Source organism: Diabrotica undecimpunctata, chromosome 8, assembly GCF_040954645.1.
Source record: "Diabrotica undecimpunctata isolate CICGRU chromosome 8, icDiaUnde3, whole genome shotgun sequence".
Classification (NCBI taxonomy): Eukaryota; Metazoa; Arthropoda; class Insecta; order Coleoptera; family Chrysomelidae; genus Diabrotica; species Diabrotica undecimpunctata.
In genome coordinates, this window is record NC_092810.1 from 73,613,837 (window position 1) to 73,685,925 (window position 72,089).

Consider the following 72,089-nt stretch of genomic DNA (forward strand, 5'->3'; position numbering starts at 1 on the left):
TAGTAATATATGATATTATGGGGGACAGTCAGACAAACATTGGGTATAAGAAACCTTTTGGTAGGAGAAATGAGTCCTCTTTTTTTAATAATATTCTCTCTAATTTTCATTTTTTACTAAGCGTTCAGAAAGTAATTCAAAATGTGTTTATTTTAAAGGTAGATGCAATATTGATTATAAGAGGTTAAAATAGTTTTTTTTTTATTTATGTTAGTGTTCCTAGTTTTGACACATTCTTGGAATATACATATAGTTCCGACTGATGGAAAAATCATGTCTTGATCTGTGCTAGAAAAAGTTATAATTGTTTGTTTAGATCACTTTAGATCACACAGTGGAAGATGGTTTATTAATCCGATATCATTAAAAAAATCCTTGAAATTAGAACTGCTACCAGACATCTTGTACTTTAAAACAGGTTCTGCGTAAAGTTTCTTCCAAAATTTTATATTGCTTTAAAATGAAAACGACTGTTCAATCTCAATATTTTAATTTATTTATGAGGTTATTTACCCTGCGGTAAAAAAAATCATTTGCAAAATACTATAATAGTAATTTCATATTGCGAATAGTATAATGTATAAGCTGCTCGGGATAAAGGTACAACTTGCTTTGCCTTTCTAATGAATTTCTGTTTTATATTGCGAGCTTATAAATTAGAGTTGAACTTAGTTAATACGTTTAGTAATTTTGAAGTTACCTAACGTATATTTATTTTAAGCTACTATTAAATCATTTACGCGACAACATTTGACTGCGTATTATTTCATACCGTCGAACGAGAAATCCGAACATAGCGCATTTGAATTATATATTGTTCCTTCGAGCAAAACAACATCAAAATTGCGTTAAAAAGGATTGTAACCTTTTAACCAGTTACCTTACAAGAACCAGTTAACCAGTTCCGTATAAGATCGGAGATAACATTGAAAGTGTGGAGAAAAGAAACCAAAAAGCACCGTTATTAAATAAGTAGGAGCTTACAAGTTTAGCCTGTTATCTCTTAGCACCAGAGAAGCGGAATAGCAGTCCATAAGCCTACTGTTCCAACTATTTGGTAGAAGTAGGAGCTAGCAAAGTCTAGAGACTACCAGTTCCAGTATAATTTGCAAGTCTAACGAAGAAACTATCATTTACAGCGGTGCCCAGTCCCATCCAGTGACGTACAGGATAACCTCGGAATAAAACAAAAGTTTCTGAATGTTTATTCTCGTTAGAGTAGTGGATTTTTTTGATAAATTAAAAGATTATTAAGGAAAAATAAGCCTAGTTTATCTATAATATTTGGTTAAAATATATATCTTTTATATTTAGTTACAAATCCAATAGTTTATTATTTGTTACTAATTACTTGTTATTTGAGACTCCTAATCTGAACTTATAAAAAATGGATTCTTCTAATTTAATATTTTATATATTTAATAAATTATCATATTTATTGATAAAGATATTTCGATTTCTTTTCTTACTGGTTATTTTTTAGTTTACGGTTTTATATTTACTAACAAATACATTTCTGTTTTCGCTGGATGTTATTCCATTTAAAATTGTAAAATTGTGTTTAAAGCACTTTTAAATTCTTTACCCTTGGAGGTACGTTATAGTTTTTAAGGCCAATTTAGTTAAAGTTTAACTGCAACAAAAGAAATTAGGGCGTTTTGTGAGAAACGTTAAAAAGTCTTCAAAGAAAAGGAGAACGAGAGAATACTCGCTTGGAAACCTTAAAGGAACTTTGGAATGATTTTGTTGATCAATATAACAGGATCGAACGAAGTAGTTCCAAAGATGACAAATATTTTACATTTAAATTTTACGAAAAAGTAAAAAAGAAATACGAAGAAAGTAGGAAGAAATAAAAATAATTTAAGAAGGTTTTATACAAGTCTTCGACAAAAATTAGAGAAATAAAAATTATGATGGAGCAGCTTTATTAATTATTGGAAGATGACGGAAATGATAAAGATATAAAAAGGGATTTAATTGTAGAGATACAAAAAATAGACGCATTATTAATGGAACTAAGTAAATCTGAAGAATGAAAAGGATGGCCTAGAAAAAGCGGAAATAGAAAATTTTGCATAATGGGAAAAAGGGTGCGGTTCAGCATTTTGTGAATTAGTGGTTCAAAAGTTGCTATTGTTTAATTAAGGTAGTTGTAGAGATGGTTGAAACTGAGGTTGCAACATGGTGGCTTGTTGAATGTTTTGTTGGTTTACGGATTAATTACTTGTTTTAGCAGTTATATTGGAGTGACATGATCCTGATTTTGTGTTTGTTGGGTTTGCTATTTTTGGCTTACGTAAAGATGTTTCTTAAAGACTTAGGACCATTTTCTTTTGTAGTTTTTTGTATGCTTGATAGCCGTTGTAACTGACAGGATGATTTTTAGAACAGTTGGGACACTTTATTTCATTTTGTTTTCTTGGACACTGACTAGTGAAATGATCTCCTCTTCACTTGACAAAACGTAGATTTCTGTTATAAGTAAGGTATATCACGTTAAGGATGTGGAATTTAATTTCAAATATTGAGTTCATTTTCTAGATCCTCTAGTTCTGTTTATGAGTGAATATTTTTTAAAACTACTTGCAAACGACGATTTTCTTTTAGTTGGTATGAGTGAAATTAAGTTTTTTTTCTTCTTTGGAGCTTCGATGCTTCAAGAATAGTTGGAATAGTGGGAGGTATTCATCTATATTTTATCTAGATTATTGTTTAAGCTTTTCACAGTGTAGTCTTTGGATGCTGTTATATTTAGGAGTTCATAGAGAGATTTAATTTATGATAAATTATGTATAAAAACTGGTGGAGGTTTAGTTTATAAAACAGAATTATCATCGTCTTTTTTTTTGTGTAGTATTTTCCAGAGTTTAAAATCGATTACTGGTAGTCGTTAGTAGATTCAACCAGTAGTCTTTTAAATTTGTTTGTTATGTCATTTTATCGTCTGGACTATCATCATTTCTTAAACTTTTCTTGTACTGTATTGTCGTTATTTGTTCTAGATCATTCGGCATATTAGATGCTTCTGACGGTTGCTAAGTATGTATTGGCGGTTGTACAGAAGTAATAGATTGTGAATATTGTATTAATAGTGAAGGACTGCAAGAAGTTTGATAGATCATACCTTGGGGTTGATACTGTCCTGCTCCTGGCATCGGATTTTGGGATCAGTGGGTATAATGCATTTTGGACTACAGCATATTAAATATAACTATACACAATTTATAATATTTTTTGTAACACAAACTTGTGAACTCATGGCACTAATTTATCCGTTGTCCGGACTATTTATTAAGCTATTATTTTCGTTTTCATTATTTTTTTTCTGTTTTTTGTTTAGTGCTAGACACTACCTTCTACCTCAATTGTTCATAAAAACAAAACAGTGTCTACCGTACCAATAACGACCACTACCTACGAAGTACTGTCGCCTGGAACATTACGCTCACCTTGGCATGTTGCAGGTAAACAGGTCAAATTCGGTCATATTTGAAAATGACAGAAAAAGGACAGACCACAGACAACGGGCAAAGAAAACGATAATTTGTTTGGTATGTCACGAAGAACGACGAACGACTGTACAAAATTTCTAAGTCTACAAGTACGTGAAAGAAAAAACATTTTAAAAGAAAAGCAATGGTGCGATAAATGATTACTACACAAAAGAGGAGTACCATGTTATTTCTCTTATAAATGTTTAGAATGTAATAGACAGCAGAATTCATTGTTAAACATAGCAGAGAAAATAAATAGAGAGGTGTTTGGGGCAATAACGATTGCTTAAGAGAACAAAGTTTGCCAAAAGATATGAAGGCAGTCTGTAAAACACACGATAAAGGAGTATCAGTGATCAACAGTAACATATGATTCGACAGCAATGCTATACCTTGTATTAAGGACTATACAGGAATTACCTAAAGAAGAGAAATCAAGATATCCACTACCCGCAGCAATTGTTAAACACAACATGTATGTAGACGACGTGCTAGCTGGATCAGAAAAGTTGGCCGAAGCTCAAAGAGAATTAATAGAAATGTTCAAGAAAATTTTTTTTTTGTATTGAGAAAATAGCTTAGTAATAACCAAGATTTCACGAAAAACATACCGGGGAGCTAAAAAAGCATACCTTTGATCTCAAAGGAAGGATTTAGGCAAGGAAGATACACATAAAACGTTGGAAATTCACTAGTCGCCGGTTAAAGATATTAAATTTAAAATAACTGTAACCACATATAACAAAATAACAAAGATGCTGGTGTTATCAGAAGTAACAAAAATATATCACCCATTAGGTGGATAAAAGGGCAACCACGAAGATAGAAAACGTTTGTAGCAAACAGTAGCCAAGTAACATAAATAGTAGACACTACACTACTATAAGTGTACCTGTTGTTTCTTATGCGTTTTTTGAAGGATTTTTTAATAAATCAAATACGACAGCTCTACCAAAGCATTATATGGAATTGTCATATAAAATATATATTGAAGATAAACTTAAAAAAGCAGTTAACTATATTAATAATAAAACAGCCATCAAAGCTTTCTCAATATGTTGGAGCTGAAGTGTTTAAATGTTTCACACAAATCGTTGGTATTCTATAGTTAAGAAATTAAGAAATTAATTTTGTTTATCTGTTGTATCATTACAGTTTTAACTTTCAATAGTGTAACATAATTTGTTTTTCTATATGTTACACTATAAAATAATAAACAAAAAAACAAAGTTTTCTTAAAAAATGGCAAATGGCGAAAGTTTAAGCAATATTAATCCGATCCTGATAAACACCTGTATTATAGATAAAGTGTTGTTACATAACATTAATTTTTGCCCAGTTTACAAATTAAGAAGGTGATGATATTCACGCTCCGTTTAGCAGAATTTAAATTATTTGCCCTATTACTAAACAATTTCCCGCAAGGACGAATCGGCAGTGTTAAATAAAATCTTCAATCTAATCATTTTTAGAATCTTTTGAATACAATACATACAACTGAAGATAAAATGAAATCAATTATGATCAAAACGGAAGTAACATTTCTATAGACAATGACATTGATATCTTGATGAATAGTGGCTCATCCCAAGACTTATACTAATCTGCATTTTGCCGATATTTAAGCAATGTATCACAGCAGAGTTCACGCAGTTCGTGACAAAGAGTGAATGCAGTATATCTTTAAAATGAAGAAGTGGGTAAGTTCTTTAAAGAATTAATAACAGTGTTACAAATCAGCAAAACTATATATATATATATATATATATATATATATATATATATATATATATACATATATATATATACATATATATATATATATATATATATATATATATATATATATAATATTACTGATACTACTTTATTTTCTTAATTAGTAGTGTACGTGCCAGATATTGCAGAAATATAATTAATAATATATCTATTTTGTTAAGACTTTTACCTTCCTAATCATAACATTTGACTAACTCTGTCAACTCTATTTTCTTCTTTCTGTAGGAATATAATTTACTTTAATTATTTCAAAGTCTGGACATTTTTTAAATAACTAGATACTTTAGTAAACTAGAGCTTTGGGTTGTTTTCTAAAACATGCCTTATGTTCGGGTTTGAAATAAATAAATAAATTTCTTGTATTTGATAGTAATTAGGCTAAAGAATACAGCAATTAATAGGAATAATTGGTATAATTGCTAATATACCAATATCGTTGACATTATTAGAATAAAGATAAGGTTTTTATCGTATAAGTGCCTATTTCTACAAAATAGGTATATATTTAATTCATGCTCAAAATTTTGGTTTTTAACAGTATTAGATACTTTTGAAAAATATCAAAATACTAATACTTTTGTCAATATTTCTTTAAAACGAATATACACTGGATTAGTCTTCTTTGTTTGTTAACCCTTTTTATTTTAAAGATAAAACAAAATCGCTTGGTTATGTCGAGCGAACACATCTCATAGTTTTACAATTTTCTGACAACTGCAAATTCTTCTCACAATTAAATCTTTTTTGATTCATTAAATATTTCAAGGTCAGACAATAGTGTACCGCTTGTAAAAATACTGTCTGCGATTTAATTTGATCTGGTTTAATTTAGTTATTCCTTTGCTACATTTTTTTTTAATCATACGTCCATTGATGTTTTCCTTTGTAGTTCACATAAATGTACATAATACTATTATTTGTGGTGCCACGAAAAAATCTACTCCAGGCACTGCATTTGTTTTTTTTTTCTGAGGTTTCTCTACTTGTACCATTAATTATTGTCTATATCTCGTTGAGCTTGCCTTGTTCCTTGGTTTCTTTGAAATCTGCTTTCATTATAATATTGTTGTATTACTTTTTAATTTTTCTGTAATTGTTGTTATATTCTTCTTTTTTTCTGTCAAAAGGGTTTTTTGTATTCGTATGTTGTATTTCTTTTCTTACCTTTATACGTTTTGTCCATATGATACATTTCTAAAGTGTCTGTTCAGGCACGTGATTCTTCGTCCTTAACACTTGTAATCGCCTTTCCTAAAGTGGTAAAATTTCTTGCTTTTATTATTGCTTTGTTCCTATCGTCTCTTAATTCATTTGTTAACGCGCTCATTGCACTTTGTTCGTTTACTTTTGCTAGCGCGTGTTCCGCTTCTCTGTCTCCATTTGCTTGTGCAATTGTTAGTTTTGCCATAAGGTTATTAAGAACTTTCCCTTAATATCGTTTATTAGCTCGGTATTTGAGACATAACTACTTAAGTAGGAATTTTGCTATTGGCGTCAGTTTAAAATTCAGGATATATTTTGTTAGTTAGGTTTTTCCATTATCATCCAAAAATTCATCATATAATTCACTTGCATCTATAATATATAGAAATGCCTAAGTCGAATCTTCTATGGTTCCTATGTGTGAGATAAGATTCTTTGCTGTTTTGGAACACATTTTTTTTTTCACAGTGTCAATATTTCTTATTCCTTTTCCTTAATTATATTTGCACCTTTTTACTATTTTCTCCTTTCTTGGCAATTTTATTTTCGATAAGTCTGTCTTGTGTTGCTTACATAATAATAACAATATATAGCTTCGCATATTGAGGATATCGTTAAAATAATAGTTTAATCGATAAATTGGCAATAGAAATTGTAAATGAATGAACTAATGTCTGATTAAAAAAATCTTCTATGCAGTAGTTGTACTTTTTAAATTTACTCAAGGTTTTTCCTCGAAAAAAAATGTAGTCATAATTAACAAACATAATTAATTCAGTAATTTTTAGTTTTTCAGTTAATTTTTATTCAAAGAACCTATAATTATGGTGACTGTACCGTATTAAAAAAAATCACTCGCATATTATGGTCAAATATGTCTTTGTCTATTCACTTATGCGTTGGATCCAGGATTTGGCGCGTCCAACTTGAGCAGTTTTTGGATAAAAATTCCTTGGCCGATGTGACCTCGAAGTTATTTCCTCATTGCCAATACATTGTCCATCCAACGATAATAATAGCTAGTGCAAAGCATACTTCTCTTTACTTTGACTGTTTTCAGTTTTATGGGTAGTGGTCGTGGATTTTATTGATTTTCATTTTCCATCTTTCCTCTTCTTCTTCTTGTTCTTGTTCTTGTTCTTCTTCTTCTTCTTTTATTTCTTTGCGGGTCAGAAGAGTGCTTCTATAAATACAAGATCTTCATGTAATGTTAAAGCCTAGTACGATATTCGAAGTCAATGGGGGAACTTCTTTGCTCCACTTTTTGCGGAGACAAATTAAGCACTTTTATTGGCAAAAAAGTTTTATTAAAGTCACCTACATTTAATTATTACAATATGTTGACGAAGCTCATTTTAGCTACACAGTTAACGGTATTATCCAATTAGTAACAATGGCGGTAACAACAATATTAATAATCCAAGATGAATACCTAGTATCCAATTTATATACATTACAAGTTCATAGGACAAGAGGAAGGTCTCGTTAAAGGTAGATAGACGATGTAAAGGGGATCCTAACCTCTTAAACATTAGGCAATGGCCAACGAATGTATTCGGCATAGCAGAATGAAAAAAAGTTAAGCAGGCCAAGACCCACAAAGGGTTGTGCGCTATCAGAAGAAGAAAAAGAAGATATGTTCATATGAAAACTATGACACGAGTTTTGCAATATTGCAGTTTTAAAGTATGTTTTGCGCCGCTTGTGAATTATATATGTGTCATAATTAAGAAATGTGTCATAATTAAGAATTACATAAATTATTTTTATAAGAAAGCAGTTATTTAAAATTATCTGCTCCCAATTCCTCGGAGACACAGTCTTTGTCAAATTTCATGCTATTTGTTTTAAGCTACAAGGATAATTTATTTCACCACTTTTATCTTTGTTAAAATTTTTAATATTAATGGAAGCTAAGTCGTACAGATCATAAAAATCAAGAAATTTGAGCAAATCTATTTAATAAGCCCCTATTTTATTCTTATGTCCTTTTAGACTTCTAGCACTTTTATAAAGGTTGACCCAATTATTCATTGTAAATACCAATTTGTACTTTTATCGAGTCACCTTACATGTGCGAGTGACCAGACTCTAAGAACTTAAGTTCTATTTTTTGTAAATTTGCTATATTTTTAAAGAGATAGTAATATTACTGCGACTTGTTGATTTCGGTTTTGGCCGCCACAGTCATTACAAAATAAAGAATTATAAGTCACTACGGTAAGAAGCTATTTCAAAAACATATAAATTTATCTTATTTCACTACTACCTCTATTGCCATGTAATTCATTCTAAGTATAGATTCAATGAGATGGATTTTGGCCTATTCCACCATATTGGATCCTATTGTGGTCTTACCACGTCTAGCCTTAAGCTATTTCTCTATAGCCATAACATAAATTTTTAAATTGTAAAAACTACTTTTTGGCGGATAATAAAATAGAGTCTTAAATATGAAAGCCGCACCAATCTTTGTAAGTCGAATGACCACATAAATGATGGATCATTTTTACATTTCAATTTATCGTTTTCTTTTGCTTTATTACACTGATTTTTCCGAATTTTCTCGTGTCACTAATAGGTGACTGATCGTATTTAGAACAAGTCGCATACATCATAAAGTCGTTTAAAAAAGAGTTATTATTATTACTGCAAATAAGCGACAGTATGTTTTTCGCCTCACTGCTTCTCTACTTATGTCCTTGCAAAAATTGTCTATACAAAAATTAAACATTTTTAAAATTATTTCAAATACCCTTAATATGCATCAATAAATATATGTAGAAATATATTTATTTTTAAAGGCTGCACTAAAAGTGAGTAAAATGGGACATTGTTGAGACGGTTAATAAGCGCAAAATAAAAAAAAATCAAAACAACAATTTACAATTATCGATAAATTTTATAAAATATACAAAAACTACATAAATAGTTTGGTAGATGTTTGTATTTTTTATTTTTATATGAATCTTTTATCTTCGTAAATCCTATGCGCTGTTCCTATGCGCGTTCCTATATTGCATTCATCTTATTATTGAAGAAGTTTCTTATAATCTCCCATTTTTATTCTAATTTTTTTATCTTATCACCTAGTTTGTTTTTTTCTTTTCAGTTTTGTCTCAGACCTCGTATTATTTTTCAAGATTTTAAAGATTTTGTGTCTCCTACATCTAGGTTCATGCCAGGTTTAAGCAGATTTGCTGTCATGCTCTATTATTTTGTTTTAGTATGTATTTTCCCCGCGCCATATTTTTTTTAGTTTTGAAAGCCTTCTTGGTTTTTGGAAGCTCATACATTTTTTTATTGAATTTTTTGAATATTTTCGATATAATTTTCGCATACCTTTTACAGTTCTACTTGTCTTGGTAGTGATCTACTTATCATCAGTGATATTATAAGAGACAAAAATACAGCCAGAGAATATCATGCTTCATACCAATAAATAATTCTAATTTTAATACCAGTAACCAAACCATTTCTGTATAATCAGAATATTAATTAAGATATTAACTCGAATCGGTATATAAATTTAACAAATTGCTCAAATATAAAAATAATAATTAATTAGTATTCCACTATAATTAATTATAATTCATATTTGATATTGGATATCTAATAATAAATAGAAAATATTGTTAGGATATATTTGCTACAATATAATATTATTTTACTCAAAAATAATGGCTAAGTACATACACAAGTATGACTTACTACACTTGACATAGATCAATGTCTATTTGCCATCTTGTAAACAAAAAATTAAAACTATTAAATCTTGGTACAAAATCGTTATAAACCTTTTTATGGTATGCATTACTATGATGCATATATTTTTTTAACAAATACTAATTTTAGAACGATTAGTTTGCTAAATAAATGACATATTTTAAAAATAAAACATCATCAGTAAATTACAGGCTTGCATAAAAATGCATATTTTATTGACACATAACGAATGCGATTTTGAAAGTATCGACACATATATTATACTCCTACAGAATAAATAAAAAGAGAGGTCAAACATTTTCATATTTGGAATATTTAAACCATCCCATAAGCCTACCTCTTCAATTGTCACTTATAGTTGTCGATTAAGGTATATAATGACTAATTCAATAAAAATGAATATTCTGAAATATTATTTTCATAAATATACTGTAACTTGTATTTATACTTAAACATAATTAAAACAAATACTCAGAAATATCAAGCATAAGAAAATCAAAAAGAATATACACTTTGATTTAGAAATAAAATATATAAAATTATTATTCTATACAATTTAAAATTTCTTCAAATATTTAGAAAATGATCAAACCTTTAATAATTTGATAGTTTAAACCAGAAAGTAGAAATCCGAAAATGGTTTATGAAACAAACTTCAGATTTTTGCTTAAAACTCTGTCTTCTACCAATTGCAAGGCAAAACAGACGATAAAAAAGATGAAAAGAAAGACATGCGCAATCTAAAAATTGCATTCCACAACAAATCTACTCATCCAAGCAAGAATCTTTGGTGAACTGGTTTCTTGTACTCATAAAGAGTAAATATAAATAAAAGAAAAGACAGTTAAGATTTTATTTGATATTCCGTACATATTCTAGTGCTTCAGAATTCATAAATAGTTCTCTCGCAAATAGTTCTTTAACATATTATAAAGTTCTTAATGAAGTAATAGAATCAGTGTAAATAAAAGCATATCTCGTACTGGTTCTTATGTGGAGAGGTCGGTGTATATGATAATATTTTTAATATTATACAGCTTGCTGTAAAATAGTTTAAACCTACCGGAGACGTTAAATTGTTTACCAGTCTTTTTCAGCTTCTACCAAGAAAATAATTTTTGGCTATGCAATAAGAAATTTTAAATATATATGCACCAGACATATAGATTTTACCTATATTTTGTCTATAGTTAAATATGCGAGGTATGATTAACATATTGTTTTCTTAACTATTCGAATCTACTCCATTTTTCCTTAAGAAATTTAAGTAATATTCAGATTATTTCGAGCTCTTGTATTGTATTAGATTTTAAATCTTGCATTGATTGATTTAATATATTTTGCATTTAACTTATGAAGAATGAAAAATCGTAGTGGTTGGCTGTATATACCATAGTTTAAAAAAATGTAGTATAAAAAGTTTTCTTTATGTAATTGGTTTGTAGATTGGTTTGGATGTATTTGTTTACAAAGTGTTCCTTAAGTTTTTTTATATTAAGCGATCTTTCAGTGTTCCTCTATTCTTAATATGTTCCAAATTCCAAGTTACGATGTCCAATGCTGTTAATATTTGAAACAGAAGATAGAAAAAATCTAAATAAGTACAGATCCTAATCCAAGTAAGTTGGATTCAAAAAGAGATTTACCGGATATTTTCGCATTTACTTTTTTTATAAATATCTTCGTAATTCAACAGTTTTGAAATAAGTGTGAATACGCATTTTTAAGTGAGTTTGATTTTAACGTTACAAGGGAGCATTTCTCCGAGTATTGTGCGACCCCTTCTGTTATTTAATGTACCTTTTGCTTATTTCCTAATTGTTTAAAAATAAATATATACAATTTTTAAGTCCAAAAAAGTAACATGGATGAGACCTCGGGTTTCAGTTTGTCACCCGAAAATAAGGACGTAGGGGAGGACAGGTATATAAATAATTTATTAAATTTAAATGATAGGTATAGATCTGAAGGTAAAGGCCCATATTATGTATACATAGAACATACTGATAAGAACTTTTCCAATTCAGGCAGACTTTTTCCAATCAGAATTGGTCATATTTTGTTAACAGACAACAATATAAAAACCTTTGAACCAGATGTTGTTGATGTAAAATTAGTTGGCGTAAATCGCGTTAAAGTTATTTTTAAGTCATACGATAAAGCTAATTATCTAATTAATAACAAAATTATTTCTAATGACAATTTAGTAGCATATATACCGAAATGTTTTACTTATAAGAAATGTGTTCGAAGGAATGTAGATACATATTTTTCGGAAGAATGTTTAAAAAAAGCTATAATTCCTGAGAAAGAGATCATTCAAGTGCAGCGCATAAAATGAAAAATAACAGATGATGACGGCAATATTTCATATGTAAACAGACAAATGATGATTGTTAAATTTTTAGGAAATAACCTTGCTCAAAATCAGATTAACTTATGCAACTTCTCTGTAGAATCATAATTAACACTGCTCTAGATCTAGAGATTGCCTAATATATAAGAAACAAAAAAATATCAGACAAATTATGGTCAGAGAAAACATTACATTTAAAGAAGCTAAAAGAGTGCATGATAATCCAACTTACGCAAAGGTTTCTCAGTAATAATTGGTTCTCAGTTCATAATAATTCAACAATTTTTCCATCTCTTCTTAGTACGTCTCAAACCCCAAAGTTCAACTTTATTTTACGTCAACCCATCATCGTTTAAAATACTTTACCTAAAAGACAAGTGAAAAAACGCAAACCGTCTTCTCTGGATTCTTCACCTATTTTCTGCTCTTCCAGTTTGGCTAATGACTGTTGAATGTGGGATGTCCTACCAGATTCATTAGGTTTAGATTATTATTTAATTAAAAATTTAAAATTATTAGGGATACAGTTATAATAGATAAAAATCCAGCATCTTAATGGAATGATAAATTCCCTGATTGGTCTGCATATTCAACTAAATTGGAAAATTCATCAACCAAGATTTAAATTTTAATCTATCAAGCTTCTCTGTCTTTATCGAAAATGTTTCAGAGGCAGAATCTGCTACTATTCCCCTAAAAAGAACAAGAAAACAAGTAAAGCAACGCCTAATATGATAAGATACCGAGTGCTATAATATGTTTCGTCGCAGAAAAGAACCCCTCAACCAATATAAACGTGTCGCAAACTACACATATTATTGTCAGTACCAAAATGTAGCTATTACAAATAAATTACTATTTTATAAGAAAGCTCGAGATAGTTGGATATTCTTTATAAATATGTAGTATTAAAAAAACACACACCTCACTAAAATTTGGCAATTAAAAAAAAAAAAGATCTAATAAAGACTCGGGACAGGATCGAGCATAGTATTAACTGATACGGTGGATGATTTTTTTAAGTTTTTTGTTTCTAAATTTGCATCAAATAAAATCTACTTCAGTAAATTGATTTAGCAGAATTACGTTTAGCAATCAAACAATCTGGAGAGTTCGGTTGTGCATCTAAAACTGTAATGTTGTGTTCAATGTGGGCTCCGAATATTTTTAATATTAACTTATTAATAAGTTTAAATTGTGAATCTCAGTGATATATTGAAATAAACTAAGTGTACAAACTCTTTACATAATATCCAGTTAAAATAATATAAAATCAACTAGATTGTAATTACCTGTTGTTGATGTCAATAAACAAATCAAGTTTTATCATCAAAATAACCAATTTTAGTAAAGGCCCATATACCTGTTTTAGCAGGTGTACAGGGTCGGACTTACTTTTCACATAACGTTTATTGAAATGAATTCAAACATGGAATCTCACAACAGTTAACAACAGTATCGAAACTACAATTTCCTTCCAAAGAACAGGCGATTATTTTTAGTGCCTTAGAAAACACCAAACTACAAGACTAACTTCTCCCGCTGGGAAATAAAATTAAACCGAAAAATATAATCTTCTCTTCTAGGTTATCTAATAATCGTATACGTATATGTATAATACGTATACGTATATGTATGATAATTTTATGAATAGTCGTGGTCAAATAGAAATACAAGGTGAAATTGTCAAAGCAAGAAGGTTAGTTACACCAGCGGAACGACTTGTGCTCTCCAACGTATGTCCTACAATACCACACGACTTGCTAATCAATGAGTTACAAAAAATCGGCATAGTTCCTGTCTCCCCCATGACATTTTTAAAAATTAGTGCTTCCATGCCAGAGTGCAATTACATTCTTAGTTTTCGAAGACAAATATATATCAGCCCTCACAGTCTAACACTACCAGAGTCATTTACTCTTGTTTTTGACAACACGCCATATAGAATAATCATCCCTTAAGACAGTTTAGTTTGCTATAGCTGCAAGAAGTTGTCACCTCGGGGGAACAAATAAGAGTCTAACCACCTTCTGTTGTCTCCGGGTGCTCTGTAGAGGGCTTCGAATATACTGTCGAGAGCTCCTCTACTTTAGTCCATTTTCGGGTTATGGACTTGGAAAATATTTATCTTCGGTGTCTTGCCTTGAAAAAGGCAAGATATTTTTTACATGACAATTTCTTCGTCGAAATAAAACACCAAGTTAAGTTGAAACAATTCTCAGCCACAGAGCATGGAGAATAAATGCAGGAAGCAGAGCCCCGAGAGCACTAAGCTCTCGGAGAGCCCGTGAGGGACTGACTTGGCTGACCTGAAAATCGCCAATATTTATATGCGCTGTTCGAGGCGGGGCGATGCGCATCGAAATGCGTACTAGTCCACAGACTATGGCATTCGATGACAAAGTCAAGTCACATTGCATCACAGTGCTCCGAACCACTAGCTCAATTAACGCCGAACCAAAGCAACGAAACATCGTTATCCAGCACAATAAATATATCTTTGCAAAAACCCAATGACACAAACCCTTGTTAACAAATGCCCATTTCTAATGACCCAGAGATAGCGAACAAAGTAGATGCATCAAATAAGGACCGTCACATAATTAATTAACCAAAACGTAGCTTTGATGAAATTATTTCACCTGAAGCAGATCTATCTTCAAAACAATGTAATATTTTTTCAACACCTAAAGCCCAAGCAAAAACTAAAAAAACTACAATTAGTTTAGCAAACACTTCTTAATGCTCATTATCTCTCTTACTTGAACCTGCTAAAAACTTCATAAAAAATTACTCTCTACCTTTCGCTCTAAACTTTGAACAAATTAACATGCTACAAATGAATATCACTGGATCAACAGATACTATAAGCACGATTCAAGAATATACCAACAACCTACTAGCCTTGTCTGATATACTCAGTTAAGTTTACCCCCATTTTAAGGAAAAATCCATAAAACGCAAATTCACGTCTTTAAGGAAAAAAATCTATAATTACATTGGTAATGAGGCATCGAACTAGGAAAGTGACACATCCCAATTAAGCCAACATTAACATTCAAGTCTCTACCTCAATGGAATATTGATGGATTTTTCCATCGCCTTGCTATGCTTGAACATCTAATTGGTGAACGATCACCTGATGTAATATGCCTACAGGAAACTAATCTGTTTCCCCAAAAGAAATATACCTCCAATCAATACGACTGTTTTCGCAAAGATAGGATAACAAATAATAATTTTTCTTCAGGCGGTGTAGCCACATTAGTAAAAAAATCACTAACGGCGAAAGAATTTCTAGTAACTACAAATTTGGAAGTTGTAGTTGTAGAAATACAATCATCAAACAGGTATTTTATTTGCAACATTTACTTACCCTCCAGTCGTCAAATAACGTACAACGATTTAAAGGATTTATTCAGTCAAATACAATCTCCTCGCATTATTGTGGACGATTTTAATAGTTATAATATTATTTGGGGCTACTCTTATACAGATGTATAACTTAGATACTCCTTAATACAGGAGATTCTTCAGCAATTGATCTAAGTCTTTGCAACCCTGCACTCACACCTCGGTTGTTTCTTGCAGTTTTACAATACACGTATGGGAGCGAACACCATCCTATAGTAATAAAAAACTCTATGGCTCTGATCTATGAGGTTTTCATAACCAGATGCAAAACTGAAACCGCCGATTGGTTAAAATTCGAAAATTATATTGACAACTCAATGCCAAACTGTAAAATAACTGAAAGCATTGATAAATCCTTAAAGAACTTAAATAGAATTATTATGAGTATTGCTAAGCAATATGTTGGGAAAACAAAAAAGACAATAAATAATCAGATTCCTAAACCTTGGTGGAACTCAGAATGTGGAGCTGCTATCAGAGCAAGTAAAACTGAAATTAATAAATATAAGAGACATACCAACACCTGAAAATAAAATCATGTTCAAATCACTTAAAGCTAAGACACAGCTTATTATAAAACAAGCTAAGAAATCCTCCTGGTCCAAGTATGTTTCAGAAATTAATTCCTCATCTCCTGTCAGAGAAGTATGGAGAAGAATAGGAAAAATCTCTGGTTTGAAATACACGCCAATTATTTCTAAATTAAAAGTAGACGATATGATTTCAACTTCTTCTCATGCATTAGCTAACACCTTAGCTGAAATTTTTAAAGAAATGTCTTCAAATAGTAACTAAAATAATACATTCCTTGAAAAGAAAATATTAATAGAAAATACTAATCTCTTTGCAAATGATAATTTAAACAATCTATTAAATCTACCTTTCACTATTGAAGAACTGGAAAATGCTTTATCCGAATTAAAAATCACTAGCCCGGGCCCAGACGACATCCCAGTAATATTTTTAAAACTTCTTTCTTACTCAGCAAAATTATTTATAAAGCTATTATATTGCCTTTTTTAAAACCTCATAAATCAAACTTAGAACCTGATTCATACAGGCCCATCAGCTTAACATGTTTTATGAGCAAATTGCTGGAAAAAATGGTAAATCTCAGATTAACGAGGACATTAGAATCATCAAATCGCTTCATTCCAGAACAAAATGGTTTAAGACAAAATTGCTCGGGTATTGACAATATTTTTAATGTAGAATCTGATGTTCATGAAGCGCTAGCAACCAAGCACCACTGTATTGCAATATTTTTCGATCTGAAAAGGGCATTTAATACTTGTTGGAAATTTAATATTCTGAAAAAACTACATTCATGGAATATTCGTGAAAATTGCCTAAAATTTATCAAAAACTTTTTACAAAACCGGTATTTTTGTGTAAGAGTACATAATACTTACTTCATAAAAAAACGAAGAAAATGGAACACTCCAAGGATCAGTTCTAAGCCCTACATTATTCTTAGTGGCAATAAATAATAATATTAACAACCTTACTAAATCTCTAAAGGCTCGACTGTTTGCAGATGACATTGTTGTTTGCAGATAACATTACTTTAAAAACTTGACAGCATACAGAACTCTGGTATTAGAATTGCACTTGGAGCCTTCCGGACAACTCCCTCCGAAAGAATATTGAGCGAAGCCGGCTAATTACCTCTAAACCACCGAAGAATATACTTAACTCTAGCACATGCCACATGTGCTAGAGCTAAGTATATAAATTTTAACAATAATAAGCCCCGTGCGCCCAAACCTTACTACGAGAGAATCCGATTATATAGTTCTAACCTGAATATTCAGTTCCCAACAGTATTTCAAACGAATTCCAATCACGATCTACCTTGGACTGTCAAACAGCACAAAGTCATTACAGCGTTAAGTATATATAATAAACATGGAACTAGTCCCATTGTTTTTAAAGTCAAACTAAATTCAATCCTTGATCAACAATACAATGACTGGATTAAAATTTATACAGATACATCCAAAGGTGAACTTGGCGTTGGAGCAGCAGTGGTAACACCAAATGACCCTTTTCAATTTTAACTTCCTCTAAACTCCAGCATCTATACTGCAGAACTATTTGGTTTATTTAAAGCCATTAAACATGTAAATATGAAAACCATCTCTTGTTTTCTGGTCCTTTCCGACTCTCTCAGCGCAGTCAAAGCTATGCAAAATGTATACCCTAAACACTACATTGAGAAAATGACAAAGGCCGAACTAATGAAGCTCAAGAAAGTTTCAGAAGAATCCACTTTCTGTGGATACCATCTCATATAGGTATAAAAGGGAATGAACAAGCAGATACTAGTGCGCGTAACGCTATCACCAATGAGGCATCAGAAACAGAGTGTCGGAGTGACCCTAGCGATCTTAAAGTGTATTTAAAAATAAGGTGTTAAGTGCGTAGAATCGGGAGTGGAATGATTTCAGTTCTAAAATCAGAACCATTAAAAGTTAATTTTACAGTTACATTTAAAGAAAAAATATTTCAGAAAGTAGGTACTCGAATAACGGTAGTGATAAAGATCCAAAATATAGGTAGGTATACCAAGTTACCACAAGAACAACCATCTGAATAGAGGTACTACGTTATTAGTCACATAAAAAATACTTATAAAACACCTCTAGAGAATGCCTTCATTAAAATGGCACACACGACTACTTCAAAGATTATTTGAAAATTAATAATTATATAAACCATGATATAATCCTATATCTCAGTGTGAGAGGGACAAATACCCGGAAATGGTTACCTACAAATACTATAAAAACGGAAATGTTTACCTACCATAAATGAAAGCCGACATTTGTAAAGAAATCTTGCAGATAATGAAAAAATAATGAGTTTTATAAACAACAAAGGCACAATAAAGAAAAATATTATTAGTTAATATAATAAGGAGGCATCAAAACAACTTCAAACAATTTTTTTTTAATTCTTACATACGCTCTTCGAGTTAAACGTCCTTTGAGTCAAAAACAACGTCAAAACTACACAAAAAATATAATTGTTATTAGAATTAGTTGTGGCTTATTCCCATGTATGTATGTATTATAATTTATTAATTTCTTGCTAAGCTGTTTTGGTTTAAAGCATCAGTCAATAAAATAATTCTAGCCAGAATGATTGCCAATATTCGGAACGAATAGGCACTGAAAGAAGAAGAAGAAGCTGTTTTGGAGTTGTACCATTAGCATTATGGTTTTAGCTGGGAATTAAACAGTTAATGATTTTAATAGATACTTTTTTACAATCACGCAACTACATTTCTGTTCTTCATTGATGTGAATTGTTATTTGTCCATATTCATTATTAGTCTTATATAGTAATTAAAATTCTGATGACCTAACTTATCCTTGTACCTATGATTGATGGTATTAATTTATTTTTTTAGGTTTTATATTTTTACTCCATAGTGCTAGCATCAGCTTTAAGAGAAGCTATTAATGATGAAGATAATGGCCAATATCATCCAGATGATGAAGGAAGGTATATTCCAGATGATTCTGGCAAATATGTACCTGATTATAGTGGTGTATACCACGATGATGGTAGTGGTAGGTACCAAGTAGACGATAGTGGAAAATATGCACACTTAGATGGTATGTATTTTTATTTTAATAGTTTTTAAAGGGGCTTTTTATTTCCATCTTAATATTTGTTGAATTTGTTGATATATGTCTCTGGACTGGAAAATAACTCTGCACAATAACATGGCGAGGCATTTACTATAACACCATTGACAAAAAAGGAATTTTATGCCACAGTAATGTCCATTACAAAGTGCCATACGACATTACTAGAGGACAAGAACTGGACGTAAGTAATGACAGAGGTAACCAATAAATACAAATTTACCAAGAAGAATATGTGATATCAATAATTTGGCATAAACTGTCTCCCAGATGGAAATGTAACTGAACACCGCCTCAAGACAATGAGAAAATAGTTATCAGAAATCAAGTTGATTTTGTTTTTATTAATTTTATTCATAGTTGTTAAAAACCTACCCAGGTAAGGATATAGGATCATACCACAATCTAGTCGTTATTAAAATTAGACATAACGAAAAAACAATACTCCAAAATCAACAAAAAACAAATCAATATTAAAGCACTTTATAACACAAAGAAAAAAGAAAAAGTAACAACTAGTCACACCGACGAACTAAAGTAAACAAATATAATAAGAGATTAAAAAGCAGAAGATACATGACAAAGCATAAACAAATTATATCATACTTAAGATCTTGATTTTGTTTCCTTAAAAATGTACTGATTGCTTTATCAACATCTTTCTAGGAAACGCGGGTGACTATCATGGGGCACTTAAACTTACTTTGGGATCGACTACATTTCAGTCCGCTTCTTCTCACAAAACTTTCATAGTCCGCATTATATATATATATATATATATATATTTATATATAAATATATATATATACCTATATATATATATATATATATATATATATATATATATATATACCTATATATATATATATATATATATATATATATATATATTTATATATATATATATATATATATATATATATATATATATATATATATATATATATATATATATATATTGTTATGATTGTTTATTTTGAGTTCAAAATAAAGTTTATTGAGCCAATAAAAAAATTATAACTTATCTGTTATCAAAAGTAAAATAATCCTTATATTACCTGTGTTCGATGGATTCAAAAGTTTTTCTAGTTGTCTTTTATCGGGTAGAGAAAAAAGGATAATAATACAAATATATTATATTACAAAGATTTAGGTTTCTTTATTTTATATGAACGAATAAAACAATTATTAAATTCTGTCGTTATCTTATCAATCAGCATACAAGAAAATAAATCAAATTATTATGATAATAAGATTATAAAGCTACATATATTTATATTACGTGAAAAACCAATTTTACTTAAAATTTTCTTTACTTGAAAAAAGAAACCACAAAACTTTAAACTTTTGATTAGCCTAACAAAACCTCAGTTCTTAAATTTGAATGCTAATGACCCTGATGTCGAAACGATCCTTCACAGATATAAAATTCAATTGTACAAACACTTACAGTTTATTTTCTTCTTGAGTTGTATGTTGGAACATACCCAGAAAAGTCCAGTCTCCTCAAAGATGTGATCTCCCCTCTTTGTCACCTCGGCTCCTTCTTTACGTCTCTGCAAACCTCCTTCAGACTACACAAAAACACCTGATTCACTTCTCCAAACTCCGCTACTTATTTATGACACTAGGACCTCCTTTTGTCAACTTGATGCCGTAAGAATACTTTCACATATCCTTTATAAAATGCCCACGGTAGATACAAGGACCTCTTTTAATCTACTTATTATCTCCTTCTTCAAACTATTCACTTCTTTTCGTTACGCCGGTATCCAAACTCACGAACTACACCCTATCTTGAGACACACGACTGTTTCCTTTCGATGACCAAAATATGACTAACTTCTCCTCTATCATGATCGACTCACCAAATTCCCATTTAAAAACGACCGTCCAATCAAAAAGCTTAAATTGTGTTTACTATGATATTGGAAAAGCCTAATTTCGGTTTCAGAGAAAACTAAATAGCTTACTTTAAAATTGGTTTTTTTCAATACATCATTTATACATATTTCAAAAGATTAGAATATGGTCATTTAATACTCGACTCTACAAACAATGAAGAGATTAACTTACAGGTAAAATGTCTTCTAATTCTAAACAAAGGTTTTTTGATAATTTTGTTTGCAACGGAAACAGGTCGTTTGCCAAACAAATTTCTATTCTTATCTACACTAAATCTTATCTTAAATTAATATATACATTTTTGTTTCTAATGATTTCTTAAAATTTTATTCCGATGGATATTTTTATTTATTTTTCTTTGGTTGGGAAAGAAAAAGTATGACAAATCCCCGCCTTTGCATATGATAAAAATTACTGAATTATGCAGGGATTTTTCTCTATGCAAAAACAATACCAGCATTTTATTCATAATATTTGTAAACATCGTTGATATTATAAATTCCCCTAATCTTGTCTGATTCTATGTGCTTCAACTCATAACTATTTATCCCATTCTCATTGTTTACTATGTACGGACCCTCAAAAACAGGCATTTACTTTCCGCACACATTGCTAGGTATGTTGGACACGCGCAATGCTCTCACCATAACCTTCTCACCTTTTTTGAAAGTAACTGGTCTTCTTTTTCTATTTTGGTCTTGCCTCTGGATGTATTTTTCGTTTGCTCTCCGCAATTTCCTCTGCACATTTTCCATTATCTGTGTGTATTCCTTTTGTTCTCTATCTTCCCATGGTCTTAGTGGCATTATACCCTTCATTATATATTCTGGGGTCTCTTTCGTTACAGTGCTCGGGATGGTATTTAGATACGTTTCTACTTCGGCGACTTTCCTATCCCATCGTCGATGTTGACCCTCTGTTGTAATCCGTAGAAACTTCGTCACTTCCTGTATAAAACGTTCCGAAGGATTACTCTGTGGATGGCTGATGCTAACAAAATTTGTCTCTATTCCCCGTTCTCGAAGTTGTCCCTTGAAACGATCATTTCTAAAATATGTTGCATTGTCTAGAAGAATCCTTCTTGGTGTTCCTACGGTGGCTATAAAATTGTCGATTTTCCTCATTATTTCTTCCCCTTTCGTGGTACGGCAACTGTATAATTTTACATATTTGGAAAACACATCTACCATGACTAAAACATGTTTATTCCTCTTCGTCGTCATAATTAGATCGCTTAACATATCTATTGCTACAATATCTAATTTGTTCCGGGATATAATATTTTTTGGACCGTTTTCATTTTTGAAATTTTTAATTTTATATTTTTGACAGATCTGGCACTTTTGTGTAATTTCTTTTGCGATGCGGTAATCTTGTCGGCAAATATAATTTTCTCGAAAAACCAGCTAGACTTTTCTGCTACCGATATGTCCATTGTCTTCGTGTAATTTCTGTATGATCCTTTCTGCCAATGTCTGTGTTATCACGTATAGTTCCTTTCCATCAATTCGTTTGAAAATATACCGTTTTCTCTCTCCGCTCTTCTTTTTTCTCTTTCTTCCAGGTCTTCTTGATTTGTTCTAATTTCGTTTAACGAAAATACCCCTTCCTCTTGTGTCAAAATGTTCAATCCTACATGAAAAGCAATTGCTTCCTTTTTCCCCGAGTCTTCATCCCTTGTGAGAGCGTCGGCTATAATGTTGTCTTTTCCTTTTATATATCGAAACTCAAAGTCACACTCCTGTAGTAACAAAATGCCTCTATGTATACGATTGTTAACCAGACGATTTTTCATTATATGTACCAAAGCTGCATGATCAGTTTCGATTGTGAATTTTGCTCCCAACAGATAAAATCTTAACTTATTTACACAGAAAAGTACGCTAGCAAACTCTAGTTCAGTCACACTGTATTTTCTTTCGTGTGTTTTTGTCACCCGGGAAATAAAACAAATCGGCACTTCTTGATTGTTTTGTATTTGCGACAAAACTCCCGCAAATTTTTGTATGGATGCATCAGTTCGTAGTATGAAAGGCAAATTGTACATGGGGTGATATATTTTCGTTCCTTTCGAGAATTCCTCTTTTAAAATTTGAAAAGCTTTCTCTTGTTCTTCTTTCCAATTCAATTTAACACCCTTCTTCAATAATTTGATCAGAGAAATTTCCTTCTGGCTTAAATCAGGAATTAGTTTTTTAAAATAGTTGATCGTCCCGAGAAAACCTCTCAATGTTTTTAAATTCGTTGGTCTTGGGTATTCATCTATGAGTTTTACCCGGTCCTCGGCTAAACTAACTGTTTGTGTGTCCAATTTAAATCCCAAATATATCACTTCTTTTTGAAAAAATTGACATTTTTCAATATTCAGTTTTAATCCGGCCTTGTCCAATTCTCTCAAAATAATCTTTATGTGTTCCAAATGACTTGATGTATCTGGTGAATAAATGAGTAAGTCGTCGATGTAGTGCACTATGAAATCTTCATATTTATTTAATATTGTATGGAGAGCTCTTACCAATGCTGCACACGCATTTTGTAATCCAAACGGTACTACTTTAAATCGGTATACAATACCATCGATTGAGAAAGCGGTGTAATTTCTACATCTTTCTGCTAACGGTATTAACCAAAAGCTATGTTTCAAATCAAGTTTAGAAAACATGTGTGTTCCCGTAATTCTCCCAAAAATAGCTTCGATGCTGAGGGGTGATTCATATTGAGATACCGTGTGTTGATTTATATTCCGGGCATCCAAACAGAGCCTCAATTCTCCACTGCTTTTTTTTACAATCACGATTGGGTTGATGTACGGCGAGTCACATCTCTCTATGATTTGATCTTCTAACATTTTGTTAATTTCTCCTTTCACCTGCTGTCGGTATTTATATGGGATCGGATAAGTTTTCGATCGAAAATTTCCTAAGTCTTTAACCTCAAATGAATGTTCATACTTTTTGGCTACTCTGTTTTCTTCATTTATTAAATCTTCATACTTTCTCAATATTACACGCAATTCCTTTTCCTTTTCTTCTCCACATATCAATTTTCTTTCTTTTTCCTTAATTTCTTTACACATATTTATTTTGTATTCTGCCTCCTCCATTTCGCATACTTCTTCAAATACCACTGTTTCAATTGTACCTTTTTCGTCTTCTTTTGTTAATCTTTCTTCTTTTTCTTCTTCTGGGCTCATCTCTTCTCTTGAGGAAACCCACTTTTCACTTTCTTTTGCCAATCTCCTCTTTCTTCTCTGTCCTTGTTTCATTGCCAAATTCATTTCCACCGTTTGTTCTTTGTCTAAATCATTTTTTTGTTTCTCATTTTCCTTTTCCATTTTCTTACTGTCCTGTTCTTCTTCTTTTTCCTCTGTGATTTTCATCGTGTTATTTTTGAAATCTATCACCACATGTTTTTCTGCCAATTCATCCACTCCTACGATGGTATCATGCAACATGTTTGGCATCACAACACATTGTAGTGCATAAAATTTCTTATCCAATCGTACTTTTATTCGTATTCCTTCATTTATCGTTGCCAAAGTCCGTTTATTTGCGCCCACTAAATTTACCTTGGGAATTTTGTAAATCAAATTCGTTAAATTAACTTCCTCTATTAGTTTTCTGTTGACCAGTGTAATTTCCGATCCAGTATCAATCATAATTTTAATCGGTGTCTCGTTGATAAAACCATCTACAAATTTCAGATTTGCTCCACTTATTTTGTCCTTATGTTCTGCCAATTTAATAAATTCCTTCGGGTGACAAAAAATTCCTGTTTGTTTCTTTGTCTTTAGTGAGCGCCTTCGTGAAAAGACGCTTGCTGTTCTTGTTCGCTTCTACTTCTGTCGCTTTGTCTCTCATCCTCATATTCCTCTATGTGTGTGTTGTTGACCGCTCTTCTATTTTCTCTTGGTCTCTCGGACCCGTATCGGTTTCCGCGATTTTCCGGTTCATTCGTTCTATTATTTCGGTTTTCCTGATATGTGCGATTGTTGTTTCTATTTTGGTTCTCTCGATATCTGTTTTCGTTCCATTGCCGATTTCTTTGTTCATAATTTACTCTTCCGTTGTCTCTACTTTCGTTTTCCCTCCTCGGGACAAATTCTCTTCTTGTGTACTCTCTCCTAAAGTTTTGTCCTCTATCTCTATAGTCTTGATTTTCTCGTTGTCTATAATTTTCTTGCGTTCTCCTTATTTTTCTTTCTCTTAATTTTGCTTCTCGTATTTGTAAGAATTGACATAAACTGTCAATATCTTTATAGTTTTGTAGGGTTATGTGATCTTCTAAGGTATCTTCAAAATGTCTGGCTATTAGTTCCACTAGCTGTTCGGACAAATAGTTGTAATGTAAGTGTCTTGCATTGTTGTATAGTTGTAGGGCATATGTTTTTTTCTGATATACCTATATTATCCTGGTATCTCCCATTTTGTAATTCCTTGTTTATCTCTATCTGTTGTATTTTCCCCCAGAAATAATTCAGAAATTTTTGTTCAAATGTTTGCCAATTTTGTAATTCTTCTTCTTTGCTATCAAACCATAAACTTGCCTCATCTTTAAAATGGTTCCTTATCGTTTCCTTTGCTGTTTCGAAATTACCGATATGTCGTACTTTCTTTTTTAAATTGTTAATGAAAATTACTGGGTGTAATTTTTTTACGTCCCCGCCAAACTGTATTTTCGCTTCGCTTGTTCCATGGATGATAACTTCTTTTCTCTCTACTCCTCTTAGTTCAATTTCTGCCATTTGTTTTTCATTTTGCTTTAATCTCCTTTCTACTTCTTTCCTGTCTTCTTGTAGCGCCATTTCAAATTTTTCTTCTAACTGTTCTAATTCCTTTTTCTGACAATTTCGTATCTCCTTCATTGTGTTTTGGATATCTTTAATCTCTGTCTCTTGTTTTGCATTCTTTAGGGTTATTTCTTCTATCTGTTGTATCAGTTCTTTCTTTATCCCCTCAACACATCCTTTAATTTCCTGTTCATAGTTTTCCAGACGCTGCTCTATATTTCTGTTATTTCTATTCATTTTTAGTGACTGGAGTTGCATTAGTTGTAATATTTTATCTATTCCTGATGGTTCTTTTCTTTCCTCTATTATTGTAGCATTTCCTTCATTATCCGATCCTTCATCAATAATTGTTTCCTCTTCTATCTTATCCTCTTTCCTTTCTTGCGTTTTGCTTTGACTCCTTGTGGTCGACATGTTAGTTAGATTATTTATCCCCGCCAAATATGAAGCTTTGAAATTTGTGCAATAATATCCCCGCCAAATATAAAACTCGAGTAATTTTGCAAAGACGAAAACTTTTCCTCTTATCCCAAATGCAATAAATTCAAATAAATGCAATAAAATTTTAAAACTTTTGTCAGTACCTAGAGAAATTTGAAATGTAATGTCATAAAAGCAAATATTATAAACTTTAACCATCGGCAAATAAATTTTCAATCAATCTGCTTTCTTTCTCTATCCGTTTAAATTTTAACTAGAAATACTTTCTACGCCTTACACGTTGGGGGCCATTTGTTATGATTGTTTATTTTGAGTTCAAAATAAAGTTTATTGAGCCAATAAAAAAATTATAACTTATCTGTTATCAAAAGTAAAATAATCCTTATATTACCTGTGTTCGATGGATTCAAAAGTTTTTCTAGTTGTCTTTTATCGGGTAGAGAAAAAAGGATAATAATACAAATATATTATATTACAAAGATTTACGTTTCTTTATCTTATATGAACGAATAAAACAATTATTAAATTCTGTCGCTATCTTATCAATCAGCATACAAGAAAATAAATCAAATTATTATGATAATAAGATTATCAAGCTACATATATTTATATTACGTGAAAAACCAATTTTACTTAAAATTTTCTTTACTTGAAAAAAGAAACCACAAAACTTTAAACTTTTGATTAGCCTAACAAAACCTCAGTTCTTAAATTTGAATGCTAATGACCCTGATGTCGAAACGATCCTTCACAGATATAAAATTCAATTGTACAAACACTTACAGTTTATTTTCTTCTTGAGTTGTATGTTGGAACATACCCAGAAAAGTCCAGTCTCCTCAAAGATGTGATCTCCCCTCTTTGTCACCTCGGCTCCTTCTTTACGTCTCTGCAAACCTCCTTCAGACTACACAAAAACACCTGATTCACTTCTCCAAACTCCGCTACTTATTTATGACACTAGGACCTCCTTTTGTCAACTTGATGCCGTAAGAATACTTTCACATATCCTTTATAAAATGCCCACGGTAGATACAAGGACCTCTTTTAATCTACTTATTATCTCCTTCTTCAAACTATTCACTTCTTTTCGTTACGCCGGTATCCAAACTCACGAACTACACCCTATCTTGAGACACACGACTGTTTCCTTTCGATGACCAAAATATGACTAACTTCTCCTCTCTCATGATCGACTCACCAAATTCCCATTTAAAAACGACCGTCCAATCAAAAAGCTTAAATTGTGTTTACTATGATATTGGAAAAGCCTAATTTCGGTTTCAGAGAAAACTAAATAGCTTACTTTAAAATTGGTTTTTTTCAATACATCATTTATACATATTTCAAAAGATTAGAATATGGTCATTTAATACTCGACTCTACAAACAATGAAGAGATTAACTTACAGGTAAAATGTCTTCTAATTCTAAACAAAGGTTTTTTGATAATTTTGTTTGCAACGGAAACAGGTCGTTTGCCAAACAAATTTCTATTCTTATCTACACTAAATCTTATCTTAAATTAATATATACATTTTTGTTTCTAATGATTTCTTAAAATTTTATTCCGATGGATATTTTTATTTATTTTTCTTTGGTTGGGAAAGAAAAAGTATGACAATATATAAATATATATGAACAGTGAAGATGTTATATCTTCAACAGGCTTATCCTTGTGAGGATTGTATTATAAAATTAGCAAAATTACTTAAGATTTGACATTATTAATTTGATTTTCTTTTTCTTTCTGTCAAAACTTATTACTATGGTTTCCATGTCTCTTCTATTTTTTATATTTATTTTAGGTTAGTTTGACAAAGGAAGTGTCTATGTTTATGTAAACCTTCATTGCAAATTTTGATATAATATGTTAAAATGTTTCGTTTGCACTTATTAAACAACAACAGAGTTTATGTTACTAAGTAATTAAGAAGGAAAAAAAACCAAACACAAATAAAAAATAAATTTTATCTCATTTGAACTTGGAATAATCCCTTCAATGTGTGTAACTTTTAAAGAACTTTTATATCGTTGTTTTTTTTTCTATCGTCTTTTTTTTAAAGAAGATTACTGTATATAGCACTAAGATGTTCAATGTCTTCTCTTTTGTTTAAGGTGTTTTGTGTAGTTTTAATTAAACACATTTCTAGAAACAATATTTTGTTGTAATTTCTTTCCCTTCTCAATATTTCTGCTTGATCATAGTTAGGCGTTTGACCCATCGTAATAGAATGTTCACTTAATACACAGGCTTGTACTTTATTCAGATTAATGTCACTCTTGTGTGATGTTAATTTTCCGGACAAATTTCTAGACGATTCTCCAATATATATTCTATTGCAATTATTACAGGGTAGAGAGTACACTACATTGGAGCTTTCTTTATTATTTAAGCGTGTTTTAAGTTTGGTCTATAAATTCGATATTGTTTTTATATTTCTGATTCCTATTTTGATATTAGGTACTTCTCTAAATGTATTTAGTAGTCTATTTGTTAAACCTGGAATACGTGGTAAAGAATGGTACAATGTATTGTGGTTGTTTGTTGAAACTTCTGTCCTTATGACTTCTTGTGAGACACCAAAAATAAGTCTATTTAGAAGGTTCGCTCTATAATAAATATATTCGCTCTATTTAAATATGTATATATAAATATATATATATATATATATATATATATATATATATATATATATATATATATATATATATATATTGGAAAAATTATATAAATATGTTTTTTTATGGGTTGGAGTCAATAAAAGGGCTATTGGTAAACTATTCTTTATGTCCAGCTTTCAATTGTGTTTACAATCTTTATCAAGTTTTACAATTTATTTATAAATTCAATTATTTTTGTTAAAATAGTTTTCAAAATTACTAAATTTAGAGAAACATCATAAACAGTTTTTAAGATGTTTAGTAGTTTAGATTTACTAACAAAACAAATTTTATTTGAAGCTTTTGATAAAGATTGTAAACACAATTGAAAGCTTGACATAAAGAATACTTTACCAATAGCCCTTTTATTGACACCAACCCATAAAAAAATTCTTGATTTCATCTCAGTGTTAATGTGGTTGCTTCGCCATATAGGCATCCTGCCAGTATATTTGCTTTTTGTACTTGAGTTTTAAACTCTTTGTCCAGGTCTCCATAGCTAGTCAGTGTAATTCCTAGATATTTTATTTCTATTGTTCAATACTGATGCCATAAATTTCTATTTTACATCTGGTTGGTTCTTTGCCGACTACTTTTGTTTTAGTTTACTGAGATGAGTTTGTCATATTAAATTCTTTTGCTCTTATGTTAAGTCTGTGGACCAGTCTTTGCAGACTATCTTCATTTTGGGCTTTTAATATTGTGTCGTCTGCGTAACAGAGTATTTTTTTTTCTTTGTTTCTCATTATGTATCCTCTTCCTTTGTTAACGCTTGTGATGATATCATCCATGATCAAATTGAAGATCATGGGCTCAATGAATCTCCTTGTCTTATTCCGCTACCTATTTCTGTAGGTTCTAAAGTTATCCATTTAATCAGACTTCCATTTTATTGTTTTGGTAGATGTTTTCGATAGTTTTTATAATATTTAGAGGAGCTTTTCTATTATGCAGAAGATAGATTACATCTTTGAGTTACTCTGTCAAATGCTTTCTTTAGGCCAATCAGACACATAAATGGTGGTCTTTTATACTCCAGTGATTTCTCAGTAATTTGCTTTATAACGAATATTGCATCTGTACATGATCTTCCACTACGAAAACCCTATTCTTCATCTGCTAAACTTATCCTCTGATTTATTAGCACTTGTAAAATTTTAGTTGTAAGTTTTAGCGTAGTATTTAACAAGTGTATACCTCTGTAGTTTCATTGCTGTTTTTTATCTCCTATTTTGAATAGTAGAATTAGTTCGCTCGTTCTGCATTATTCCGGTATTTTATTGTGTTTTATAATTTTATTAATTAAAGTTTTTAATTGTTCTGTTATTTCTGCTCCACAATATTCCAGTAATTCGTTTGGTATCCCGTCTTTACCTGCTGATTTTCTGTTCTTCGGGTTTTTATTTATTTTCCGAACCTCCCATACATTTATATTAAGTTCATTTGTGGTAATTTCTGGTGTTTCCGGTTCTAACATCGTTTGTTCTCCCTCTGCATAGATCTTTTTTAGGTAGTCAATCTACGTATCCTTTTCTACGTGTTTTGGTTCTATTAGTTCCTTTACCTCCATTCTTTGACCTCTTATGAAGCGCCATATTTTCTTCTGCAGACTGTAAAAATCATGTTCCATTTCTTTCGAAAAGCGTTTCCAGTGATCGTTTTTTATTTTTTTTACAAGTGCATGTGTTTCGTTTCTAATTGTCTTGTAGTTATGGTATGCCTCTTGTGATTTGGTTGACATTTATTTCAGATAAGTTTTTTTTCTTTACATTTTTGTGATTTCTGTACAAAACTATGGAGTTCTTCGCCTTGAGAACGATTTATTTTTAATATATATAGTTGAGATTTTTCTGTCGGTATTAAATATCATTTTTATATTGTATTTGCTTAGCACCCTTCCTATCTTCTCTGTTGTACCCTTTACATATAGTAGAATAGCTTTTGCAATCGGTTTTGCGCCTTCTGTTTGGTCCTTTATTCTTGAGCATTATGAGCCTTTTCAATGATATATGTTGAGAAGCTGTTTTTTATTAGCGCTGTTTTACATTATGCATTTCTTTATTTTTATATTTTTCGTCTGACAGTCTTCCGGATCGTTTCATCAGGGTTTTATTAACTGAAGGTAGTTGTGCAGGATGATAAAATGAATTGCCATGTAGATATCTGTCAGTATGTGTGAGTTTTTGGTATACTGTGTGTTCTATGTGCTCGTTTTTCCTTCCTTCCTTCTTTATTATTAACATATCCAAAGATATTAGATGTTCGTTTTCTTTCAATTCCATAGTAAACTGAATTTTATGGTTAATATTATTGATGCGTTCTATAAATATCTATAGTTATAAATAGTTTTTCTTCCCAATGTGCCCAGTTTCTAAAACTATCATTCACGTACCTAAGCCAAAGTTTTGGTTTGTTTTTGGCTGTTCCTATTGCTCGCTGGTCTATTTCTTGCACTAATAGATTTGCTATGATTAATGACAGTAATAAATCGATCGGTGCTTTTTTAACTTGTTTATATCTTTGCTCCTTATAGATGAAATATGTGTTATTTAAGCAGTGCTTTGTTAGATTTAGAGCATCCTGTGATATTAGATACTTTCTGCCTATAATTTCTAATGATCCATCTATAGAAACATTCGTGGAAAGTGAGACAACATCGAAGCTGACTAACAAATGTCCCGGCTCAAGAGTCACATCTTTCATATGCTCGATGAAGTGGCTTGCTTTTTGACGTAAGAATCTGCTTTTTCTGCATATGGTTGTAGTTGTAGCCAGAAAGTTTGCCAGTGGTTGTAGGTGTAATGTTTAGCTCTTTAGAACTGTGGGACATAATATACTACTTACTTCCGATACTACTTACGATAGGTTTTATTAAGCTTTATAAGGATATCTAAATTAACATTATTATTCATGTTCACTCACATGGATTTTCTAACCTAATTGTGTTGTCCATGTCTGGTTGTCATGTCACAGCTGTCACTTGTGGTTCCGTTTACCAAGTGCAACGTTGCCAAGTATATGCATACATGAGAACCATACATAACACGTTCCCTTTAATAAAAACAAAATAAACTAAAAATAATTCACATAATATATCATAAGTACATAAATAACAATAATTCACAAATATATCAATATTACAATCAATCTATCAGGAGGGCGAATGACTCTACCACTTCTGGAGGTTTTCAAACCATGTGAAGTACTGTATGATGTAGAAGGTACATCAATGTCATTGATGGGTGATATTCTATTAGATGTTGAAGGTACATCAATATCTTTAAGTCTTATTTATTTTACAGTCTCTTGTATCATCGGGTACATCTGGACAAAGAACTGTTCTCGTATTTCTCATACTTGTCGTTCCAGTAGTCACAATATTATTTTCATGACTAGCTTTCACATCTGCTTGCTCACAATTTGCATAAGCATGTTGCTGTGCTTCTGACCGTACAGGTCTAAGATAATGTCTATTACGTCTATAATCAGTATTATTTACTTTAACCACATAATCCCTTGATCCTTTCTTTGCCACAACCACTAAAGGGTTTCATTTCCTTTTTTTTCAATTCAAATTTAATTGGAAACGCATCTTGAGAGACCGTGACCCCCAAACCATATGGGCTGGCGTCAACAGAGAGTATGGTCTTTTTGTCAGGGTTAAAATAACGCAAAGTAGTGGCTGATGCCACAAGATTCTTTAATTTATCAAAACATGTCTGTTCATTATGTCCCCAATGCCACTCATTTTTACTAGAAAGTAAACATCTTAGAGGACTAGTGTGTTCTGATAGGTTTGGTATAAATTTAGCAAGATATACTATGGTTCCCAAAAAACGTTGTAATTCTTTTCGATTACGTGGTGGTGTCATTTTTGTAATTCTTCTTCAAGTGCCGTCTCCATCAATGGAGGTTAGCGGTTATGGTGGCAAACGTTTGTCTATCTTCAGCTGTTCTTAAGAGTTCCTCAAATCCAAGTCCTGTCCAGTTTCTGATATTACGTAACCAGGACAATTTTTTTCTTCCAATTCCTCGCTTTCCTTCTATTTTGCCTTTTATTATCAACTGAGGGATGTAGTATTTCTCGTTGCGCAACAAATGCCCTAAATAACTGGTTTTTCTTCTTTTGACTGTTCTCAATAGTTCTTTTTCTAAATTGAGTCTCGCTAGTACTTCTTCATTTGTTTTTCGTGCTGTCCAAGGAATTTTTAAAATTCTACGGTACACCCACATTTCAAATGCCTCGATTCTATTCAGGCTCTTTATTTTTAAAGTCCATGTTTCGACTCCGTAGAGAAGAACAGACCAGATAAAACATTTTACAAGTTTTAATCTCAATTTAATATTTATATGTGTATCGCAGAATAGAACGCGCATCTTAAAGAAACTATCCCTAGCTTGAGCAATTCTCGCTTTAATTTCTTGTTCTGGGTCCAGCTTGCAATTAATCCAACAGCCAAGGTATTTGTATTGGTTTACCTGTTCTAAAATATTCCCATTTATTTTTATAGGTAAGGGGATATTCTGTTTTCTTTGGATCACCATTACTTTTGTTTTTTTTTCGTTGATCTTCATTCCAAACTCTCGACAAGCATCCTTAAGGTGGTCTATAACCCTCTGTAAGTTTGTGTCTGTATCAGCCAGTAGGACAGTGTCATCTGCATATCTTATGCTAGATATTGGTTCTCCATTAATTTTTATTCCTGTGGAAAGGTTTTCCAAGGCTTGCTTGAATAGTAGTTCCGAGTAAAGATTGAACAGCATAGGGGACAGTATGCATCCTTGCCTTACTCCTTTATTTATACTAATATTTCTAGATGTATGATCGTCGATCCTAATCTTGGCACTCTGCCTCCAATATAAGTTCTTAATTAGTCGGAGATCTTTGCTATCCAAGTTGATGCTCTGCAAGGAATTTAACATTTTATTATGGTTTACGCGATCAAATGCCTTTTCAAAGTCTACAAAACATAGAAAGACATCCTTTTGTTGGTCGTAACACTTCTGCAGCAGTACTTGTAATGAAAACAAGGCCTCTCTGGTCCCCATTCAGGCTCTGAATCCAAATTGATCGTATCCAACTTCTTTTTCACACCTTTTGTATACCCTATTGTGAAGTATTTTTAATAGAATTTTAAGCATTTGGCTCATAAGACTTATTAATCTAAAATCTGCGCATCGCCTGGAGTTAGCTTGTTTTGGAATGGGAATAAAAATAGATTCTAACCATTCCTCTGGTATTTCCCCAGTATCGTAGATTGTATTAAACAAAATTACTAACAAATCAATGTTATTACTTTCGATCAATTTAAGTATTTCAGGATAAACTTCATCAGGTCCAGGGCTTTTATTGGTCTTTAATTGTTTAATGGCATATTCCACTTCGACTTTTAGAATTGGTGGGCTTTCAGTGACATTATTTATTGTAATGTCTATTCTTTCATCTCGGAACAGCTGTTGTATAAATTTTTCCCATTCTTCTATTTTTGTAATAGCTTCTGTTTTATCATGATCATGTGAAATGCCAATATTACTAATCTGATGACTTAAAAATTTTACTTTTGTTTGACAAACTTTAGATTTCCCTATATTCAACGTTAAGCCACTCTGTTTAATTTTTTCTAAAACACATTTCAAATTTTTATCATCTTCACTTTTAGAACATCCAAAAACCAAAATATCATCAAAATACGTTATTGTTCCTGAAGGCCATATGGTAATCTCAGATATCTATAACGACCAAAAGGTGTAGTAAAAGTACATAAAAGTGAACTTTCATAATTCAAAGGCAACTGAAAAAAAAGCAGATGTTGCATCTAATAATGTGAAATAATTAGCCCCTGAGAGCTTAGCAAATAAAGTATCTTGAGTAGGAATTGGAAACCTTTCTTTTTTAACATATTTATTTAAATACACAGGATCCATACATATTCTACTATCAGATCCCTTATTTTTCGGAACAACTACAATAGGATTTTGCCATTCTGTGGGTTCACTATCTTTTACGATAAGGTTTTTACGTACCATATCATCAAGTTTATCTTTAACTTGGCTTCTTATAGCCACTTATGAATCGCACTGCATCACTAGATAAAGTTATATTAAAATACCTGTTGACCTTTCCAACACCTGAAAAAATGCTCTTATAAGTATTTATAATATGATTTGTTTCATTGTCTATCATACTAACACTAGGCTCATCACAAACAATTTTAAAGTCTCTTTCTGCCTTTAGGCCTAATAGAGATTTTTGTTTATCATTATCTAAAATATAGAACAGACAATCTTTAAATATGTTCTTAAAAGAGCAAGGTATATAAATTTTACCAACAACATTAATAACATGTCCAGTATAGCTAGACAATGAAGTATTTGTATTTTCAAGCATATTATAATCAATATTTAAATTTTTAAAATCACTACTGTTCAATATGTTGACTTTACTTCCAGTATCAACTTTTAAAATACTCTCTTTACCATTAATAATAATTTTTTGGAACCATTTTGAACTGTTCGTATTAATTTCATTAACGTTCCACACTAGCACCTGTTCATCAGTTAAATCAGTGTCGGAATTACTACTTCTACTATTGTTATCATAGATTTCATGGACTTTGTTGTTATTATCAGGAGAAAATTTACGGTAGTGTCTTTTTTTGTTACACAAAGAACAATATCTGAAAAACGCAGGACACTTACACCTAATATGCTGACGTCCACATTTATAACACTGAATATAATGGTTACCTGCATTTTTTAAGTAACTTTGTGGCTTGTAGACTACTCCTTCTCATACTTTGGACCATACCTTGACTGTCCTGTAGATCCATGTCTGCTTTCTTCATTTCTTTTCTTCACAACACTAACACTTTCACTTTCTTTGGATATTTCACGTTAAGTAACAGCACTATTTTCCATAACCCTATAGATGTCTATAGCTTGGGCTAGTTTTAAATCAGCACATTGTTATAATTTTTCTTAAATTCGTAGATCATGTGTACCCAAAACAATCCTGTCCAAAATTAAAGTATCCTTTTCTTTAAACTCACATGTTGGTGCTAATTGTTTCAAGGCAGTTACAAACTGATTGATACTTTTATTTTGTAATTGATCTCTTTTAAAGAATTTAAAATGTTTATAAATTAAATTCTTAAGAGAGTTGCAGTATGTGTCAAACTTACACAAAACAACGTTGTACTTCTAAACATCTCGATCATTTTCATACTCGAAGGTATTGAATATCTTTAGCCCTTTATCTCCCATCTGATTTAGGAGAATAGCGATTTTTATGTAGTCTGGTTTTACACTTTTGCCGGAGGCTGTTAAAAATAACTGGAACTTTTGCTTCCAAAATTTCCACTCGTGTGAAATATTATTTCCTTGGAAACTAAACGGTTGTAAGCCTTTACTAATATATGTCTTCTTGATTCGAGTACAGTATAGCTCCTTTACTTACGTATATTTTTTATAGGTTTTTTCACAATCACCGGCTTTTAACACAACGTAACCTATCGTCACTTTTCCGCTGCCACCATGTAATGTTTAGCTCTTTAGGACTGTGGGACATAATATACTACTTACTAACGATATTACGATAGCTTTTATTAAGCTTTATTAGGATATCTAAATTAACATTATTATTCATGTTCACTCACATGGAGTCCCTAACCTAATTGTGTTGTCCATGTCTGGTTGTCATGTCACAGCTGTCACGTGTGGTTCCGTTTACCAAGTGCAACGTTGCCAAGTATATGCGTACATGAGAACCATACATAACAGTAGGGAGATCCAATAGAACTATTGGCTGCAATTGTAATCCTCCCTTATGTACCTTGGTTAGGCCGTAACGTTTTGGACATCTTCACGATATCTCTCTAGGTATAAGATGTAACTGATGTTCTTTCTTGACGTATGAGGCTTTGATCTTGGCTTTTGTTACTTTTTTTAGATATGTTGTAGGGTCCGACGGGATTCTTTGATATGTCGTATCGTTTAGGATGTCCTCTATTTTTGCTTCGTAGTCCTGAATATTCATTACTACCGTGGCGTTGCCTTTGTCAGCTGGGAGCACGATGATTTCTTTGTTGTTCTTTAAATTATTTAAGGCTTCTTTTTCTTCGCGAGTAAAATTTTTTTTTGGTTTAATTATATTATATTATATTATATTATATTATATTATATTATATTATATTATATTATATTATATTATATTATATTATATTATATTATATTATATTATATTATATTATATTATATTATATTATATTATATTATATTATATTATATTATATTATATTATATTATATTATATTATATTATATTATATTATATTATATTATATTATATTATATTATATTATATTATATTATATTATATTATATTATATTATATTATATTGTATTATATTATATTATATTATATTATATTATATTATATTATATTATATTATATTATATTATATTATATTATATTATATTATATTATATTATATTATATTATATTATATTATATTATATTATATTATATTATATTATATTATATTATATTATATTATATTATATTATATTATATTATATTATATTATATTATATTATATTATATTATATTATATTATATTATATTATATTATATTATATTATATTATATTATATTATATTATATTATATTATATTATATTATATTATATTATAATATATTATATTATATTATATTATATTATATATTATATTATATTATATTAATTACAATAAAATAGTAGGACAATATTCCAAAAGTAAGGCTGGGTTGGAAAATCTACGTAGAGAAATGAAGACAAGACTCTCCCCAAACTAAAAAAAACACCTTTCGACATGTAACAGGAAACGACAGGATATCATATTCTAAGTTGTAAGATCATTCACAAACTAAGATAAATTTCATTAGTACAGAAATATTCATTTCACAAAAAGTAGAGATTTATTATTGCTAGCCTCTAATTTTGCAGAAATGTCTCATATTCTATCAAATTCAAATATCAAATAACAATCTTAATTATAGAATAAATAATTCTTTAAATATTGTATTTGTTTGGTAACAGACAGAAACTAAATTATTTGGGTAAATTAAATTAAAATTTATAGTTTTTATACTTTGGGTTATAAACATATTTTTTAAAGAATATTTATATCGTTTTTTAGACAAATATCGTCATCAAAGGGATAAACAATTACCCTATAACCCACAAAACAAGTTTAAATTATCACAAATTATAAGATCACAAAAATTACTTAGTGAGAAATCCTTAAACGGGAATTTTGCTTCTGCAAGTACATCAAAAACTCACTATGTTCAACCAAAACCTAATTCCATAAATACATCTCCCGTTAAATTTGGAACATATGATGACAACCGCTGGAAAATTATTAAGTTGGCTAATGACGTGAAAGATGATGGATTTCACTGGGAGTAAGTATTCTACACCTTAGGGAAAATGCTTTCTAAGAGAGCTAGATCTCTTTAAAAATGGCGCTCTAACACAGGTTAATCCAATTATCATCAAAATGATTGTCTTTGTAGTGATAACATTGTAAATATTTATTTAGTGCAATGTACCTCTACCTGGAATGGTACTACTCTTCACCCGGAAGTTGTCCCTATCTAAAAACTAACGTGATTTTTTTTGTGATCATATTGCTCACAGTGAAAATTAGTTAACTGTTTTTTTTTAAATAAAAGTACTAAATATTTTGTTTCTTATCGAGGTACTAATAAAGGTTTATTACAAAAAAAAGATAAAAAATAACATTATAGTCATAGGTACCATGAAATGAAAATAAAAAGAATCCAATAAGCTAAAGATGACTGTTATATCTAGACGTTGTTGGGATACGAACTTTTTATGTTGGGTAAACAGATTCATAGTTGCAAAACATTTTTTTAGGTACTCACTATATAAGGTAAGCCTATAAACGTGATTATTTCCAAAGGAACGCCTACAGTACAATCATGTTCATGTGAACATTTCTGGATATTGATGCAATTGGTAATATCTAATACTGTTTCATTAGAAAGAAATAATCAGCGGCTGTCAGTGTAGCAGCAGCCTTTGTGATTTTATTATATATGTTTTAAGACTTTATTTTAATTGTTTAAAAATCTTTTATTAAAACATTTCATGTACTTAACATTATGTATTTATATATAACTGAGTTTTAACCTGCTTTACAATATTCTTGCATTTTTTTAATTCGGCCACTTTTCTTCGTCACTGCATGAGGTTTTTGGATTTGAGGTTATTTTCTACATCGTCAATCCATTTTTATGAAGCCTTCATCTTTTTTTCTTTGGTTTTTCATGTCTGGGTTACTTTTACAGTTCAATTATCCGGCATTTTTTTCTAAATGAACAAACTGGTGTAACAAGAAAAACAAACCCTGAAGTTATTTAATAATTCGTAATAGAGTTTTAAATTGTATTACTTGCGTTTTGAATTAAAATTAGGTCAACAACGAGAATGTTATCTTAGAAGAAATAATTATTAAACATGTCATGTTATTTCATATTATTGTTCTTGTTAACAGACCTTGGAGAAGGTGTATTTAAGAGCGTTTAGTGAATTCAGCTGACTGAACCAACAGCTAATTTTGCTGATAGTCGTTATGTGAGGCTTTTTTTTCGTCTTTATAGAGGGGGGGTCTGGAATCTTCAAAAGATATCTCAGTCCAGGACGCTGCCTGACTAACTTTAGTGCATAATTCGTTCTTCGTAATCCCGGCGATAGTTCCCGAGGTACTTTAAAATGCCCTCTCGTCGCCGAGTCTACGCCGAACGCTTACCTGCTAAACCAGACCCTCCTCTGTCATCCAGCGATCCGAAAGCGGAATGGCCGCTGTAAGGCAGGCATCACTTCCGAAGCACTACCTTTATACATTCATTCTCCATTCATACACATCCACACTCTATTCATCAGCAAGGAGGCTCCCTGTCTCGTTCCAAGTAGCGCGTAGAAGACACTCATCGCTCCTAGTTCGGCATAATTCCCAGATGGGCATTTCCTCCTTCCCCACAGCCTGACTCACGCATTCTAACTCATACAGTTTGAATCACTTTTCTAGCTTCACCTTTCAGCATCATCCACTCTTACCTTTAGCGTTGGTCCAGCTGTCTTTTTTCCTCTTCCTTTTTCTTGATCACTGCACGGATATAGCTGTGTATGTTAGTCCAACCTATTTATTCATTTTTCAATTATTCTCTCAATCATTTCTCTCACTGTAACTAAATTCACACCTGTCTCTTTCTCCATTCTGTTTCTTTCCACTATCCATCTGCTGCAATCTAATATCGTATGTGTCACAGTGACCGAGTATCCACAGTATAGGCATTCATCTGTATCAGCCGTTATGTGAGGCTGCAAAGCCGCGACTTATCCCAACTATCCTTTAAAGCCGCGACTTATCCTTTAAAGTTTGTATTAAAGTGAAAAGCAATATCTGTCTCTTTTTGCGAAAACGTTGATCTGAAACCCAGTTGGATCAGAAGAGTAAAATCTCAACGCCACACCAGTTTCGACTTTACAGATCTAACATTGTGTGCATTAATTCGTCTAGCTCTTGGTTCATTTTAATTTTCTACGTACCATTAGCGATACACTGGGTTGTTTTAAATATCTTTCGTAGTATTTTTAGTTCAACCATTCATCCTTAAGGTTTTTTTAAAGCGTGCTTTTATTTTTTGACTGACTGGTATGAAAATCTGGAGGCATATTCGTAGGTATGATTTTCTACGTTTTCTCTTTTCTACGATTTAGGCCAGCAGCAGATAGCAGCTTTTCGTTTCGAATCTATAGTTTTTTTCTGTCTCTGTAAGATGTCCCGCACTGTCTTGGAACCATCCCAGTTCATTGGTATAACTTAAACTTTTAAAGCGTATACTCAGCGTATTTTCTGTAATTCTTATCAGTACTCTCATCTCTGCCGTATCTAGTAGCCTTTGCGTTGTGGCTGTGTCGGGTCTTGTTTCTGAGGCATAAGTCCCATTATTTATCCCCTTCCTGTGTTAACGGTTTTGATGATCTCATCGATGATCAAATTGGAGAGCATGGTGCTCAATGAATCTCCTTGTTTTATTGCGCTGCCTATTTTTATAGGTTCTGTGAGTTGTCCATCTATTCTGACTTCCATTTTGTTGTTTTGGTAGATGTTTTTGATAGTTTCTATAATATTTAGGGTAACTTGTTTTATTATACAGAAAATAGATTACATCTTTGAGTCTTACTCTGTCAAACGCTTTTTTTGGGTCAATTAGATAAAGAAATACTGGTCTATTATACTCTAGTGATTTCTCAGTAATTTGTTTTATAACGAATACTGCATCTGTACACGATCTTCCACTACGAAAACCTACTGTGTTAGTACCATTGTACTTATATGCAAGTCTCATGAATATTGTCGCCTTAGTTTCGAAGATATTTACTAGCTTCCATAATTTATCTCAACTATGTATTCTTATAAGGATATTCCCATTATTTTATAATATTTCTCACGAGTGTTAAGATTTAAAATGCTCTTTTATTTTGCCGACAAGAATACATTCTTTGGATTAAAACGTTTACATTATTTATTATGTTAAAGTCGTGAGGATAAATCAAAGACAGTGTTAAATTATCTTTACCGTACCACCTGATGATCATTTGCAAAAAAATATAATATACTCAGATTTATAGGGTAATGTCTTTAGAATAAGTATTATGATTTGATAAAGTAAATTTATATTGTCCACATTTTTAGTACCACTTTTTATCAAGCAAGTAAAGGATTATAATTAGTTTATTGTATATACTGTGGCCCAAAAGTAACGCACAAAAATCATAATTTTGTTCCTGATTGAGTTTGGAAAAAACACAAAAACAAGTCGATTTTTATTTTATTGTAAATTTTGTTGTTGTAGATCTGGTTTTTTTTTATTGTGTTTGTTAAAATTTTAACGTTATCAACTTTTTTTATAAAACAGCCTATATTTATTGGAAGAAATGAATAGTCCTATAGACTATTATACTAGAAATTATCCCATTAAACTTGAAAACAAATTAATCGGCTTACACATTGTCCGGATGTAAGCTACGGGCATTTTGAACATTTAAAGTGATTTTTAAAATTATTATTCTAATTGGTCTTAGTAAATAAATTTAGCTATTCATTGAGTGTAAATTGATTAATTTATCGTTTTAACAATTTTTTCTACCAAACTTGGTATGTATAAATTATTAGGAATAACATTAATAGTCCTATGATAGGTACACTTGGAAAAACATGATCAAAATTAAAAACAAATGATATAAAAACGACATCTGGTCACTATTAAATAAAATGTTTAATTTTTTTTTAATGTCATAAACATTAGTCATTCAGCCACTTGCAAAATGTTCAAAATTACCACCATTAACTATCTGATACTGGCTAACTCAATATCCGAATCGATCAATGATTTTCTGAATTATATTAGGAATTTTTAAAATTTATTCTCTTATAAGTTGTTCCATCTATTCGATGTTCTTCTTTTTCTTTTTATATATACATGACTCTGTCTGTTTTTCAATGTGCCTCCAGTAAGTTATCGTTCCATCGTTTGCGTGGTCTTCCTACTGATCGTCTTCCTATTGGGGAACCGTCTTTTGCCGTCTTTACTACTCTATTTGTTGTCGTTCGGCTTATATGATCGTTTCATTCTACTCTTTTATTTCTTACCCAGTTCTTGATATTCTTCACCTTGCATCTACGTCGTATATCTGTACTTCTAACTCTGTCCCATATTGTCTTACCATCAATGTCAGGTCTTGTTTCCTCTGTGTCAGGTCTTGTTTCTGCCGCGTATGTCATTATTAGTCTGATGACCGCAATGTATTTGATCTGCCGTTCGTTTCCCGATATTTTTATTTTTCCATACTGTTTCATTCAGGCAGCCTGCGGCTTTACAGTGTTGAACACTGCCTGGGGTGTTTGCGGGGTGGATTGAGCAGCTCTACGGTTACCACAGCCGGTCCCAAGCCCGGATAAAATGTGGAGGATGATTGGCAAGGTTAGAAACGTACAAATCGTAAAACAAATACTGCTTAAAGAAATAATGTACAGTCTCTCTTTGATGTTGTCTGACCTATTTACATAGACGTTGCTTTTTAAATAATCCCAGAATTTAAGCACTAAGAGGGTTAAATCCAGAGGTAGCCATTCAATAAACCTTTTGCTACCCATCCACAGATTTGGAAATAATTTTTAAAGATATTTCTGAACATCTTTCTAAAACCTAACCAAACCTAAAATAAATAAAATCTATCCAAATCTAACCAAACCTAATCAAATTTTAGCAAATTTAAACTAGCTACACAACCTTGTTCGTCCCGTTCGCTCTTACTTCGTATCTCATCTTCTTTCGAACCGATCTAATTTTGTTGTCGTTATATCGGTAGCCAATTCATTACTTGAAGTCAGATCACAAAAGATATTGCAGTTTCGTATCACTATCAGCGTTATCAAATAGATAATAAAATTCACTTTTTAAACAAGAATTGGATTTTCGACTTCTCGACCATATTTCAAAATAATGAAATTATCCAAAAGAATTACAATTTTCAAAACGTTTTCGGTCCTATCAGACCATCATCAGTAGAAACTTGAGCATTTGCAAATAGATAATTTCAAATGTAATAAACCTTTGAATTACATTTTAAATGTAAAAATTTAAATTAAAACGACATAATTTCGATGATTTATTATTTAACCGAAAGGGAACATACTGACCAAACTATGGTTTATAGCCAAACACTAGGATTTTTCCTATATAAGTTATTTCAATTTGCTTATTTTAACATTTTTAAGCAATACTAACGCAACTTTACACATGATATTAATTCTTGAGCATAATTTTAACTTTAGAATAATAATTATTTAAATTTTTTTAGGTATGAAACTGAAAACGAAATAAAAGGAGAAGAGAATGCCCAAATTTACAATAGTGGACGAGAAAATGAAGCTATTAGAACTAAAGGATTTTATCAATATACAGGTGCTGATAATAGAATTTATAACGTAGAATACACTGCTGATGAAAACGGATTTATACCAAAAGGAGATCATCTACATCCTACCTTACAAAAAGCGATTTTAGAAACATTAAATAGAGATTTAAAAGAGTAATACTTTTATGTTTTTATCTTAATATTTTAGTAATTTATTTCTTATTTTAATATCAATTTAAACTGAAATCACAAATGTATATAATATAGTATGTTTAATTGAATGTGAAAATATATATTTTATACATATTATATATACCTCTTACTTAATTCCTGTAATATACACATTTGCAAAAATGTAAGAACTTTAGACTCATTTCACTTAAGTAAGTTTCGGACCTTACCAACAAATAACTATTAGACACAATTCGACTTCATTCATGATCCTTTTAGAGTGATATCATGATTCTTACATCTTTATCAATTCGGTACTCTTTATTGTAGAACATTTTGTACTTGACAAATACAAGGGTCCTACAATTAGAAGTACCTATATTTCAAGATTGTCATAAAGGGCACTCTTTCTTTTTGCAATTACGACCACTTTCTCGCACTTTAGAATAACGCACTATAAGATTCGTTATTTAATAATATCATTTCTCCAAGATAATTTTGAAACAAAATATATTGCGAATTCCAAAATTTGAAAGCCAAAACTTTGCCAACGGTGTTTGCGTGTTTGGTTGTTTTCACCTGGTACTTGTGAAGTGGTGGACGTAAATTTTATCTACTATTTCGCTTATAGTTCCTAAGCAGATACATAAAACGCTGCGAATATTACAGGTGTTGTTATTTTTAAATTGCTTACTGGCAAATGTTCATGCATAATCTATATACGTTGCTTTGTGATATTTTCAACTCTTCTGCTATTTGGTACCTCTAATTTTACAAGCGAACAAAACGATTTTGTTTACTTTTTATTACCGAATACTATACTCTTCCATAGATAATGGAAGAAAGTATTAATTGAAAATTAAAGTTATATAATATATTTGGTGATTGGATATTGGTATATTGAAAAGAAGAATAAATATAAAAGCTGTTAAGAAGAATAATATTTTAAATTGGTGGAAGCTGATAATTGGAAAAAGTAATTTCACAAAAACAAGGATAACCGAGGCTGAGAACGAAGACATTGAGTGGTGATTAAAATCTTTATTTTGGAGAACATTTTCATTTAGGCATTCAGTAAAAGCAAGGTACAAAATTTTGTTAATATAATTTAGTTAGTATCATAGGAATTTCAATTTTAAAGATAGTTTGTTTAAAATTTACATTGTCTATATAATTTAATTAGTTTCATAAGAATTTTAATTTAAAGATAGTTTATTTTAAATTTTGCATTGGTTATGTTAGATATATATGTGTGTTTCATAATAGATATAATAAAGATAATTTAAAAAAGTACTTACAAACTAATTCTTTGAGAACCGCGATAGGAACCCTATATATCGCTCCTTAAATACAAAAGCACCACAAGTCAAAATAAGCAAATTGTACAGGAGAGGCATTTACAAAAATAATTTGGATTACTTTATGATTTTTGTATAAACTATGTGTATTAGGTAGATTTTGTTGGTACCAAAAGATGCGTAATTAAATAGCCTATATCAATAAAGCAATCTTAACCATAGCTCGAATGGACTGTCCAAAAAAAATGCAAATAAGTTAGTTTTGTATATAGACTTTGTCGTCGATAACATTGAAATTTTAAAAATTAAACCACCATAATTAGGAAAATTTGAGTTTTATTTTCGGTTGTCAACCTTACAAAATGTAAATTTATTAAAAAAAGGCACATACTAACTTATTACATACTAAACTTGCTAAGGGAAAACAAATAATTGTTAATTTTATCATGAGATCATCAATTAATATTAATATTTAATATTACCTATAGTAGTAGATAAGAGGAATAAATTTACGTTAAAAACAAAACTTAACCTTTTAAGCAAAAACCTTTAAGAGAAACAGAGGTAACTTTATCTTAAAATAGTATTATTAGCAGTTATAGTCTTATAAAATAAGGCACTAAGGAGAAAGACACCTTCAAAATAATCATTTCCATGATCTACACTAATCACAACCGTATGAAGCACATAAACGTGGTTCTTACAAAAATATTTTTATAAAACGTTTTCTTAAAACTACATTGAGCGTAATGCTCGTAAAGGATAAAAAAAAACTTAACGAAAACATTAAAAATCAGTTAACAACAGTAACTTGTGCACTAATTTAGAGATTATCATAAAAATATTCATAAAATCTTGGCACTACGTTTTTTTGGATTAGCTTTAGAATGCCTTGCTTCTTTGCTTCAGGAACTGTAAGCTTTTCAGTGTAAAGTTGGTTTAGAGTAAAATTATTATCAGATCAGGCACTGCCGTTGACTTCGTGCGGCGTGTTCTCGACGTAGATACCGACCTGAACTCTTCCTCTTCGTAGGAACTTTTAAAGAAAAATATGCCATTGCTTACTTTATCCGCCTTCAGAATCTTTATATCGGCCTATTTGAATTTATTGCCATCATCATCTATATTGTAGTTTCCTGTATACAGAGGTTTGAGGTCAAAAAAATTCTCATGTGTCAGTTCTTCAACAGTATAAGGCTTTGCAGTTTTCTTTGCTGTTTTAATCAGAGTGATATACTGGTCTGGAACGTAAATTGGAGATGATTTCAATGCTCTCGTAATGTTACGTTGGATGACAGAATGAACAGAGTCTCCTTCGTTTTGGGTGTGCCCTTTTACTAGGAACTTATGAGTAATACTCTTGATGTTTGGCAATTCTTGAGTTGCGTATTGGTACATTGCCAGCATGAATTTGTTCTTTTGTTGGCCACAGCAATTATCGCTATAGAAAGTGACATCACAAGGTTCCGTGACATTGTCATTCAATTTTCTAAGATACATTAGAACACAGGAGCCAATTTCATTAATACCTCGGGCTCCTTCTCCCTCGTGCCATACAAAACAAGTTGTGTCCTTTGTACCGAGCTCGGTTACTGTGAAATTAAGTAGATTTAATTTAGACGTATAATAGAAGCTCGACACATCACCACGTGGACAAGGCATCACCACTTGGAGGTCGTACACAGCCACTACGAAGGTATTACTCACAAGCTCTTTATCTCTATCTTTTTCAGCTCTAGCGAGAGTCTTTTGCTTCAGGTGCTCGTCGTAAGTTTCTTGTATTAACGATTTATCTTCAGCGTTTTGGTAAGCCATGCAATCTTCGCATTGATCCTTCTTGGGCTGCCAGAAAGATAAGTTAAAATCATGTATAAATATGTTGTAGTATACTTGATATGAAACGTGTGGTCTACCTTCAGATTCACATTTGTCTACGTAATGTCGATGTAGTGCCGCGACTGTTAACCCGCCCTCAATATACTCCCGAGTCGATCGCGACCTACAGTAATGACTTTCTATGCGGGGTATTGAATTGATGTGTGCTTTGACACCATCGGTCAGCTCTGAGTCTAGTGTCTTATGGTTGTTATGTTTTCCCCTGTTATCTTTAAGGTGCACACCAGTTTCGGACTATTTTTTGACAACGGTTCTGATCATAGTGTCTGAGATTGCAAGGGTATTCATGAAGAATACTTTACATACCCATATTATTCCGAGTCAGATAAAATGAGTGATTGTAATTTTTGCGACTGCTACCTTCACGAACGTATCTATATTGTGGTTCTACCTTGGTCATGTGATCTTGAATAAACTGTCATTGGATTTCCAGATCACCGCACTCCCAGAACCTTTCAAAGATGTGTTTTCTTTCTTCAAACGTAAACTCTGTAGAACATTTTAATTTACATTTATCGAAACATACAGGACCCATTTTTTTGGCATCATAAACTTTCTTAGACTTGGACATAGAAGTATAGGACATACCTTTGTTTTTCAATAGCTTGCTCTGGTTTCGTTTCCATAAAAGCGGTTCTGCTTTTCTTTTACGACACCTACTGCGCGATTCATCATCAACACTAGGAGACTGCTCACCGATGCTAGATGGGTGCTCGTCAACGCTAGGTGGCTGATCGTCAACTCCGGGTGATGGTGAATTAATATTAAGTAACTTCTGGTTATCCACGGCTGATTGCGGAAAGTCTTGAATGCCAGGTAACTGTGCTTGTGGTTGTTGTTCTTCATCGGAATCTGACTGGGCTTTGCGGTTTTCACAAAATAGATCTTCATACGTAGGATCTTTGACACTATCATCGGATGAGAAATCTTTTAGGTTATTTGTAGAACTGGAGCTACTTGAAGAACTAGAACTGGAACTGCTCGAAGAGCTAGAAGATTCACCAGAGGAAGAATCACTGTCTGAGTCTGTTTCTTTAATGACTAAAGATGGTTTATTGAATATTCTGTGATTTGGAGGCGTTGCTTAAATATCTTCGTTATTTTCAACGCAGTTCAGAATGTCTAAAGATAACTGACTGTCCGGTAGAGAGCTAATGCTATTAGCATCATATTCATGATAAATAATATTGTCAGTCTGAATGTCAATTGAATCCAGTTCACTAGGTCGTATTGTTGAAGAAGATTGCTGTTCATCTCGAGGGTCATTTATTGGTGGTATCATGTCCAAAATACGTTGCGCTCTTCTTGCCATTCTGAAAATAAAAATTAATTATAAGTACCTACCTGTATCAAACAATTTACTTTCTCGTAAATAGGCGTTATAATGTATCTATATGGGTAAGTAAAATTTAATTGGTTTTAAGATTTCTAAATTATTTTGTTTAACCCATAAGATTACTCCAAAAACTACAAAAACTTTCCGATAAAACAACAGTAAAACTAAAAATTGCTTTTTAATATATAAAATAAAATCTATTTAGAGATCACTTTCAAATACAAAGATACCATATTTCGAAATATGTAACTTTAGAATAAAGAAATAAGAAAATAATTCTAATTATTTTTTGCAAAACTAACATAATTCAAAATATGGTAGTATTGTATACAAAAATAAGAGAGAATATAAAATTTATAAACGAAAAACTAACCTATTTTAAAATATTGTACTATTGCACATAAAAATGATAAGATACTTACGTGTATGTGATCTGCAATACGAATGTATTTTTGAATGTGGCACTTTTGAATATATAATTTTACCTGTCTTTTAGCAGTTTTTTGGAATGTGTTAGTTTTTCATAAAAAATGCGTGCATTCGTGCCAAATATCTGATGGCAACTGAGGATGTGGTAGTTTTGCACGAAACTCAGTTACAGAAACGGTACAAAACAAAACTAACGTATGTGGGTTTACGGGTGCTTTTGATCATAAAACGACGGCTGGTTGAGCGAAATATTAAAGTTTCATCGGTTAAGATGCATTTTATGCAAAAAAATCAGTTTTGATATTTTTTGGAATGTGTGACTTTTGTATTTAAGGAGCGATATATATATATATATATATATATATATATATACATACATATATATATATATATATATATATATATATATATATACATATATATATATATATATATATATACATATATATATATATATATATATATATATATATATTTATATACATATATATATATATATATATATATATATATATATATATATATATATATATATATTATTAAAAAAACTCTCATTGCTCATCATTCACAAATAATAAATCATAACAATACATATATATATATATATATATATATATATATATACAAACAACACAGTTTATTAGGGTTGCAGTCAGAAAATTGGCCAGGATGTTAATGAAACACTCTTATGACTATTTGTCTAGCTTTCGGAATGGTTTTATTCCTTTTTCAAGACACTGTAATAAGAAAAAGTGTAAATATTTATAAAATATCACAAATCTTCAGTGCAACTTACTAGTCGTTGAGATTATTTATAAAAGCATAGATACTCAACATTAATAACACACACATAAAATATAAAATAGTGGACAAAATACATTTTAAAATTCTTTAAAATTTAGGTAAAAATAGTAAAAATTTTGTTGTCATCTTTTACTGGTGTGTTTTAACTCTGGCACATAGAGAACAAAAAGAAAAAATCCTATGATTAAAAAGTAATTAGGTGTACTTAATATCATATTTCTTTTTAAGAAATACTAGAGGCCCATTTTAGGTGATTTTAATTTTTAAATCTGTCTTAATGGTATGCAACATGTTATGCATATAACTGTAATTTGTGTAGGTACGGGTGCAGGTAGATATTAATTTTATTTTGGATGTTTTTCCAGTAAGTAACAATAAATGTTGCTCAGTTTATCTATGTCTGACTTTTTATTGATGCAAGATGTACTCGATTTTATGGAACACATTTCCAAGAAAACACGTTTTGAATGGTTCTTTTCCTTTGCCAAAGAACAGGAATCCTCGAAATTAAATTCTTGTTTCAACGTTAATGCATGTTCTGTCAATGCACATGCATTTATTTTTTTGGTTTTTATATCTCTACGATGTGAGATCACCCTACTGTGAAAATTACGAGATGATTCTCCTATATATATTTTGTTACAATTATTACACGGTATAGAATAAATAACATTCGATGACTCCTGTATTGTGAAAGGATCTTTTGTTTTTGTGTATAACTTCGATACCGTTTTCACATTTTTGGTTGTAATTTTTAAATCACTAACATTTTTGAAGATGTTCATTAGCTTCGGTGTCAAAACTGGAATGTAGGGTAGGCAACCATAAGTTATTTGAGATGGTATCACTGATGTGTTCTGTGTCAATGTTAATTGTCGGACCTTATTGTTATGAACATTTTGGTTGTCAGAAAAATTCGAAGGAAAAGGAGAACCGAAAATGAGTTTATTTAACAGCCCTATAGGATAGGAGTTCTCTTGTAATATAGATCTCAGCTTTTTTAGTCCCTTGTCTCTGAACTCGATGTGTGACAAGTTGATAACCCTAGTTTTCAGGGCCAAAACCAAATTTGTTTTGGTAGGAAAGGAATCATATTATCAGCCTCTCTCTCAACCGTAAACTTTAGGTGTTCACATTGGGCGTTAAAGGTGTTTAACACATCAGTTACTTTGTTTTCAGGGACTGATAAAATCAAATCATTAACATATCGTTTAATAAAAGGTCTGTGAAAAGGTATCTTTTCTTTACACGTTGTTATAAGTTCATCCAAAACAAAGTTACATAGTATGGGGGATATTTTGCTGCCCATTGGAGTGCCAAAGATTTGTTTAAAGAAATTGCCATTGAATAAAAAGATGTTAGAGTCAAATATAAATGTTAAAACTCTTATGAAATCATCTAAGCTGATCTTGGTATGCGGAGAGATGCTGTTCCAATTATTTTTGATGCTGTTAAGAATAGCATCTAGTGGTAAGTTTGTAAACAGTGACACAACATCTAGACTAATCAGTATATAATTATTCGGAACTTTAACATTGTTAATGAAATTACTAAAAGTGAAAGAATCTCTAATATAGAATTCATTGGATTCGTTATAGGCAATTGTGAGGATATCTGTGAGGTGTTTAGCAAGTTTACTATTAGGAGCATCAATTGAAGAGACAATAGGTCTCATTGAAATAGTGGGTTTGTGAACTTTAGGCAGTGTATAAAACCTGGGTGCAACTGCATTGTAAATTTTCAAGGATTTTGCAACTTCTGTTGTTATGGATTTGGAAGAAGCTAAATCTGACATCAGCTTGTTTGCCTTTTGTTGGAGGGTGCACACCGGACTGTTCTTAAGTTTGATGTAACTTTTTGTGTTATTTAATAAACTATTACTTTTTTCAATGTAATCATTCTTATACATTGCAACTGTTACATTTCCCTTGTCACTCTTAACAATGTAAATTTCTGGATGTGATTTTAAAAATTGTTTACACTCATTGTATATTGTGTTCAAAAAAAAGTCCTTCTTTACTTGTTTTGTGTAAAAAGTTAGTGATAACATTAGTGCTTTGAGATCTCACAATGTCCTTCTCTTGAAGTTCTACACCAGAAATAAGAAACTCAATATCTGAGAGAAGAGAAGACATTTTGAAATCTCTGGCACTAGGATATAGGCAAAATTTTGGACCCAAAGACAAAAGTTTTTTGACATTATAAGGAAAAGTGATGTCAGTTAGATTTTTGAACCATTTTTCTTGAAATGTTATTTTTGAAAATTGATCTACTTTTATTTTGTTAAATTTTTTGATGTTGCTATTTTTAATTTGGAAAAAAACTTTATTGTATTTAATTTTTTGTCTTCTATAAAATTCTTGTAGTAAAGGAGCAGGTAAATGCTGCTCTAACATATTTTTTAATTGATGTAATTTCTTTTCTATGTATGTAATATCATTTATTGTTACTGAAATTTCTAAGTTTAAGACTTTGGTTTTTAAATTTGAATTTAAGTTTTGAATTTTACTACCTAATTTACCTCCTTTATGGTGTAATAAGTTATTGATGTTAAACTTTCCATTCTCTATGTGTCCAGGAAAACAAAAATTTTTTCTACATTTCAAAAGGAAAATCCTTCTGTTGTTGAGTGATGCAAGCTTGATGTTGAACTTGGCCCATTGTTTAAGGAAATCTACGCTAGCAGAACCATATCCTATCCGGATGTTCTCAAAAAACCCCATCATGTAAATACAAGAATTACTGGATATTAGTGACTGTCAATATAAACAAACAACACAGTTTATTACGGTTGCAGTCAGAAAATTCAGAAAATTGGCCGGGATGTTAATGAAACACTTTTATGACTTTTTGTCTAGCTTTCGGAATGGTTTTATTCCTTTTTTAAGACACTGTAATAAGAAAAAGTGTAAATATTTATAAAATATCACAAATCTTCAGTGCAACTTACTAGTCGTTGAGATTATTTATAAAAGCATAGACACTCAACATTAATAACACACACATAAAATATAAAATAGTGGACAAAATATATTTTAAAATTCTTTAAAATTTAGGTAAAAATAGTAAAAATTCTTGGTTCTTTTCCTTTGCCAAAATACAGGAATCCTCGAAATTAAATTCATGTTTCAACGTTAATGCATGTTCTGTCAATGCACATGCATTGTATCACTGATGTGTTCTGTGTCAATGTCAATTGTCGGACCTCATTGTTATGAAAATTTTGGTTGTCAGAAAAATTCGAAGGAAAAGGAGAACCGAAAATGAGTTTATTTAACAGCCCCATAGGATAGGAGTTCTCTTGTAATATAGATCTCAGCTTTTTTAGTCCCTTGTCTCTAAACTCGATGTGTGACAAGTTGATAACCCTAGTTATTAACCCAAATTTATTTTCATCTTTGATGGATGTTGAGAATGAAAGTTTATAAAACGGTTACTAAAACAAGGTTTACGATACCACTCCGTCCTTAGCATGCCGTCATTGTCACGATGGATTAGCATGTCTAAAAAAGGAATCATATTATCAGCCTCTCTCTCAACCGTAAACTTTAGGTGTTCACATTGGGCGTTAAAGGTGTTTAAAGCGTTAAAGGTGCACCTGCACCCGTACCTACACAAATTACAGTTATATGCATAACATGTTGCATACCATTAAGACAAGTTTAATAATTAAAATCACCTAAAATGGGCCTCTAGTATTTCTTAAAAAAAAAATATGATATTAAGTACACCTAATTACTTTTTCATCATAGGATTTTTTCTTTTTGTTCTCTATGTGCCAGAGTAAAAACACACCAGTAAAAGATGACAACAAAATTTTTACTATTTTTACCTAAATTTTAAAGAATTTTACAATGTATTTTGTCCACTATTTTATATTTTATGTGTGTGTTATTAATGTTGAGTGTCCTATTCTTTTATAAATAATCTCAACGACTACTAAGTTGCACTGAAGATTTGTGATATTTTATAAATATTTACACTTTTTCTTATTACAGTGTCTTGAAAAAGGAATAAAACCATTCCGAAAGCTAGACAAAAAGTCATAAGAGTGTTTCATTAACATCCCGGCCAATTTCTGACTGCAACCCTAATAAACTGTGTTGTTTGTTTATATTGACAGTCACTAATATTCAGTAATTCTTGTATATATATATATATATATATACATATATATATATACATCTAGCGGTTAATCTGAGCTCCGTTCTAAAACGGTATCATACTAACTCCAGTAGAATATACACCGTGTATATTATTATCTAAGTAGCGCTTTATTTAGACTCCGACCAACATGTAGATTAAGTGGACTCCACAACAGGATAAATCATTTGTGGGATCCGTATTTACCATTTCGCGTACACTTCTAATCTTCTGAGATTTTGCCAATAATTGTATTAGTAGTAGATTTTCAAATTTTACAGCTGGTACATTTTGGAACTTGAAATTTATTTAAATATCCATCAATTTAGTCATGAGGAATTTCAAGATTATTTGGCTAATGTAGTTAAATATAAATTGTTAACCGACACATAACTTTATTTTACTTTTTAGTTTTAATAACAAGGCGGTAATTTATATTACTTGTTTTATATATTTTTAAACATAAGAAAGTGTCTATTATAAACGTGAAAAAGTTAAGTTTCCATTTTTATTAATTAGTATTTTTTATTAAAAGGCATTGTCACTAAAACATTTAGTTCATAAATGTACGTACATCGGATAGAGTAATCGTGTAACAGTTTATGAAAGTAGAAGCCCCTTCGGTAGGATTATAATGCTTGTTACCCTATTAATATAATTAAAGAAAACTCAAACAACAGGGAGATCTTTGTAATTTTTGGATTACTGCAGTTTATGGCATGCAATGTTTGTTTTATAGCGTAGTTGAATTTAAACTACAATAATTTATAATCAATCTTTAATAACATACTTTTTTACTGTCTAATTTCAATAGATATGTCGATTTTTAATTAAAATATTTAATGCATTAAAGTCGCGTAGAGATTTTCACTAAACATTTAATTTTAAAGCTATTATTATAATAGTCCACAAAAAAGTATTAAAGTCTAGGGAATTCACTATCCCACTATGGATTTGTTTTATAGATTATCGTAAAGCGTTCGACAGAGTCAAATGGATACACTTATGACTGATACTAAAAGAATTAGGTGTACAACAACACCTAATTTTGCTTATAACTGAACTGTACGAACACACTACTGGACCATTTAAACTAACATTAAAAGAAGATTGAAAATCAAAATGAAATATAAGTATATGGGAAAATTTTCTCAAACGATATTAATATTAAAAGGGACTTTAAAGAGAATCTGACAAAGCATGCTAAACCTTAAGGCGACTAAACCACACAAAATGGTTATTTGAGAAAAATTATAGCTCGTTCCAGAAAGAATTGTAAATATAATAACATTAATGTAGATTAAGAAGAAACGCTGAAGAAAAAATCAGTAGCGGTTAGCCTAAATAAAGAAAGGCAAAAATAAGATGTAATTTGATGTTTTGAAAAATCAGATCCGAAAACTGTATGAAAAACATCTCATAGTATAGACATAGAGCGCGGTGGTGCCTCTACCGTCTGGCGGCCTATATCGGAAACTTTTACTACCATTTGACTATTTGTGTACAATTTTGTGTATGGTTAAGTGGCACACCACAAAATTTTCTCTTTTGTTCAACAATTAAAATGTATTGCTCTACTTCTAGATGTTCCAATACAATAAAGGATAATAAACATAAAGCACAGGGTAAAAATTTTTATTATTTTTTCTGCGCTAGTTATTATAAACACATAAGCTATACTACAATTAAAAACTATGACCACTATGAAAAAAATACGGTAGACTATGACTACATTTGTGCTTTAGCACTATAGTAAGAACAAGATAAAAATCTTAATTCCTACATAATATAATTATATTAACGAGAAGTTAATAAAACTTTTGTTCGTTATCAGTAAGAGAAAGCGCATTTCAGAATATATTATGAAAAATGTTGTTGATATTACAATATCAGATGATAGGAATACAAAAATAAAAAACAACTTACCTTTTCAAAACTTCATTTTATCACGAAAAATTTAAAAATTGCAATGTAATTGAACCCATTTTGCGAGCTATAGTTACATTGATACTTATGTGGCAATTAGCTGTAAAGGTCATTAGTCTTTCGCGTCGTATCATATTTTCCTAATATTTTTTGTAGGCAAGCGGTTTAGTTTGTGTAATATAATATCCCCAATTCGTCTCATAATATTTAGTTTTCAAAACAGCTGTTAATAATTCGTTCACATTTTTTAAAGCTCTTTGCAGTACATTTGAAAATAAGTCGACAGTAATATACTTTATTAATTAGTTTATTAGGTAAGCCTAGTTCTGTCATGGTATTTCATAGTTTTATTCTTATGATTATATCAGTGTTTGTTTAAAATCTATAAATAACTAGTTTAATGTTTTTTTTGTATTCCCAACATTTCTAATTAACTTCCTAATAGTCAATAATTGATTATTCACTCAATCGTTTTAGGTGTATTAGAAAAAATATTGTATATCCTAATAATTAATAAATATATAGCTTATATATAGCTTATATCGCTATAGTTTGTGCAGTACATTTTATTATCCCTTTTGTGTATGGTATGCTTTTCAGCAAGTTGGTACTTGCTTTTACTTCTAAATTGACAGATCAGCTGTTTAACTGCCTGTACTGAACTTTCTTCTTCATTTTGCAAATATATATAAAATTTATAAAACTCTGACATACCGTTAATTAAAATATTGGATACCCTATACTATTCAATGAACGGAAATACTAAGATCACACGGGGAGAATCTGTCTCTATCTAATTAGCCTTTTTCGGTCCATCTTTGGACATAGGCCTTCCCAATCCTTTTCCATTCTTCTCTGTATGTCGGTATTGTTATCCACCTAGAGCCCACGTGCTTCTTGATATCATCTGCCCATCTCATTTGGGGCCTTCCTCTGCTTCGTTTATATTCCCACGGTCTCCAACTTATAAGAATTTTGTTCCATCGGTCTTATTTTTGTCTTATATTGTGCCCGGCAAATCTCCATTTCAATTTTGCAACTTCTTGTCTAACATCCCTCACTTTTGTTTTCTCTCTTATCCACTCGTTTCTCTTTTTATCCATTAGTCTTATGTGCAACATTTGTCTTTCCATTGCTCTTTGGGTTTTTATGGTTATGTCCATGTTTGCTTTTGTAAATGTCCACGTTTGAGAACCATAAGTTAGAACAGGGAGTACGCATTGATTGTATACTTTAGTCTTAAGATGCTGTGGATATCTTTTGTTTTTAAGAATGTAGCTTAGTTTGCCAAATGCCGCCCATGCCAGTCTAACTCGTCTTTTTATCTCTGCTGTTTGGTTTTCTTTGTTACGTTTTATAGTTTGACCCAGATATATATAATCCTGAACTTGTTCTACTTCATCTTGTCCGATCCTCATTGTGATGTTTTCATCTGTATTTGTTATAATTTTGGTCTTGCTGTAATTCATAATAAGGCCTATCTTTCCAGCTTCTACGTCCAGTTCTTTCATCATTTCAAATAATTCTTCTCATTTATCTGTTATCAATGCGATGTCATCAGCGTATATTAGATGGTTCAAGCGTTGTCCACAAATTTTTATACCTTTTTCTTCCCATTCTAATCTTTTAAAAATATCTTCCAGAGCCTGATTGAAAAGTTTCGGTGATATTGTGTCACCCTGTCTCACGCCTCTATTTATGTGTATTGATTTTGTTTATTCATATCCTTTAATTGTTGTTTTGGCTTCCTTATATATATTGGCTATTAGTTCCGTATATCTGTGGTCAATTCTGCTGTTAATCAAAGAACTGTTCACTGCCCAATGTTCGACACTGTCGAAAGCCTTTTCGAAATCTATGAACGCTATATATAGAGGAATATGGTATTCATCTGCTCGTTCTATAAGTATTTTCATACTTAGTAAATGGTCACTTTTGCTGAATCCCTTTCTAAAACCAGCTTGTTGGGTATCCATCGAATTTTGTCGTCAATCTATTGGTTAAAATTTTTGTTGGGAGTTTATACATTACATTGAGGAGTGTTATGGGACGGTAGTTTTTTATATCTGCTTTATCCCCTTTCTTGTGTAGGATAATGGTTACGGATTCCTTTCAGTTGTTTGGGATTCTTTTTTCTTTTAATATCTTGTTAAAAAGGGAATGTAGAGTGTTAATTACCACTTTTCCACCATATTTCAGCATATCTGCAGTTATTCCATCTTTTCCAGGCGATTTGTTGTTTTTCATTTCTTTCAATGCCTTCTTTATTTCTGATTTGCTTATTTCTGGCTGTAGCTCTGAGTTGACATTTTTTACTTTAGCCTTAAGTTGGTTTTTAATTGTTTCTAGTGGTTCCTTTTTTGTTTTATATAGTTCTGAGTAGAAATGGTGGATAATATTTATAATGTCATCTTTAATGTTTGTTTCTAGTCCGTTTTCATCTTTTATTTTGTTTATTTCACACTTACCTAATTTCGGTCTTAAGCATTTCATATTTTTGTTGTTTTGTATTACTTTTTCTATTTTTATTTCTTGTTCTTTTCTCTTATTTTCTCTTATCATTCTGCTTATTGTTTTATTGATTTCTACATATTCTATAGCTTCCTTCTTTTATCCATAAGCTTCTTTGTTTCTGTTGATATATAGTTGTTCTTTTTTAGATCCTTTTTTGCTATTTCTTTTCCTGATGTAATCATCGTTGCTGTAAGTATGTTGTCTATTTCATCTATATCTTTGTCATCACTGTCTAATTTTTAAGTAAGTTGTTCTTTTAATAGGTCTTTGTATATCTCTTTATATTGCCCTAGTTTGTTTCTATCTACTAGATCCCAGGTTTTAATTATTTTTCTTTTCATTTCATAGTTACCGTCAACACTAATTTTTGCTCTGACCATCCAGTGATCGCTACCTGTTGTGAATCTGTTAAGAACTGTTACATCTTTAATGATATATCGTTCCCTGGACAGTATGTAGTCGATCTCATTTTTTGTGGATCCATTAGGGCTGATCCATGTCCACTTTCGTTGGGGCTTCTTTTTGTAAAAGGAGTTCATTGCGTATAGATGCTTTTCTTCTAGGTAGTTCATCAAAGTAGCACCTCTATCATTTCTCTGACCATACCCGAAATCTCCTATTTTAGTTTCTTCCTTGTTTAGTTTTCTACCCAGTTTGGCATTGAAATCTCGAATTAGTAGTATAAGACGATTTTTATGTTCTTCCATAGCCTTTGATATATCTTCATAAAATAGTTCGATATCTTCGTCATCATAAGCTGTCATGGGGGCATATACCTGGATAATTTTAATTGATGTTCTTCTTATTTTAAGTATGACATAGGCTGTATTCGGGTTTCTTCTTTTCGTCGAGTTTCTGATAGGCCTATGATATCTCATTTTATGTTTGTTAATTCTTCTTCCAATTCATGTACTTTTTCATCCGTAGACATTGATCTAATATTGTATGTCCCTATTGACAGGTTGACGGATTTTTTTTGATTTATGTTGTGTTTGTCTTAGTGGGTTTTTGTTTTTATCTATCAAAAGCGAATTATTGCGTCTCCCAGATACCGCGAGGCAGACCTTTGAGGTGTGGGATAATATTATGGGTTATTTCTGGTTTCGTCATAATTTACACTGAAATTACTAACAAGAGAGTGCTCTTACTTCCACGTGTTCAAATTGATATATAGTACCAACAGATGCTAGTTATATACTATCAGTACTAATAAAATGAAAACTATCAAATTAATGTCAATTTCATTGAATAATCAAAACAATCGAAAATATATACCAAAACAACACAATAAAAGTAAAAGTAGAAGAAGAACTAACCGACCCTATTAAAGCTGGTAATGGGATAAGACAGGGAGATTTCCTGAGTCCTCTATTGTTCAACCGGATTATGGATGAAATAATAAAAAAGTAAGAAATAAAAGAGGATACCAAATGGGAGAAAAACAAATTAAAATAATCTGCTATGCAGACGACGCAATACTATTCTTTCAAAGTGAAGATGATTTACAACGTATGCTACATCAGTTTCATATAACCGCCAGAAAATTTAACATGTTAATTTCCTCAAAAGAGACAAAATGCATGGTTACAACAGCAAGTTTACTAATATGTTAATTGGAGCTAGAAGGTCAGATAATAGAACAAGTGATGGAGTTTAAATATCTAGGTATCATATTATCTAGCTACGGAAAGCTCGAAACTTAAGTGGAAGATCCACTGAATAGAGCAAACAGAGCCGCAGGCTGCCTAAATGAAACAATATGAAGAAATAAAAATATCGGGAAAGAAACCAAAGGCAGAATTTACAAAACAGTTATCAGACCAATAATGACATACGCAGCAGAAACAAGACCTGACACAGAGAGGACAAAAAGGATGTTAGAAACAACAGAGATAAAAACACTTAGAAAAATTGATGGTAAGACACTATGGGACAGAGCTAGAAGTACAGATATACGATGTAGATACAAGGTGAAAAACATTAAGAACTGGTTAAGAAATAGAAGAGTAGAATGGAACGATCATATAAGCCGAATGACAACAAATGGAGTAGTAGACACGGCAAGAGACGGTTACCCAATAGGAAGACGATCAGCAAGAAGACCACGAAAACCATGGAACGGCAACTTACTGGAGACACATTGAAAAACAAGCAAGAAAGAGAAAATGAATCAGTCATATTAATGTAGAATAGCAGAGGACAGAGTATTTGTCATAGCCTTAGACAAGTGCCCAATTGAAAAAAGACCACAGGTCGTTCAAAGAAGACGGAACTCTAGAAAGAAAATAGAATAGATTTAAAAAAAAATAAAAGCATAAACATGACTTTTCCTACTCTTTTAATATTGAAAATACGCAAATAGAACCTTGAATTAAAATGTAACTGATATCTGTGATAGACCCATCATCACCTGAACAATGGCGCCGATGTATGAAGTTGAAATTTTTTACACCTATTTTAACTGTTTATTTTTTTTATTATCTATATATGAGTTACGAACGATATCACAAACTTATTTATTTTCCACAAACAGGCTCTTTAATACCTTAAATTATTACTAATCAAATCTGATTCGAAATATCGTCAAAAAGTAATACACGGCATGTAAAATTTAAATTTTCAATAAAAAGTAAAATATTAGGCATTACTTATGGGATTCAAAGAACGAGCCTTTACGAAAATTTAAGTACTAAGAAGATCAGAACAATCGGGCATACCCAAGGTAATGATTAAATAATTAATCGGCTAATTCGTCAGTCACCCCTTTAATATGATTTTGTCAAATTGGTCCTTTTTAGGACCAACTATTCTAATAACATATGTTTATAACTGTTAAGGGTATATCTAGAGATCAAGAAACTTTACTTTACTTAAACTTATCAGACATATGCGCTAAACACGAATCTGACTTATTTCTAGTGCAGGAAACACATATAGGGCCTAACGTAGGGTATTTGGTATAAAGCTTATCGCTGAAAACCACATTATAGATATAGACATGCTATCTCTGTCGGAAAAAAGCAAAGAATAACTCAAAGTAAGAAAGGACAACACCAGTCAGCTTTCAGAGAACCTTTCAACGATGTTGAGCTTGGATCCACCATCTACATATTTAATGAAAAATAATACAACTACCGACATTGAGGATCTGAGCACTATTACGAAATCTGGACCAAAAACACCACAATGGCTTATCCGGATGATGAACAACTGTATTCAAATTATGGAAACACCCAAAATCTAGAGACAAGCCAAAGTTGTTACCTTGCTTAAACCTGGAAAAACTCCAACGACCACAAAAACTATCGGCCAATATCTTTATTTTGTCAGCTATTTAAAATACTTTTGCACAAGATCGTTAATATGATTTCACCGATATTTGAAGAAAAGCTCAAATTAAAAGACAAAAGTGGCTATAGATAGGGAAGATCATGTAGATTACAAATGCTAAATCTTACCCAACACATCAAAGACGGGTACGAAAAATATCGGGTATCAGGGGTGGTATTTTTCAATCTAAATGCCGCTTATGACACCTTAAATTACCAAATATTTCTCGAAAAACTATATGATATCCCCTTAGATAACAAACTCACTTATATTATTTGCGTATGCCTACACAAGAGAATATTTTTTGTATCACTCAATGTTAAGAATAGCAGATGAAGAACGGTCTCGCTTGGGGTAGCATAAAAGCACCTACACTGTATAAGATTTACCCAAACGATCAACTCATACCGGTAGATAATAGGACTAATATTATAAAGACGATACACCTATTATTGCACAATAAAAATAAACTATGAATCAATTTTCAGCCAAAACCCCTGAAAAACTCATGTGCGCTCCTCAATTTCCCTAACATAGACGCTTTCACAAACTGAACATCCAATAATGTCATGAAATTGTTGAACTGTAGACTTCCTATAAATTTCTTGAAAATAGTTTGTATCCCACGGGATCAGTCACAGATCATTGTTTAAAACTAAAAGGTAAATTGAGGACCAGAAATAATATTCTTCGCAAGCTTGTCAGCTAAAAATGAGGCGTACGTCCTTCCGCCTTTAAAACATAGACGCTTGCACTATATGCTTCTGCTGCCGAATATACCTTGATAGACAAATTAACCATTCTTTCTTTTTGTGCACACTACTACCCATTTAAACAAAAAAATATCTATTGCAGCACTTAACCATATTTATTTTGACATAACCTTCTATCGAGATATCATATGAGTATACAAATAAGACCAGAACTAAAATAATAAAAAAGCTTTATACAAGATATCGCAGAAGAGTAGATGAAATAAAAGTAGTTTTTATTAATCGGGTGCTTACATAAAACGTACAAAGACATACTCACGTAAACAAAATACATTACGAAATTTCTGTAATAAAAAAAAACATCGAATTCGGCATTGAACTAATAAAATTATATTAAATAAAAAAACAACATTTCTAAAAATGCAGAAAAAATAAAATTTTCTATGCAAGCGAACATTCCATTAAATAATAAGCCGAAATCCTTTTGTATCTATATACCTGTTTTTTAAAGAACCAGTTACCTTTTAGTACGTAGTTATACCAGGTAATAAGATATCCTCTGTTACACAGTGTAATGCATATGACATTACACTGTCTACAAATAGTAGATAAAAATAAGGAGCCCGTATAAACCGTTCAGGGTATATGTTGAAAATATACGGTATAATCGCACAGTTGCCAAACTCTCAGAGCTTACTTAAACCGATAAACGTATGGTTCAAATATACAATGAAAAAGATCCGAACGACCCCTATAATATATACACGTGAACTAAACGATATACATTTATGATACAGGGGTATTTACGGGCTCCAAAAATTTTTTATAAATTATTAAACTCTACATGTTGATGAATCGACAGAACCAATATTATGGAATGGTCAAGTGAGCTCCGTATATCGGTATCCACTTGACCACGGAGCTCAATTAAACCTGAATTTTAACATGGGCGGAGTCCACCTTATGCTATATATATATATATATATATATATATATATATATATATATATATATATATATATATATATATATATATATATATATAGATCTAGCGGTTAATGAGGGCTCCGTACTAAAACGGTATTATACTAACTCCAGGCGAATATACACCGTGTATATTATTATCTGGGTAGCGCTTTATGTGGACTCCGACCAACACGTCCGATTAAGTGGACTCCGTAATGAGTTAAAACACTTTTGGGATCCGTATATATTTCTTCTCGTACACAACTAAACTCCTCCGATGTTGCCAATAATTTGATTAGTCGTAGATTTTTAAATTTTACAGCAGGTACGTTTTGGAACTTCAAATTTATTTAAATATCAATCAATTTAGTCATCGAGAAATTTCACAAGTAGGTACTTGGTTAATGTAGTTAAATATTTTATGGTGGTAATTTGTTACTTGCTTTAATTATAGATAAACTGAAATTAGTGTCTATTATAAACTTTGAAAAGGCAAGTGTCCATTTTTATTTACTATTATTTTTTTAAATGCATTGGAACTGAAACATTTATTATATAAATGTACGTTCCAATGTTTCTATTGCTACATTGTATGACTTACAATATTAGTTTCATCAAGCAGTAAAATTTAAATTATAATAATTTATAAATTAATCTTAAAATTATAATTTTTTACTGTATAATTTAAATATTTCGATTTTTTAATGTAGGGAATTCAATATACTACTATACTTTAGATACACATAAACACATGGATACACTTATGGCAGATTTTAACAAACAGTAGTGAGTCATTACCCAGATATAATATTTCGGTGTCTTATGGTAACTTAATTTTAGCCAACATATCTATTACAATTACATATAATATGTTTGGCCTTATCGTTTTAAATACTTTGTCGCTTGTGCAAACTATCATTATTTTCAATTTTAAATCATTGTTTTTTGTATCTTGCGTTGTCAGGCATATAATTTTTAATTTAGAAGTACATGTATGTATAATATTCTTTTTTTTGTCACTTGGTTTAAATATAGTACACTTACATTCTTCTTGCTTATTTATTTTTATTCGTAATACTTATAAAGTATGTAATAACGTACCTGTTGTTGCAAAAATCAACAACGGGTACGAAAGATATCAGATATCAGGGGTAGTATTTGTCAATCTAAATGCCGCTTACGACATATTAAATTAGAGCACATTTCTTCAAAAATTCTATGACATCCTCTTAGATAAAAACATCACTTGTTTTATCCACGATCTAGATTAAATTGCTCTCTTCTATTGATTCGCTTGTATTTGTTTTTTATTTTGTTGGTTTTAAGTAAAACATTTTTCGTGTTCTTTTCACTTTGTTGAAGATGTCGCAGACGGGAGAGAGTTTCTTATGAGACCAATATCATTAGCATATGCTAGGAGTGCTTGGTACCTTGGGCCATTAATGGATTGCATTTTAAACAGGCGAATTCTATTTTAATAAGCTGTTCTTTAATTTTTTTTATATTTGAATTAAGAATCTGTATATTATTCGACTGTTTTATAACACAGTGTTTCTTGTGTTATAAAATATAGTGCTGTTTAATAATAATAAAGTTCAAGCAACAATTCATATATGCAATAACTAGGTACTCATATCTCTGCTCCCCGATACCAGGTAGCAGCCGATACGCCTTATTATGGTACTGATATTGCTGCTGTCCCTTATAAGTGAATAAAATATGCAAAGAAGGTTTTGGCATTTTATAGGATTTTGTATGTAAGAATATTATTTCTCCGAGAAAGTGAAAAATATCTATTTGCTATACGGATTTAATCTATAGATGAAATATTAGAATGCTATAGAATAATGCTATTAGCAGCAAATAATATGGCAGATAATATGCTGGAATTAGCAGTAGCATGTACTAACAGTGGACTAGGTATGGCCAGAAGAGAGAAAGCCAACCTATCAAATTCAAAAGCAGACAAAATCAATTCCAAATATGGATCGTAAGCCAATTCCTTATGTAAAGACTCCAAAGTAATAATTAGTAAAACTGTAAGCCAACAGCGTAAAGTGCTAGTATTAGATATACAGGTAAAATATGAAATAAAACCAAAATATCAAGGAGAGTCATAAAAACAATTAACTGACGTTAACAAACGACAAAGTAGTTCAATTTAGAACAGAAATAAAAAAAAGAATGTGTTGGTATATGAAAAAAGTTCATAATGAAATTTAAAGAAATTATTAAAGAGGGTGCAACTAAAATACTTGGAAAAATCTCAGGAAATTGGCTTAAAAATTGGTAAATATAGGTAGTTAGACGATGTTTCAGACAATATAAAAGAAAAGAGAAGGTTATATAAAGAGGGGCAAAAAAATATATCAGACTAAGATTATCAAAAGTATCAAAGAGATAAAGGAGAAGCAAAAGTAGCGGTAGCACAATCTAAGGTAGCAGCGTATGAAAAGCTGTACAATGAACTGAATACTAAGAAAAAAAACATATATAAAATTGCTAAAAGTGGAGCAAAGAAAACCAAAGATTTTATTCAGATTAAATGTATACGAGATAAATACAATAAACTATTCATGCAAGAAAAGGATGTAAAAAATCGCTGGAAGGAGTTATTTGACGGCCAATTAAACGAAGAGTTTGACAAAGCATCTCAAAATGACGACCGCGGAAGCAATTCAAGAGCTACATAAGATGAAAAAAGAAAAGGCCTAGGTCCTGATGACATCCCTGAATAAACATATAATCAAAATTAAGAAAATCAGAAACAAGTTGGCTAACAGGACTATTTAATAAAATTATAAAAGTGGGGCGAATACCGGATGAATGGAGCAGTAGCATTTAGTACCTGTATACAAAAACGAAGTAGATGTTAAACTATGTACAAACTAAAGAGCCCTAATACTACTCTGTGGCACCATGTAACTGTGGGAGAGAATAATTGATGGAAGGATACAGAAAGAAATAGAAATATTGGGAAATCAGTTTAAATTCATGCAAGGAAATCAACAACGGATGCAATTTTTATCATATGGCAAGTAATGGAAAACTAATGTTAGAACAAGTAAGGGTAAGACTGATAAATTTCATTTGAGAATAGTATTGCATCAGGGGTCAGTGCTAATCCCTTATTTCTTCTAATTAGTGTTGGAAAAATTAACGAAAACATGTCAAGGAGATATCCCTTGGTGCCTGATGTATGCTAACGATGTGGTGTTAGTAAGAGATACGGAGAGAGAATTGAATTAATGATTGAGACAATGGAGATGGGCGCTTGAGCAAAAAGGTCTAAAAATAAGGCAAACAAAAACAGAGTATCTAAAGTGGGCATTTAAAAATCAACTTAAGCTTTACTTTAAATCAGGTTGTATTTATTTATGTAAGTTAATGAAACCAATAATAAAAAAACAGCTGATTCCAAACCGATAATTTTTATTCAGAGATAAAAAGTATCCTATGATTAATTGAATATATAGAATTATCGATATAACTAAGTGAGAAACTTGTTGAGAAATACGTTTTAGAAAGAAGAATTGTGCTAGTCTTTTTTGACATAGCTTAGGCCTTTGCTAAAGTATAGCATAAGAGTTTAACCTACAAAATAGTATACCTATTAGAGCCTAAACTAAATGAGTTCAAATTAATTCACGTCAAGTTTATACATCTAAAAATCTAAAACGTTCATTTTACAAAAAAAACGATGTCTCAATACCTTATGCATCTTCCACAATTACATGAGAATTGTACTTGAGACTTCTATAGTATATGTTAAAAAAAAGGGAGGACCTAAGCATTAATGAAATTAATTAATAAATACAAATTTATGGTTTTTATTTCCACTCGATCCGAAGTGGTTTGATATTTGCTTTTAGTATCTTTATGTTGTCGCTATATTGGCTTATTCTGTAAGTATCTCTTATATAAATAATATAATATATATAACGAACAATAACTTAAGTTTAAATTATAATCAATTTCATGATCAACAATTGTTTTTGGTTTAATTTTTTATATATATATTTTTTTTTTAATTGAAAAGTGTTTATCAACCAACTATAACTCAGTGGCTATAATAACTCACGTATTAAAAGAATCTTATTTCTATTATGCTAAATTTGTTTATAATAAACCAACTGGTTTTAATTATAATAATAATAAAATTATTTTGAAAACATTAATTAAATCTGGTGATACAATATAGTCGTTATTGGTTTGTTACATGTCTGTGAATTCTGCTTATTTTTGCTTTTAGTTTCTTTCTTATTGTTGAATCTAGTTTCAACTATTAAATTAACAACAATAATACAATTGTTTGAGTTAAATATATATGTGGTATATTCAATATTGTCATTTTGTTTTATGTTCATACTATTCATATAAAAAAAACTGTTTAGGAGCTTTAATTTCATAACAATATATATATATATATATATATATATATATATATATATATATATATATATATATATATATATATATATATATATTGTTATGATGTGTTTTTTGTTTGAATGATGAGCAATGAGTATTTTTAATAATATAATATTGTTGTGAATTTATTAAAAGGTTCAATATTTATAACACTTACGGATTTAATTTATTTCTTTATTTATATTAACTTATCTGACAATAATTTATTATATCCGTACGTACAAAATTCGCGAGCGCGTGTCTTGAGTATTAACTGCCCTCCATATAAAAATGTTGTATTTATATACGAAATCCTGATATACTAGAACAGCATCGAAAGATCGCTTTGTCTTGCATCGAAAAATCGAGAAATATCTAGTTGGAGAATTCACCATAATTTGAATCTAGACTTCCACCGAAATTTCTACAATAAAACAGAATAATTAGTCATAAAAGTTAGGCCAGTATATTTATCGTAACATTGCCCCCCTCTTAAAAGATGGTTCCTCCTGGAACCTTGTCGGGACTGGAACCGGAACTGTATGCTGGTATCGGCAACTGGACCCTCTTTTACAACTTCCAGTTGTATAAAAATGACAAGGGACGGTTTTCTCTCCGCACCAGTAACTATGCGGATTGCAACAGACTAACACCTGGACTTCGGTGTCTTTAAAGATCTCCTCCACCATATTTCGGATAACCCTCCAATCTAATTGGCGGCACTCCAACTTTGGCATGGCTAACTTTTGCACGTCGGACTCTAGTACGTGCTCTCTCAATTGAAGTAAGGCTTCCCATACATCTCGGTAGGTAGGTTGGTCACGGGCAGTGTCTTTTGTTACCAGGTAGAAAAGGTAACGTGATGCATCTTGGAGTTTCAAGGTTTTACCGGGAGCTGGCACCTGGCATTGAAGTTCTGCAACTCGACCAAACTTCCTTCGAAAGACGGATGCCAACCCTGGTGCGTCTTTGATACTGGCCGGGATGGTAAGGGCCAGCGAGTAGTCATCGGGGAGCGCGAGTAGATCTTGCTTTTCTTCAGTGGTAACACCATGTCTAGCTTTACCGGTACCTCCATAGGCACCCATGAATTCCTCAAACGTGAGGTCAGACACATCGTGGACTTGGTTTACTTCCACTTCTTCATCTACGTCGTGGTCACCTTCGAAAGACGCCAGCCGGTTATGGTGTACTATCATCGGCTTTCCCTTCGGAATCTTGCTTATTCGGTAGATGACATCGTTGATCTTCTCCATAATGAGGTATGGACCTTCCCAAAACTGCTGCAATTTGGGAGAACAACCTTTTCGCTTCTTGGGATTATACAGCCATACTTTGTCGTTCTTCTTAAAGCAACCCTTTTCGGCTTGTGTATCGTACCGTTTCTTCATTCGGTCGCTAGCGATCTGAAGGTGGGAACGGACCAACTCATGTACATCGTCCATTCTTCTTCGTAATTCGATCACATAATCTTCACCTGCTACATCTTCTCCAGGTCGACACCCAAACTCTAGATCACAAGGTAGTCGCATTTCGCGTCCGAATAGGACTTTCGCTGGTGTCTGGCCTGTTGATTCGTTAACAGCAGATCTGTAGGCCATTGTGAAGAACGGAAGGTATTGGTCCCAGTCTCGCTGATGATCGGACACCATCTTTGTCAAATATTTGCCAACTGTCCTATTCATCCGTTCTACCATACCATCAGATTGCGGATGATATGCTGTAGTTCTTGTTTTCTTCATGCCTAGTCTATCACATATTCCTTGGAATAGATCGCTTTCGAAGTTCCTGCCTTGGTCGCTATGGATCTCCAAAGGCACTCCAAATCGGCTGATATATTCTTGGATCAACTTATCTGCAACGGTGGCGGCCTTCTGGTCTGGAAGTGCGTAAATCTCGACCCACTTACTGAAGTAATCCATTACTACCAGCATGTACTTGCCTCCATTTTCACTTTCTGGAAATGGCCCAGCGATGTCCAAAGCTATTCTTTCAAACGGGCTTCCAACATTATATTGTCTCATAGGAGCTCTCCTTTTTCGGTAAGGCCCGTTACTCGTGGCACAAATAGTACATTTCTTACACCAGTCTTTTACATCGTCGGAACTGTTCATCCAATAAAACCGTTCTCGAATTCGCTGAAGGGTTTTCCTTACACCAAAATGCCCTCCCGATGGACTGTCGTGTAACTGACGAAGTACTTCGGCTATTCTGCTCTTTGGGATCACCAACTGTCTTCTCTTCTCTGAACCGTCATCATTTTCCAGGACTCGTTTAAGCAAGCCATCTTCGATGATAAATGAGTCCCACTGGGCCCAATACGTCTTAACTACTGAGCATAGGTTTGATATTTCCTGCCAAGGTGGTCGACGGTTTTCCTCTTTCCATTTTCGGATTTTCTGTATAACTGGATCTCTCTCTTGTTCTTCCCTAACCTTAGTAGGCGTCCAGTCGTCGTTGACAATCGTCGTTCTTAGCACTGCTGCTTCCTTGGATTCCGTTTTGTTGCAGTGGGAACACTCTGCTGAGCATGGCCTTCTGGAAAGAGAATCAGCGTTTCTGTGGCTAACTCCGGCCCGGTGCTCAATCTTAAAATCGTATTCTTGGAGTCGTTCGATCCACCTGGCTATCTGACCCTCTGGATTCTTAAACTGCATCAACCACTTAAGGGCGGCATGGTCGGTTCGGATTAGAAACTTTCTTCCATAGAGGTATTGATAGAAGTGCTCTACTGATTTCACTACTGCCAGAAGTTCTCTTCTCGTGACGCAATAATTCCGCTCAGGTTTTGAAAGAACTTTACTAAAATATCCGAGGACTCGTTCCTGTCCTCCTTGAATCTGAGACAGCACTCCTCCAATTCCCACATTACTTGCATCTGTATCTAAGATGAACTCTCCTTCTGGCAGTGGATACCCTAAAATTGGTGCTGTTATTAAATGCTTTTTCAAAGTTTCAAAGGCATTTTGGCAGTCTATATCCCAGCGGTATTCTCTTGCTTCCTCTGTAAGTCGCGTTAATGGCTTAGCGATATCTGCAAACTTCTTAATAAACCTCCGGTAGTAAGTACATAGTCCAAGAAAACTTCTCACTTGATGTTTGTCAGTTGGTTTTGGCCATTCCTTAATGGAATCGATTTTTCCCTTATCCACGGCCACTCCTTCTTTACTGACTATATGACCCAGATAATTGACTTTACCTTGAAATAGCTGGCACTTCTTGGGGTTTAGCATCAATTGGGCAGCTTTAAGTCGATTAAAAACGTTTTCTAAATTCCTCAAATGATCTTCGAATGTCTCCCCCAAGACGATTATGTCATCTAAATAAACCAGGCATGTTTTCCAAGATAACCCTCTCAACACATTTTCCATAAGCCTCTCAAATGTCGCAGGAGCATTACAAAGTCCAAATGGCATAACGTTGAATTGCCACAATCCAGATCCTGTGGTGAAGGCTGTCTTTTCTTTATCGACTGGGTCCATTTCTACCTGCCAGTATCCAGACTTTAAATCTAAAGTAGAAAACAATTTACTTCCAGCCAATGTGTCCAATGTGTCATCGATCCGAGGCAGAGGATAACTATCTTTCTTGGTAACGTTGTTCAGCAAACGGTAATCCACACAGAACCTCGTCGTTCCGTCTTTCTTCTTAACCAGGACCACCGGAGAGACCCATGGACTCGTAGAAGGTTCTATCACCCCGTCTTTCTTCATTTCCTGAACAATCGTTTCAGCT

General features: G+C 31.6%; 1 protein-coding gene across 1 annotated transcript; it reads left to right on the forward strand.

Moving 5' to 3' along the window:
* The first annotated feature begins 5,066 nt into the window (after positions 1-5,066).
* LOC140447698 (uncharacterized) lies at positions 5,067-44,745 on the forward strand. The gene is made up of 4 exons (XM_072540497.1): positions 5,067-5,197; positions 19,391-19,598; positions 38,606-38,873; positions 44,362-44,745. The coding sequence occupies exons 1-4, from the start codon at positions 5,168-5,170 to the stop codon at positions 44,594-44,596; spliced, it is 741 nt and encodes a 246-aa protein (XP_072396598.1). The 5' UTR covers positions 5,067-5,167; the 3' UTR covers positions 44,597-44,745.
* Positions 44,746-72,089: the final 27,344 nt, after the last annotated feature.

What these genes read in the sequence shown, in the direction of transcription:
- LOC140447698 (XM_072540497.1), top strand. Translation starts at nt 5,168, where the DNA reads ATGCAGTATATCTTTAAAATGAAGAAGTGG. An exon ending in TCTTTAAAATGAAGAAGTGG is followed by an intron (nt 5,198 to 19,390) that starts GTAAGTTCTTTA and finishes TTATTTTTTTAG; the next exon opens with GTTTTATATTTTTACTCCAT. An exon ending in GATGATGGATTTCACTGGGA is followed by an intron (nt 38,874 to 44,361) that starts GTAAGTATTCTA and finishes AAATTTTTTTAG; the next exon opens with GTATGAAACTGAAAACGAAA.